Below are 70,683 nucleotides of genomic sequence, written 5' to 3' on the forward strand. Positions count from 1 at the left end.
GGGAAGCCACTTGACCTTGCTGGGACTGACTTTCCAATGTGTAAGACGGGTGACCCTTGGTTGGGACCAGGGACATTGCTGGATGCAAAGGGCCAGGTGGGTATGAAGGACCCTCAATTCTGCCACATGCGGCAACCTCCCTTAGACAATGAGTAACCAACGGACATAGTCGTGTGCCAATAAACTCTATTTATAAAAACAGCAGCTCGTCTGACCCATGGTCTGCTGCCCTGTGATTTCAGTCATGTTCCTTTGTTCCTTGTGCTTCATTATATTTATATTCTCAATATTTTTCCTCATATCAATTCATGGGCATTCCTTGGAGTTTGGGAGAACCACAAACTGGATGAGCTAGTTAGGGATCTGTACTTGCGGGAAATGTGAAAACAAGCTAAATTATTTTTGTTTTTAAAGGGTTTATGGTCACTTCGAGGGCTGGCAGGCCTGGGGCGCATCTCAGAGGCAGACTGTTTTGCTGGCATGCAGGAGACCCCGGCTCCACCCCCAGCTCTGTAAAAACACAAGATAAAGCCAAACCAAGCCCAAGCCCAAACCCAACCAAATTACGACCTAGAAGCTCCTGAGCTGTGTGCCGGCTCTGCCTACGCGGGTGAGATGCCCCTCTGCCTCTTAGTTCTTAAAGCAAAGGGGCAGCTCCCATTGTGCCCTCAGTCCAGGCTCCTGCACTGGGACTTCCCCCTGCCCAGGGCTCTCCACCTGATGGCCCCTGGTCATCTCCAGCCCAAAGGATTTAAAACCTGATCCCTGGTTCCCATGAGCCGGCCTCAGGTGCTGCCTGCTGCTTCTTCCAGTGCATCTCTGGATGGGGGTGCTGGGGCACTGGCCAGCTCCACTTTCCCAGCTGAGCGTTCAGCTGGTGTCATAGCTCCTCTTCCTCTGTCCAGGTCTGGCCTTCTGTCCAGTGGTCCTTGCCCACTGCCACCTCCCTGGCAGGCACTGTGTCTCTTGGGATCCTGCAGGTGGAGCCTGTCTGCCCCCCACGGGCCCTGGTCCCAGTCCCTTCCTCTGCACAGTGTTCTGGTGGGCAGGTCACCCACCCGTGTCTACATATTCCACCACCTGACCTCACCCCCCCGTGGCTGCTGGGAAGAGGAAGTGGCCCTTGTTCTTCAGCAAGTGCTGGTTAAGTGCCCCACCCACCAGGAAGGGAGACGTGACCTGCATGAACACGGCCACTGCCCTGTAATCAGAGGACAGGATGGGTGACATCACAGAGCTGGGAGGCAACAAGGGTGCTGGACGTCAGCAGAGCATCTATGGACCAGGCCTGCCCTGTACAGAGCTTGGGAGAATCACTGACCATGACGTGCTTGGGCACAGCCGAGGCAGCACGGGGACCAGCACCCTCTTCTGGGAAGCAAGGGCTGCCCTGGGCTTTCATCCTGAATGCTGCTGGGAACAAGGACAGGCTCTTGGCGGAGCCCAGCAAGGGGGATGGAAGCCCATGCCCACGGGAAGGGATGCGCTCCTTTCCCGCAAGGTGCACCAAAGGGTGAAAGCAAAGAGTTTCCATTAAAATTTAAATTCCAACGGGCACCCCTCCTTCCTGTCCTTTGAACTTCTGACTGGCAACCATTTCCTATTTCAATCTCAGTAGACCAAATCAAATCAGGTGTTGAGACCAAGCTCAGCAGGCCAGGCCCTGGGTAATCCCTCCTGTCCTTGTCACCTCAGAACCCAGCAGTGACCCACTGCCTGTGGGGCCACACAGAGCAAGAGGTGCTCCTGCCCGACCCATGGGGGGCCCAGGGCCAGGGGCAGCCATGTCCACCCAGCAAGGGAAGTCACATGAGGCGGGTGGGGAAACCTCAGGTCCCTGCACAGCACAGAGGTCCCCTGGCCCAGGGCCATGATGGAGAGCAGGATGAGCAAGACGAGGAGGTCAGCCCACCAGTCCCTGCCTCCCGCCTGCAGGGTGGTGGACTGCTCTCCACCTGCCCCACTCCTGAGAAGTGACGAGATGCTGGTCCAGGACCCTCTGGCTTCTGCCTGGGGCGCCAGCCAGCCCGAATGTCCTTGTGTCCCTGGGAAGAATGCAGAAGACTCCAGGCTGCTGGAACTCCACCTCCGGCCTGCCCTTCCTCCACACATGCATCTGCAGACTGGCCCCAGAGCTGACCCAGTGTCCCGAGTTAGGCAGAAAAGACGATTCTGCCTGGTCCCCTGCCACCCGGTGACACTCAGTCCTAAGGGCTGGGATGTATAGCAACAGGAGGGCACCTGCTCCTGGGGGCAGACTCATCTGGGGCTGGGCACATGGGTAACAAGAGCCTGGCCTGCCTGCACTTCCTGCAGGTGCAGGATCTGCCCGGGGTCTCTTGGCCCTGCCCTGTGCTCTGCACATGGGCGCAGACTGACTCAGTTCAGATGTGAGGTCCTGGGCATCTACTCTGCATTGAATGATAATTTAATAATAATAATAGTAATGACCCCCATTTTGCATTCAGGAGGCATGAGACCTTGCTGTCCACCCATGACCTGTTTGTTCTTTAACAGACATCACTAACCTGGGATTCTTACGCCTATTTGAAAACATGGAGAACCGACATAGAGGCAGCCATCTGGACACTGGGATGGGGGTCTTCTGAAGCAGGGCTGCCACCGCCTCAACCCTCCCTTCCCTCAGGCCCTGTCCAACTGTCTCCCTCCTGCAGGCAGGCTGTGGGCCCTGTGTGGAGAAGCCAGGACCCTGTCCACTGCACGGCCCCTCCCACCAGGCCTAGCAGGCTTCCCCAGGCCTCCTGTGTGGCTGCCCTTCCCAGCTTCACTCCTGTCCCCTGAGGTCCTTCCAGGCTCCTCCCTCTGGGCCTCCCCAGCAGGCTGGCCCTGTCACAGCAGGGAAACTGCAACAAGGGAGACCTGAGAGCCAGAGGCTCTGGGTGACAACAGGAGGGATTTGGGGAGGGTGGTGACACCAGGGGCAGGACTGGACCTCGGCAGGATGCCAGTTGGCTTTGCTCCTTCTCTGGTCCCCCATGCCTGCTGGTGTCCGCCACTGGCTACACTGGACAGCAGGGACCTGGGATATGCAGTCAGCTGGCAGGCCTGAGGTTCACATGGTGGGTGGGTGTGAGGGTCAGCAGGTGGGGTCCCTGCCTCTGGACTCAGCCTGTCCTGTCCCCCAAGTGCTGCTCCAGCTCTCCAGGCCCTGGGCCCCTGTGTTCTGTGTCCCTCTGGCCTGGGCGCTGCCTCTATCTTCCAGGCACCCTCTCTGGTCCAGCTGGTCAAGTTCTGTTCCTGGCTCCTTCCTGACCCTCTGGAGGCCACAGGTCCCCAAGGACACATGACCCTCTCTCCTGCCCTGCAGGGGGCACTATGAGGTCAGGAGGTGCAAGCCCCACAGTGGGTCCAGCCCCAGCCTTGCTCAGCTGCCACTGTCACTCAAACTGGACCAGAGTCCCTCCTGAAGGCCCCCAGGCTGTGCTCCAGGACTGAGAACCTCCTGCCAGGTGGCCGAGTCCACTTATGGCACCTGCTGGATAGAGCAGGGCTCCAGTCATGGCCCCACAGGAGGAATGACAAAGCCCCTCCTCTGGGCAGGTGGACACCCAGCCTGGCTTCCCTTGTCACCTAGCTCCACGTGACTTCATTCCAGGAAGACCACAGCACGATCATAAAAATCACAATAATCCTCATGTCCCTAACTTCTTAAAGACTGGTTTCCAAAGGCAAGGCCCCAGGGTCACGAAGGCCCTCGTTCCAACTCCAGGTGTCCCCTGCTAAGTGCTGTGACTCCTGGAACCGAGCACGGGGACAGGGGACAGGTGCTGAGGCCAGGAGAGGCGCTCATCAGTGGAATGCCATTCAGACCAAGTCTCAGGGGAAACAGGAAAGACAGGGGCGGGCACCATGCACAGGCCCTGGGAAAGGAAGGTGAGGCAGACCTCAGCTGGGGAGGGGACCCGACTTTCAGTGTGCAGGGGAGGCCCCGAAAGGGTCTAAGCTGGACCAGCCGGGTCCAGTTCATGGATCCAGCCAGGTCACAGGGCTGCCTACAGGAATGGGGTCTACCTGGGGGTGGCTTGACAGCTGGGTACTGGGTACCCCAAGGCCTCTGTGGAGAAGTGACCTCCTGTTTGTTCATGGGTCTGCCCCTGCTATACAGCATGCCCCACGGCAGGGCTGGGTCAGGCTGTGGAAGGGACACACTGGCCAGTTTTGGAGCAGGCCTTCCTTTCTGCTGCTCCTGGTCTTGGGTCAGACAGGTTTGACCTGCGTCCTGTGCAGCCCTCAGGCTGTGACCCGGGAGAGGGGCCTGGAGTTGTCTGGCCTCACCTTCCACAACAGCGTTGCTGCCCACCACTCTAGGTTCCCCCGACGGTCCCAGTTAGGAAGCAGACAGCACACAAGTGTCCTGAGGTTTACTCCCCCCACCCACTGACCAAGTCAGCAAGGTCAGCGCCCATTGACCTAAGGACAACCATGACTTGGGGCACCTGGGTCTGCAGTCAAGGGGCCAGAACAACTGCCAGGGCTCAGACGAGGCCAAGGCCTGGTTTCTCGGCTCTGCAACGTCTCGCCCGCTGCTGGTGCTGTTGTGGCCCTGCCGGGGAACTGCCCTCAGGCTGCTGGTCAGTAGCGAGGTCCATGGCCTGTCCACAGGACCCCCAGCTTGTGAGCAGAGCATGACTGGCACTGGTGACACTTACTGGTGACACTAGGACTTACTAGTGCTTTGAGGTGTCCCTGGAGGTGACCCGGGTTCCTGGTCCATGTGAGGAGGATGATTGGACAGAGTCCCCTGGGCAGATGCAGGTGGGATCCTCGCACAGCAGACCTGGGGGAGGCAAGGGCAGAGGCTCCCACCTGCTGGCACGTGACTGTCCCTTTTATGGGCTGCTGCAGGTGCCAGGCAGTGAGGTGGTGCAGCCTCAGGGAGGCCAGGGACCTGGGCAGGGACCTCCCAGCCTGAGCTGTTGGGCAGGGTCCTGCCCGACAGCCTGGCTCCTGAGCACAGGCCTCGCCCAGCACTGCCTGCTCCTGGCGGGGTCAGGATCCCGGCTTCAGGCGACTGTGCCCCTGGAGCAAGTCCCCGAGCCTCTGCACCCTGAAACCCTGACCCTCCTCTCAGCAGATGGGGCCCTCTGGGGGCAGACGGCCAGAGGGCTCTGTCCTCTCCACCCTGGACCTGTGGTGGCCCCACCCATCCAGGGCCCCAGTCACATGCCTCTGGTGCCAGCTCACAGCTGAAGGGTCTGCTCCTTGCCATCAGGGTCACTGCCCTGCACCTGCCCCAGGGTTCAGTCCAACACCACAGATCACTTCTTCTTCGGGGGCTCTAGAGCCCAGATAGTGAGAGAGGAGGACAACGAGGGTGAGGAGAGGGGAGAGGATGAGGGGAGGGCACGGGGAGGAGCAGAGAACTGGGAGGCATGATAGGAGGATGGAGGACGTCAGGGCAGGGGAGAGGGAAGGAGAGCAGGGCAGAGGAGAGGGCGGCGTGAGGGCACGGAACCACCCGAGCCCCTCCTGCCTCCATGTCTCCTCCCCATCGTCCCACACAGGAGGCCCCTACGTGAGCCTCCTCCTCCTCCCTGAAGGTCAAGAGCCAGCCAGGGCAGAGGGGACAAGCAGGACACATTCCTGGGACTGGAGGCCACAGACTCCCATTGTGTAGTGAGTGGCAGGCACCCAGTTGCAGCTCAGTGCAGGGCCCCGGGGAGGCGTGGAGGGGTCATGGGTAGATACTGGCAGGGGGGGATATCTGGGGTGGGCTCTGAGGAGCGTAGAGGAGTTCTCTGTGAGGAGAGGGGGAAGAGGGCAGGGAGGGATGGAGGCAAGCAGCCTGGGTCCCCATGTGTCCCTCTTGGTGCCACGGCCTGACTCCTCTCCACCCACAGCAGCTGTCACTGCCTGTGCAGGTGAGGGTGGGTCAGGCGGCAGGGTCTGAGGTCGGCCAGAAGGGAGCAGCATGGATTTGACCTCAGGCCATGCTGAAGCCCACGTTATTGCCTGCAGTGGCAGGAGCAGGGGTTCAGGAGACAGGGCAGCAAGGCCGAGAGCTGGGCTCCCACTCTGTCAGTCCTTCTGCTAGGCCAACCACTCACTGGTGGACAGTCCACTCAATTTAAGACTTCATTTGCACAGAGCAGGTCTCAAGAGCCTCACGTGGTTTCCACTCCTCCTCCTCTCCAGTCTTCCAGGTGCTGAGGCCCCCAGGGTGGCAGCACAGCATTTGACCCAGGTGGACCTGCCAGAGCCACCTCCCCCCCTTACTGCCCCCAACTGATGGACTTGGCCCTGGTCTGATTGAGCCCCATCACCTTCTCTCTGGGAACCCCACCCTCCTGGGAGACCCCTGGACATGTGCCCCAGGCACCTGTCACCTAAGAAGAGAACCCATGTCCCCAGGCCACCGCCTGAGCTGGTCCAGGCTGTGAAGGGTGCCACCTGGAGGCCTGGCCCAGCTCCTGCCTACCCCACCCCCCACTGGCTCCTGGCCCAGCACCACCACCCAGCACCATGTGACAGCCTTTGTCCCCTGCAGCTCTGTGACCCCAGGCTCAGCACATGGCCTGGCATGCAGTGGGGCTCCTGACACCCCTGGGGGATGAGCAGGTGGGCCCCAGGTCCGAAGGCATGACTGAGCTGCCCACAGGGTGGGAGTGGAGGGCTGGGGCATGGGGCTGGTGGCTCCCCACCCCCAGGTCGCTCAAGTCCGTGGCCCCTAGTGATTGCCAGCTCTGGAGGTGCACAATGGCCTCTGGAAATTGAATTCGTGGGCAGGTAATAGGTACCAGTAAACAGAAGGCCAGCCAGAGGGCTGCAGGCCGACCGCCCATACCTATGGCCTCAGGGGTGGAGAGTCTCCCGGGCCTCTCCTCCTGGGCCAGGCCTGGCCTGGGGTCCCAGGAGTGGCCACAGCCACCGCCTTTAGCTCCACAGGACTTTTTATTCTCTCTCAGCCTGAGCCTGGCAGGAGACCAGCCTCCCTTTGGGACGCTGGCCGGAGCTTCCCAACAGGTCCGACCTGAGCACTGCTCCCTTTCCCTGCAGGCCTGGTCCAGGCACCATGGACTCTGGCCTCCACTCCCTTCTCCAAACCTCTGTGGGTGCCACCTCCCCTGGGAAGTTGAATCTGCTGGTTGGTCACCAGGGCCCGGAGCAGGCCTGTCACCCTGTCAACACTGCCTCAGCTCCTGGGTCACCTGCCACTCCACTCAGGCCCTGCCTGGCTATTCCCTCCATCTGGGGAGCCACACAGAGGCCACGGTGGTGAGGCTCCCCTGACCTCCCTACTTAAAGTCCACTTCTCCCCATGTCCCCCACCTCTGGTCTCTTCCTGTCCCTTCCCCACAGCACTCAGCTGGCCTGTTCCACTCTTGGACTTCATCATCCATCCACCTCGCCTGCCCGTTCAGTCCCCTGCTCTGCTCCCAATGCTGGGCAGTGGCATGGGGGTGTGGCTGTGTGGTCAGAGGGAGGCACATGGCAGAGGAGACATAGTGCCACCAGTCTAGGGCCAGCACCCGTGAGCAGCTGAGGGGTCTCCTTCCTGCGAGACCCTCCACACACCCCCACACCAAGCTCTGCTTCGACCAGCTGTGTGGCCTCAGGGAACAGTCTCCACCTCTCTGTGCCCCTCTGGTGGGGTGGCGTGGCTCAAGGGAGTGCAGACAGAGCTGGTGCAGAAGCAGGCTGTCGGTGACTGGGCCACACGCCACCCCCCACTGAGCCAGGCCGAGGGGCCCAGGCCCTCTCCTCCAGGAGGCAGCCAGCGCCAACAGGCAGGACCCCCCCATGCCAAACAGGGCCACCTGCTGTTGCTGTCAGGATGCGAGGGCACATGGTGACCACCAACTTTGTGACCCATGGGGTGGGTCTGGGCGAGTCACCTGCATGCCCCCCACCACTGGGCCTGAGCTCAAGGTCTCGGCCAGGCCTCACACCCAAGGACTTGAGCCAGGTCCAGGGACCCAAGGACACTCAGCACCCCACCAGCCCTGCTTCCAGGGGCAACTGCAAACCCCACTTCTGACATCAAAGCCTCAGGGGGTCTCCACAGACACTGCAGAGCCAGGAAGGTGTCAGGTGAAGGAGGAGAGGACATCCAGAGACTGACCCTGGGAGGGAGCCTGGCAGAGGTGCAGCCTCTCCAGCAGTCCCGCCTGCCCAACCTCCAGCCACCAGTCTGCATGTCTGGAGGCCCCTAATGATTTCAGTTTTTAATTAATTTCCTGACAGAGCACCAGCCAGCATCTCTCTTCCCCAGCTGGCAAGGCCACCCTGTGTGCAAGGCACCGGCAGGGGCCAGGCCTGTCAGGGGACAGGAGAGCACTTCATGGGTTTTGTTCCGGAGGCAGAACATTGAGGAAAGGCAAGTTGTGGGGAGAGGTGGCTGGCGGGGAGAAAGGGCTCTGCATGGAGCCCTGAGGAAAGGTGGCTGAGCAGCCAGGGGAGGGGAGGCCAGCTGGGCTCTGAGCGGAGGAGAGTGGTTGGGGTTCGGGACTTGGGGTCCAGGCTAACTTGGAATTTAGCCTTGCTGAGTCTGACTGGGTGACCTTGGGCAAGTTACTTCACCTCTCTGGGCTGTTTCTGCAGTTATCAAGGACAATGAAATGTACAGTGCCCACCCCTCTGCCTGGGGTGCTGGAGAACTTGAGCCAGTGCAGCACTGTCACCAGAGGCCCGGCTTCTTGGGAGGCTGAGGCAGGAGGATGGCGAGACCATCTCAAAGGCCAGAGTGGCTGTATGTGAGGGAGGCACCCAGCCCACAGTGGGTACTCAGGCCAACGCCGCTCACTCTGCCATTCCTGGAGTCACGAGGGGAGGCCACTTCTCCCCCTTGGGGCCCCAGATGGATGCAGAGGCCATGGACATGGCCACCTCAAGGGTGGGAAGGGAGCTCAGTCAGCGAGGTAGGCAGATGGGGAACTGCGACACTGGACACAGCCCCGCATCCTCCCGCTTTCCTGGGATCACCTATCTGGCTATCACCAGCATCAGGACTTTGCCAAACGGATGAGCCTGGCCTCAGGTGGACCCTGGAGGGGCACCCACACCAGTGATTGGGGTCCATAGGGCACTGCTGCACACGGCTGCACCCCTGCCCCTCCACACCAGGTGCTGGCCAGGCAATAGGGGACAGGAGACCCTGAGAAGGGCGGGCACGCCTCGGCTAGCTGTAAGTTGTGGGCCCCAGGCAGGCTCCTCTGCTGCAGGCCCCAGAGCTGGCTAGCCTCCAGCAGGCCAGGGGGACGGGGCAGGGCAGGCAGAAGTGAGGTAGGGAGGTTGGCAGGGCACGGAAGGCCAGACTGCAGTCTAGGACTCAGTGGCCTGCCATCCTGGCCCTTGGGGACCACCCCTGGGGAAACGGGCACAGGCACACAGGTGTGGGTGCCCTGGGGCCAGAAGCCTGTGCTGGCCTGACCCCCACAATAGTGGTGCTAGGCCTGGTTTCTCCCTGGTTCCACCCTGCTGCCCCCAGGCAGGAGCCCAGGTGCCTCCCTGCGTCTGCCCTGAGCTGCTTGTGGCAGGACCGCGTGCTCATCTGTTCAAGGGGACAGCGCCTGCTCTGCTGGCCTCGTGGGGCTCTGGATGGTCCCAGCAGGTATTTAGTACTGAGCACTCACCAAGTCCCAGGCTCATGCTGGGGCCAGGACAGGGAGCTGAAGCACTGGCCTGGGGCCCAGGAGCTGGGCTGAGGTGCAGCTGGGCTCTGCATCTCCAGGGTCCTGTCTTCTCTGCCCTACCTGGACAGCTCCTACGTAGACAGGACCGGCAGCAGTGCTCCCCACAGAGGACTCAAGGACACCAGCCGAAGGTCCCAAGTCCACGGCAGCTCCAGGAGGGGCTGAGCAAATGCTAATTGTAACCAAGCAGGACCAAGACAACCTGCGAGGACTACTCAGTGCCCAGCAAAGGACCCAGCTGCCCCAATTAAACCCGAAGGTGCACAACAGGGCTAGGGCCCAGGTACCTGCGAGTTCTGGGGCAGCAGGCTGTGGACTTTCTTGAAGAGATCCCTAAGCTGGTGACACCAGCGTTCCACTTTTCAGACAAGGAGGCGGTGACCTAGGCTGTGGGTACATCACGTGACTGCGGGCGCTCCACGTGGGGCCTTGTCCAGGTCCACCAAGCCAAGGCCCATGTTCAGCCACCTGAACTGTGCTGTGGTGGGGGACACCACCTGGCTCCCTCAGAAAGCAGGGACTCCAAAGCAAAGGTGCAGGCCAGGTCTCCAGGCTGCACCCTGCACCGGGTAGACAGAGCCATACACCACTGCTGCCTATATCTTCTCCCAAGGGTGGGAAATGGGGGTCACCAGGGCCATGGGCACTGCTGTGACTGACCCAGCAGTGAGGGGCTCTGGCTTCCTGAGTTCAGCCTGGCCTGGTGACCTCGCTCTGGACATGTGGGAAGCATGTGGTCTAGGACACTGGTCTGGCCTCTGGGAGACCATGCTCAAGGGTGGGTGCAGGTTCTCCAACCTGGATTACCCAGAGTGCATTCTGAGCGTGGGCTGTGGGTGCAGGCTAAGCCTGGGGGCTTTGGGCTCGTCTCCTGTGCATCTGAAACAGCTGGAGAGGTGGGGAGCTTCCCAGGGTGGGAACTCTGCAGAGGGGAAAGGAGGTGATCAGGAGAGCCGGGGCAGCACCCCACACTCTGCTCAGGCCTCAGGATCTTTCAGGTCTCAGGAACTTGGCCAGCATGGATCAGTGTCAGCTGCCCCTCTTTCCTTTGGACATGAGCCCTGGGTGGAGGCAGAGACTGAGGGGGAAGACATGGTACTATCTCCTCTGGGACCAGGTAGGGCGATGATGGAGTCAGATAGTCCAGGGGCAACTATAGGGAGGACTGAGGACTGTGGCAAATAGGAGGCTCACACTTTCTATAAATGGGTACCCCTCCCCAGGCCAAGTGCCCCATGGGAAAGCAGGACCAGGGCAGCCAGATGCACTTTCCCAAGACAGGTCAGAATCTTGATTTTTCAGGCCAAATCTTCCAATAACAAAATACTGGTCATTAATTCCAAGTCATTTTGCTTTCCTATTTAGTGAGCAAGACAGATCTGTGGGTGCCCTCAGCAGGGACCAGCTGGTAGCCTCTGACCTGTCCTCTCTCCTCTCCTCCACAAAGTCCAGCTAGCTACCCGAGGTCATGCCAGTCCTAGAACCTCTGTTCTGTGGCTTTGTGACACAACTGCCCCCTGCCCTCTAGCAGCCAAACCTCCTTCCACCGGTTTCCAGCACTCCCATCCCCAGGCTCCCAAACCCTCCTCCACTCCTGCTGCCCCTGCCCCTCGTGCACAGCCCCGCAACCCTCCTGTCAGTTTAATTCCGCGATCGGTGAGGAGGAGCAGGAGAGATACCCGCACAGCTGGCTTCCCCGTTAGCCCTAGCAGGGATCCCTGGCCTCACTGGCGATGGCTGAGTGAAGTGTTTGCAGAACGCAGAGAACACGAGTCAATAACAGTTTAGCTGGACTGGGAGGAAGCACCTTTCCGCACGAACAGCCACTCCCGGGGGATGGGGCGCCTGCGCAGGATAATGCAGAAATGCCTGGAAATATTTCCAAAACACCCCCAGCGAGGTTCAGAACTCAGGGGCAGGAGGCTGTGCGACACCTGCTCCAGCTGGCCTCAGGGACCCCAAGTCCCCAAGCCCCCTTCTGTGCCCATGGCCAGCCACCGACTCCCTGCCTCTGCCCACACAGTTCCCCTTGTGACCTTCCCAATCCTGCCTCCAGCAGCTGCAGCAGCCCTGGGGCGTGGAGAAGGGACCCACCTCCTCAGGGCAGGCCCTCGGCCACACCTTCCTGTCGGTACCCTGTTTGGTCGCCTGGGACAGTTCCCTTTGTCCTCCTCTTGCAGGGACCTTCAGAAAGACCGCGGCACCAAGTCTAGGTCTGAAAGTGTGGAGCTCCAGGTGGCGGAGGAACTGCGAGAGAGGGAGGCTCTGAAGTGAATTCTGACTTTGTGTAATTGCTGGAAGTTTCCTGAGTCTTAAGGCCTGATGACCATGTCACCGTGGTCCAGACCAAGCAGGCTTGTCTACAAGGCTGGCAGACGCCAGGATGAAGGCTCCTGGGCTTTTGGAATGTGCTGTCCTGTGAGGACAGAGTTCTGGAAGAGGGTGTGTGAGCTGCGGCAGGCTGTGGATCTCATCCCTATGCTGGTGACTTCCCAGTGCACCCCTCAGCCCCAACTTCGCCTGTGAGCTCTCAACTCAGTCATCTGCTTGAGACCAGGGGTGTCCAGCTAGATGTCTGGAGCCCAGCTGGCCCAGAAACCCACCCAGATGCCTTTCTTCCCAGCCTCCTGGATGGCTCATTGCATGGCCCCACCATGCTGGGTGACTCCGAGCAAAGACCTGGGCACCAGGCTTGCTTTGTCTCTTGCCCTCCAGAAGCCAGCCTGGTGACACTACCTTTTCCAAAAAAGTGCAGTCTACCTCATCTCAAGCCCTGGCCTCTGCTCTGGTTACTGTCCTTGCTTACCAGAGAAAGACATGGACTGCCTACCCCATTCCTGCTCCTCTATGCTGCCACCCCAAGAGAGAGATTTCAGATTTCCTGAAAGAGGAAATCTGGTCCTGGGACTCACACCCATTCTTAAACCTTCCGGGGGCTTCCCACTGCATCTTGAATAAAAGCCAGGTTTCCTGCCAGGTCAGATGAGCCTACAGCTATGGTGGACCCCTGATGGTCCCTCCAGTGTGTTCCAGCCACTTCCTACCCTAGACCTGCTCCCTAGCTCCCATGGCCTGATCTGAACATGGCTGTCTCAGGGCCTTTGCACCTGATCTTCCTCCTGCTTGGAATGCCTACCTCTGGCTGCCTGGTCCCTTCAAATCAGAGGAATGGTGACTCCCTGGGAAGCTTCCATAAGCACCATGGGGAAAAAGAGGGAAGGATGTCATCCTTTCTCATTTCCTGCACAGGACTTTGTCAATCTGGTAATCATCTGTCTTTCCTGCTCCAGTGTCAGCTGTGTGGGACGGGCCTTCTCTTCAGGGCACACTGAAGCCGAGCCCTGAGCTGGGCAGAGGAGGGAGCTGCAGTTGGGAGACTAGAATTACAGGCGGAAGAGGCTGGTCATCTGGGGGGAATCAGCCATCTGGGGCTTTTGGGTACACAAGTCCAGCCAGCCCACAAGGTCAAGGGGCCACCAACTTCCAGTGAGGGTCAGGCAGTGAGGACTTCAGGCTTCATGGGCCACAGGGTCTCTGCCACAACTGCTCCGCTGCCCCTGCAGCATGAGATGCAGACCCATGGGTAGGGCTACGTTCCACTAAAACTTTATTTAGAACACCAGACTGGGGGCCATGCTCTGCAGTAGCTTTCCTGATGGACGGGAGCCCAGATTTGACAGAGCAGGCCATTTGGGATTTAGGGTATGAGGAAACAGGGTCATCTGTTCCACTGTGTCCAGAGTCAGGAGAACTCTCTGGGCCTCAGTTTGAACCTCTGTAAAATGGGAATAGCATCTCTCTAGGGAGTTGGGGGCTAAAATGAAATTGAATGTCTACACTTGAGAGAGAGAACCTAAGATTGCTGTGTGTCCCTCTGCATGCGGGAAGTCCCCAACACAGGCTCTCCCCATTTCCTTACTGTTTTCCTGGCTGGGTCTTCACTAAGTCACATGTGCACATGCTTGTGACCCCAGTGCTTTGAGAGGCTGAAGCAGGGCTGCACGTTTGAGACCAGCCCAGGCAACTAATGAGACCCTGTCTCAAGATAAAAGGGCTGGGGATGCAGCTTAGCGGTGGACAGAGCACCCTGGGTCCAGTCCTCAGTACAAAAACAGTCACATGACCGTCTCTTTTCAGATTAGTGGTGCTTCAAGGCACAGGAGGGAACATTTGGCTTCAGACCAAACAATTTCATTGCCAGCTGCATGGCTAAGGGGGCCCAGGCTGGGTGCCCCTGGCACATGGGGGGCATCACTGGTGGTGCCAGCACACATGGGTGCTGTTCTCAGTGACCCTGTGCTGGCTCAGTGCTTGCCTGTCCCTCCCACACAAGCACAGGAGCTGCGCCACATGCAGGGCCCACAGGGCAGAGACAGGGCCTTGTCCCCAGAGGGAAGACTGGGACATTCAATGGACAGAAGGCATGGGTGTGATGAGGGAATCAAGAGAAGGGAGCGTGGGAGGTCCCATCTCTGAGCAGACCTGCAGCCGAGTGGCATGGGTGACGCACAGTGCTCCAGCAGCCAGGCTGGCCCTGCCTCGGCTCTGTGCTGGAGGCTGGCAACCTGCCAGGATGCGGCCCGGTGCGTGGGGAAGCTCTGGCTGTCACAGACTGCTTGGCCCAGACTGCACAGGCAAAGTAGGTGCTGCCAGGCACTTGCCACGTGGGTCCTGTCTGCACCCCGGCTCTGGAGGTGACAGGTACAGAGTCTAACCACAGCCCACCCGACCCCAGCTGGAATATGGCAACATGGGAAGCAGAGCCTAGCTCTGGCCAAATACAGCCCCTCTGCCTCCATGCTTGGGAAGAAAAGGACACAGCCAGTGGCGACTTAGCTCTCTTCCTCAGCTCTGCTCACACTCCCACGCGCCAGGCCTGAGAATAGCACCTGATCCAGCAGTGCTGGAGCTGCAGATGATGAACCTGATAAGGGACCAGGAGCAGAGGAGGCTTGTTGGGGGACATCTGCCTGGCTGTCCTTTCCCTCAGCTCCTCTGTTCCATCAAGGTCTTCATTGACCCAGAGCAACTTTCAAAATGCCTTCTGAGACCTGCCCTGGTGGTTCCATTTTGTAGGCACGTCAATGTCCCATGCAAGTGGAGCCGAGACCCCCTGCCCACCTGCAGGGACATGGCAGGCAGATCTGTGGCCTCCACCTGAGATCCGGGTACCTTCCTTGCAGAGTTCAGGGCCGAGACCAGGGCCGGGGAGGGAACTGGGCGTGGATTCCATTGCCTTCGGGCCTGCCAGCTCCTAGGAGCGCTGGACAATGTGACCTCAACACAAAGGAACTGGGTACTTCTCACCACAGGGAAGGGCACAGAGAGAACGAGACCCACAGGGAGGGCAGAGGCCTGCAGCCTGACCTGACAGGCCCAGCAGCTGTTGCGGGGGCCTCTGGGAGGAGGAGAGCAGGGCGGAAGGGAACTCCCAGGGCAGGGCCATCTCCAGGCAGGCACTCCTGCCTGGTGGCCTGCACTAGGATCCCAGGGCTGAGGTCAGCGTCAGGGAGGGAACCAGGCACATGTCCTGCCTGTGGACCATCACCTCAATGCCCAGGGCCTCAGTTCTCCCATCTGCAGAATGGGCTGGTCACACCCACCTCATAGAATCCTGGAGGGAAATGGAGGGCGTGCAAGCATGGGGTGTTCATGAGGCAGTGCCCACCTGCCTGCTGCAGCCGCCAGGAGGGCTTATTCCACAGGAGCACTTCCAGGGGAAGGGGTGCAGCCTGTGCAGCTCAACACGTTGAAAGGGCTTCTCTGCAACCCCAGGTGGAAGTGCTGAGATGCCCGCCTCGGCCTCCTTGGCCGAGGGGGTGCAGGGGAGGGGACACCCGCCTCCTCTGGGGGAGTCCCTACGCAAACAGTTGCGGACAGTGCATTTGGGCCTGTCAAGCCCTTTTGACAGGCGCATGCACTTTCTGCACATTAGGATTTGGGGACTTATTGAGCCGTGAGCTTGAGACTGGCTGCAGCCCCTGCTTCTCTGGCTTCACATTTGCCCTGGCTCAGATGTTCCACCCTAAGTTAATGGCCTGGCAGGTGCCAGGGACCCAGAGATGAACCTAACACTGACAAAGAAGAGCACAAACCTGCACGAGTGTGGGTGCCGCGAGGACGATGAACCAAGAAAGTGACTGCAACAAGCGAGGAAGAGCACAGATGAGGGGGCGGTGGGCTTCCTGGAAGTGGCGTCCAGGAGGAAGGGGGCGAGGTACCTCATCAGAGGGAACAGAGTGAGCCAAACTGCAGGGCCCCACCTGGAGTCAAGGAAGCAAAATGGAGACCTGGTGGCAGCCAATGGGGCAGCAGGGGTCTGAGTCCTACAGATGCGGCAGGTGGCCATGCCTGGAGGCCCCGGGCTTCCTCTGGGTTCTGAGGACACTCGGGGGCAGTCACTCCACTGCTGCTGCTTGGAGGCCCTGCTTTTCCGGCGAGGGGCAAGCCATGCCTGGAAGTCACAGCCTCAGTCACAGCTGCTGCCTGGCTGGAGGCCTGGCTTCCCCCGCCAGGTGAGGAAACGCGCCCGGCTCCAGGTTCTTTCTGCAGAAGAACGGGGAGGGCCTTGCAGCAAACACCTCTGGGCAACCCCGGGCCCTTGGCTGCCCCCCAGGAGGGGCCTGTATGATGGGGCAATGGCACCTGGAGTCCACACAGGAGGGCTGAGAGCCTTGGGCCCCAGGACAAGGCAGGAGGACTATGCAAAGACCTCAGCATCACGGTCAATCACAGGAGGGACTGTCCTGGCCCCACGCTAGAGCCTGCTCTCCCAGGCGGGAGGGGATGTGTTCCCCAACCAGATGACCCATCTCTAAGCCAGCAGGTAGAGTGGGAAGGAGGCTGGTACGTTCCTTTTGTCACCTGGCTCAGGAGTGCAGGCACCTGTGATGGTAGGGAGGTCTGCAGGCAGCCAGCGTCCCAGTACAGGGACAGGAGGGTGACTGCCCAGCTCAGGTCAGCTCTCCTGGGGACCCAGCTCCTCCTGCTTCCCAAGAAGCCCTGGAATCCAGAGGCCGAGCCCCCAGGCCGCTCCTACTGTGGAAGTGCTCGGCCATCTTCTGCTGCAGGGCCTGCAGGGTCACCTTGGAGTTCGCCCACTCCAGGAGCAGACTTCGGCCATACAAGTGGGTGCTGTGGCACAGGGTGTTGAAGGATCTCTGCACGGGGATGAGAGACAGAGCTGTGCATAAGCTGAAGGCACCCTGGCGCCTGCTGTCCTCCCTGCCTATGGCACTGGGCGCTGGGCTCCAGTAGGGCTGCAGCTTCAGGCCACCTACTATGAGTGAATCCGTTTCCACAGAGGCTGTGTGTGCCCTGCAGTCAACACAGCCACTGCCGGGGCCGCGCCTGGCACCTGGCCAGGGTTCCATTCCCACTTTCCATCCTCTCTGCGCAGGGCGACCTCATTAGCAGGCTCCCCGCCACCGCCTGTCAGCATCAGCAGCTCCTGAGGAAGCCCAGCTCCTTCTGGCCAATGTGTGACACTGTGCAGTCCATGTCACTTGGTACCAGTCTTCTTCGCTGGCCCTGGTGGCTCTGTCCCTCACACTGGTCTTGAATTTGTCCCCTTTGGTTTCTTCTGACTTCTGTGGGTCCCCTCCCTTCCGCTGCCATGTCCCTCCCTGGCTCTTCAGAACGCACCTACAACAGGTCCAGACGACTGAACTGTGTTTCCCAAAGGAGAAACCCTGGGGCCACCCCAGTGCTCAGGGGACCATCTAGGAAGAGGCAACTGCAGAGAAATCAGCCCAGGTAAGGGACACTGGAGGAGGAGGAGGAGGAGGAGGAGGAGGAGGAGGAGGATAAGAGGAAGAGGAGGAAGAGGAAGAGGAAGAGGAAGAGGAAGAGGAAACGACGATGACAGTCATGGCCTGAGCCTGGGCCTCCAGGGACACCCTGAGGTACAGAAGGTTCCAGGCCAGGCAGGGAGTGTGCAGGCCCTCTGCTCCCATGGGCTGAGGTCTTCCAGCTGCTTTCCTCTCACACTGACTCCACTGAGATCATGGCCACCTCCCCATTTTCCTAGACCAGCTTGAGGGTGCCCGGTGCCTCTGCCCAACAGCCTCGGGCATCTCTGGAGAGCTGTGTCCCTGGACCACGGGCCTCTCCAAACCCCGCTTTTGCTGCCTCCCCTCCCTGGATGGGAGCCCTTCATGCTGAGGACCCCGGATCTCCTGGTGGCCATGGACTGCAGGGACCTGGGCCCACTCAGAGGAGGAACTGCCTTCTCCCCTTGCTACCAAGGGAAGCCGAGTGGGAGAGGCCTGTGGCAGGCCAGTTCCCCACTCCTTTCCTTTTTGGAGGCTCCATGCTACCTCTCCGGCATGGGCCCTTGATGCCAGCCTCGTGCACATACTTGCTGGTGGCCAGGAGGCCTGCCCTTCTCGCACAGGCCATGGCCAGGTGCTCTCCCAGTGCCCAGCACACCTGGCCTCCCTCCCTGCAGCTGTGCCTGCCCTGCAGCACCTGCCAGTCTCCCCGGCCTGACCTCGACCCCTGCAGGGAAGGCACTGTGCTCAGTCCACACCCACAGCAGACCATGGCGTCTCCTTCACTGAGTGTCTCCAGACTGGGTGAGTGGTTAGGGTGGCCCTGGCTGGAGAGGGCAACCTGGCTGAGTGTCCTGAGGGGTCCCTTCCAGCCCTGCTCCTCATATACAGAGACAGCAAGGGCAGGCGGGAGCAGGTCTGGACTGGAGAATGAAGCCTGTGGACACCGACTGGACACATGCAGTCTTGGTCCAGCACTGCACCCAATGTGCAGGACTCTGGGACTTCGCAGGGTGGGGACAGTGACCCATGCTGCCAGGACCCAGAGGACGAACCCCAGCTAGCTCTCTGGGGAAGACTAAGTTCCAGAGAGGAATGCTGAGGGTGCAGTCGTAGTCAGAGAAGAGGCCCCAGAGGAGCCACCCTGCTCTTGGGAGCCACTTCCTGCTGTTTTCTGATGGCCAACGCTGGTCATTCCTGGCCAGCCCCATGTAGGAGGCGACTCCTGAGCCTGTGGCCAGGGCTCACTTACACTCTAGTTTCCACAGAGGCCAATTGGATGGGAGACCCAGTGCGGGAGGTGGCCACTCCTTCCCTGCTCCACCTGTAGGACAAGAGCTCTGGCCCTTGCCTTTTCCTCCAAGTGTCCCTTTAACCTAAGCAATGTGACAGGTCCCCACTGTCACTGGACCCTGTTGAGTCCCTCAGCCCTGCTTAGTCCTGCACACATCTCTGAAGTGCAGGTGTGTTCTGACCTTGACCCTGGGACCCCGACTCCATGGCACCTAAGCTCCTTTTGGGCAGCGCTCCTCGAGTCTGAGCTCTGCTCAGAAGCCGTGCAGCTACCAGGGGCACTGAGCAGCTCCCACCTGGGCCCAGGGCCTCCCCACTGTCCAGATTTCTGGCAGCTGCCCAGGAATCCTGGCTTTCACTCTCCTCTGATGCAGCCACAGACCACAGGTCTGGGGAGCCAGGGTCTCCCTGCCACCTTGTCCAAATTCCTGGGAGCTCTGCTCAGGTGGCATGGGGATGACGGTGCAGGTAGACTGGCCAGGCCTAGCGGCCATCTTGAGTAACAGAAGGCACCAAAAGGCGGCCAGCACCACGCTGGGCCTGCCCTTTCCACAGCCTCCCTGGAGACAAACCTCCTCCCAGCAACAAAAGCTCATTGCACGGCCTTGGCAGGACTTATGTCTCCATAGGGCAGCAAAGGACTGCCTGGCTCCTGGTCAGAGGCAGGACAGACTCCTGTCTGCTGCCGCCCAGGGTGTCCTCTGGTCCCTCCTACTCCCTGGGGAATGGTCCCAGCAGTCAGAGGGCTGCATCTCCTACAGAACACAGGCCACACCGCCCTGCCCTGACCAGCTGCCCCCACACCTCGAGTGAGCTGTCACTGAGCTGGCTAAGGATGACCAGCAGGCCCGGGGACAGGGCACTGAGCACAGCAAATGGGTGAACCAGGCCGGCAGGGCTGCTGGGGCATGCAGAGGCCAGTGCTGTCACCTCTGAAGTGGGCTTGATTGTCTCCCACTCCGAGTCCCATGAGGCTTCTCTTGGCAGCCCTGTCAACAGCTTCTGGCCTGCACTGTGCCAGCACAGTGGGGTCTGTGCATGACAGATTGTGACTCTGGGGCCTTCTGAGAAAGGGACCCAAGTGGCAGAGTGCACTTCCGAGGCAAGTACCCGCATTTGCTCCCAGCCTGTGGTGTGTGGAGCATGGAGACTGATGCTTCTCCCTCCCTCCACTGCACAGCAGCAGGGGCCAGTGGCACTTTGGTTGGCAGTAGGCACAGAGTTGGCTCGGCTGCTCTCTGGCTCCCTGACCTGACAGGGAACTTCTGTCTTCACTTCCTCAACTTCAAAATGGGGACACCCTGGCCTCACTGGTCACCAGAAGACCAAGTAAGACAAGGGCTGCTCCTCCAGCCCCACACCCAGCATGTGGCGAGGTCCAGAGTCCCAGCTCAGCTGGGATCTGCCCCTTCCCTCGGTGGCTCTCACCCATGGCCTGGTGAATCTGGAGGGAGGATACTGCCCCCGAGGGCTCGCTCTGGGGGTGCACACATCTGGGGGTGGCTTGTCCTGGTTCTCGGCTCTTGGTTCACACACGTTGGCTGAACCTGAGTCCCTGCCTCGAAGGGTCAGCTTAGGGTCCAGACGCATCTTCCCTTGGGCTGTGCTGATGGACACTTGGTAGACCTGCACAAGGAAGCAGAAGGACCGAGTGCACATGCGTGCCTCACATGCTGTGGCAGAGTGGGCCAGGACCTGGTTCCTGATCTGCTTCCAGCTAACTTGCTGGAAGGCATGGAGCAAGGGATGCCCGGGCCCCAGGCTGCACCCTCTCTGCAGTGCCATGGGCAGTGCTTCCCGGCATCATTCCTCCTCATTCTCATGCTGGCCCCAGGGTAGAAGTGTCCCCTCGTGGGGTGTCGGCTGGGTCCAGGTGTCACGGTCCCTCCTCCACATTCACCCAACAGGGAAGAGGTGGCTCTGGGTTGCAGCCACACCAACCCCACGTGGCTCTGCTGGAGGAGCGGGGTGCAGATAGTGCACCCACCGCCGTGCCCCTCCTGGGGTGGTGCTCCTCGCACAAGATGTGCCCAGCACAAGCCCAGGAGCCTGGGGAGGCCCTGCATTCAGTTCTGTGTGGGTCCTTGGCACGTGATACCCTGTCACCTTCGCTCCTCAGCCTCTGTCTCCCTTGATCCTCAGCCTTGGTCCTCTTCTATCCTCAGCCTCCATCCTCTTCTCTCTTCAGGCCCCCACAGGCCCAGCCCGGCCCTCTGCCCTTGCATGTGATGAAGCAGGCACGTGCTGAGCACCAAGACGGCCAGACGGGACAGCTCCCTGTGCACCACGTGGCTCTGTGCCTGGCACCCCGCAAGCAGGGAGCCTGTGCATCTGAGCGGCTCTGCCTGACCCAACCCTGCCCACTGCAGGCCTGTCAGTGGACCCTGCGGTGACCGGAGGCCTGGAGAAGTCCCGCGGTGTCCCCTGGACAGGGGCGGCTCAGGGTTCGCATCCCCGTGGCTCCCTGTGCCCACCCCAGCTTGGTGGGACAGCAAGGAACATGCAGGGAGTCACGAGCTGCAGCGACTGGAGCCATGTGGTCCTCCGCAGCAGAGGCGCTCTGCTGCTGCCAGCCACCATCCCAGCTCCCCAGAGTGTTTACTTAAGCCAATACATTGCTCTGCTAATTGGAGAACTTTCCATGTGAAAATAGAACTTTTAAAACAACAGCAGCAGTGGCAAATAAAAACAAGCTGCAGTCACAGAAGTACAAAGGCACGGCCGAGGAAGGAGAATTAAAGGCGCCTTTCATGGGAAAATCCCATATTCTGGTTCCTGGGCAAAACCTGCCCGTGCCTCATGGCCCTGCCCTCCCTGCACCCTCCTTTCCTCCTCCAGGACCCGCCTGGTCTGGGCAAGAGGAGGTAGGGCAGCTTCCCAGGGGCAGTCACTCAGCCAGTGGAGACAGGTGTACCTGGCTGGGCTCCTGGGCCGGCCTCAGGCTTGGCAAGGGGAGGCAGGGAGGCCAGACCTCTGCAGGAGGAGGAAGATTACTGTTCCTCAGGGGCTGGGGAGGTTGTTTCCAGAGACACTCCAAGGGACAGCCTCAGCCTTCCTCCCAGAAGCCCCTGAGGCATCAGGGCCAGATGGGAACCGAGGGTGTGCTGGGAGGAGGGGCAGCAAGAGAGGGTACTGGGTTAGGGAACGCAGTGGACAGGACAGAGGAACCAGCATGTCCCCAGCTGAGAAGCACTGGCTGTGCGACCCTGACCAGGACGAGGCCTCTGAGCCTCCTTCCTCCAGCTGTCAAGGGCCTCCTGCCTGCTGCCCCAGAGTCCTGCAAGGGTCAGAGCGTGACACCTGCAGTGCGTGGGGCTGTCCTGCCGAGTGGGATTCTGGAAGCCTGACAGGTCCACTGATCAGAGGTACTGTCCTCAGAGAACACAGGGGACATTAGTGGCTGACAGACGGCTGTGGACAGATGTGCCCAGCACAAGCCCAGGAGCCTGGGGAGGCCCTGCATTCAGCTCTGTGTGGGTCCTTGGCACGTGATACCCTGTCCCCTTCAGTCCTCAGCCTCTGTCTCCTTTGATCCTCAGCCTAGGTCCTCTTCTATCCTCAGCCTCCATCCTCTTCTCTCTTCAGCCTCTGTCCTGTTTTCAGCCTCCATCCTCTTCACTCCTCAGCCTCTGTCCCCTTCACTCCTCAGCCTCCATCTCCTGCTTCCCCGCAAGACATGGGGAAGGTTCTTTGAAAACGCTGCTGTCACACCTGGAGGGCTAGGTAACACCAGCGCTGTCAGAGGGACTGACGTTTACTGTAGGGACATCAGGAGCTCATAAAGCATCCTGGGTTGGGAGAAGAGGCCAGCTCGTCCACCCGGCTTCCTGTGAGCAGGGCTCTGGTCACCACGCCTGTGATGAGAGCCGAAGGCTGGACCCGTCCTCAGTGTGAAGGGCATCTCAGCGGCAAGCTGGGCTGGGCTGCCCATGGGTTCACAGGCTCCACCGTAGCCGGCTGAGTCGGGGCAGAAATCAGGGAGAGGGAGCGCCTCTGCAGATGCCCCAGGGGTCCTGGTGCGGCAGGCTGGTGGGGATGATGTGTGTGTGTGGGGACCGTGTCCTGTGTTGAGGTGGCGCTCACGTTGCCTCTGCTGTCCTCAGCTGACTGGTTACTCTAAACTCAGCCCCTGCAGCCTCCACAGAACCCCAGATGCCAGGTGAGACCTGGGTCTCTGGGGAGGGGACAGAGGACTCAGGGTCCCTTGTTCAGGGGCAACGGAGGCGGCATATGCTCGGGGCCACCTTGGTGACTGGTGTGGTGGGGACACCTCAGGCTTCACTTGGGGCAGCTGCTTGGGGAGCACTGACTGCCGGAGCCTGGCCATCCCAAGTGCTCAATGGCCACAGCTCCTGCCACCTGCCCCTTTTCTCTGCTCTTGGTCCCCTCCCCTGCCTGAGGATCGCTTGGAACAGGCCTCTTGGCACAACAAGCAGCAGGTGCTGCTCTTCATGGCAGCACTAAGCAGAGGGCACCAAGGCCTTGCAAGACCCGGGAGGGCCCTGGGTCAGCGTTCACCAGGCCTGTGGGATTGCTGACCCTGGGTGTTCTCACTGCAACGTGGCGTGGGGCTCACAGTGTCCAGGCTGGACACACATACCTCGTCTGACCCTCCAGACCCAAGTGCTGTGTCCCGGGGTGGCCCCACTCTGGGGTGGCAGGAGGGCACCTTGCTGCTGGCCCCTCCCTGCCATGTTCCCCTCATGGCCAACAGGAGGCCGCCCAGGGCTGGCCATTCCTGGGACACCACTGCACCCCAGCCTCAGGTGACCCTGCCAGGATACTGACCACTGCCCACAGGGGAGCTGAGCTCCCACGGCAGGGGACACAGCGCGGGGATGCCACCTCCCGCAGACTGGTTTTGTGGTCTGTGTGCTAACAGCTAGTGCTGGCCGTGCCCTTCGCAAGAGGTGCTTCCCAGGACAGGGGCCTGCACTGCCCCTAGTGCCCCTGCAGGGAGCCGCCCCTCCCTGCCCAGCACCTAGGACTGGGGGAGGGCACCGACCCCTTGGCCTTCTCTGCCCAGAACTCTGGAGATGTGCACACCTGTGGACCAAGGACGGCGGCCTGGGGACTGGGCACTGTGGCAGTGAGCAGGGCATGACTGAGTCACATGCAGCAATCACCATGTGCCAGGGCGGACCAGCAGTGCCACCTACTGTGCCCAGGCAGGGTGGGTGCTGCCACCCAGGAGCCCACCTTTGCTGCCTCCCTTGCTGCCATGGGCATGCTGCCCACAGGGGGCTGTCCCTCGGGCCCTGACAGGAGGCACGGAAAGGCTGCCAACCCAGGAGAGAGAAGCAGGCGTCCAAACATGGCCACACATCCACAGCACAGGCACCTGGCACAAGGGCAGGTGCTCAGGGGTGTCCCGGGCCCATGGGGTTGTGCTGTGACCTAGGGCTGTACCCTGGGATCCAAGCAGCTGACCCTCACTGGACCAGGGGCAGTTTCAAGAAGCACCTGCCCTCTGAAGGACTCCTCCAGGGTGCAGGGCGGGGCCACCTGCTGCCAGGAAGGGGAAATGCAGCTCGCAGTCAGAGCTGTGGGGCGGGGGGAGCCCTGTAGTCCCCTGCCTGCTGGAGCTTTGGGCCTGAGAGTGCAGTGACCGAGGACACAGCAGGATGCCTGCTGGTGGCAGGTGAGGACCAGGTACCCACAGCAAGGCAAACTTGCTGTACCCCAGCTCCAAGCAGAGGCCTCACCTCAAATAGCTTCAGGGCTGGATCTGGCTCAGCAGTGTGAGGCCCTGGGCTCCGTCCCCAGTACCCCAAAATCCAAGCAACCAGCAAGCACGTTCCAGCTGGAGGAGTCCGGCAGAAGGGCGGCACACACGCACACACGGAGGGTCACCTGGGCTGCCTCACGCGTATAACCAGCACAAGCCACACCTGCCAGGGCACAAAGGTGATGGGGAAGCCCTGCCCCCACAGGCTGCTCCCAGACCTTCCCTCTCCTCTCTGAGAGCTTTACTGCACAGCGTTTCCCACAGCTGCCTGCCCAGGTCCACCTGGACTGCAGAGTTCTCTCTCTGGTGTGCAGAGGTCTGGGAAACCCAGCACCATCCCGTCCTGCAGACCCAACACCCAGAGGCATTCCTCCAAGGCTGCTGAGGAGGCTGCAAGCCTGTCCTGCAGAGTCTGGAAGGAGAGGCTGGGCGGGGAGGGGTCACAGCTTATCTTGGCATCCTGCTTCATGAGGAAGTCCATGAAGCCAAAGCCCCTGTGTGTGCCTGTCCCGGCCATCTTCTTTGGCAAGCACACCGTCTTCAGCTCCCGGAAGGTGCTGGAAACAAAAGGTAAATGGGGGTCTGAGCACCGAGGTTCACAGAGGAGGCAGGGGTGGCAGGAGGTCTCCCGCCAGGGCCTACAGGTTTGGAGACAGGTGCTCCAGGCCCACATGACACAGTGGGTCAGGCCCACAGGCAGCATGGTCTGGGGATGTGCCATCTTCTCCCTGGCCCTGGGCAGCAAGCAGGCCAGGCAGGGAATGGTCAGCTGGGGGATGCTGATGGGAATTTTTCGTTCCACTCCAAGATGCTGCAGGCTCTGGGGCACCTCTCCTCCCCTTCCCAACAGGGAAACCGTTTGTGGGGGGAGCCCAGACTTGTGCATGTGTGGCCAGGCCAGGGAGTCCCCAGGTTCTGGGCCTGGGGTCCAGTCTGCCTCCATGTCCAGCTGGGAACCCGGTCCTGAGCAGGCAGGATGTGGGAGGTACCCGCAGGTCTTGGGCTGGATTGACACAAGCTCCATCCCCTGTACCCCACGTCCCTCCCCAGCCTTCCTCTGCTGTCTGAGCCAATGCCAGCAGAGCTCTGGAGGACACCACGCTCCTCCACAGGGATCACACAGGTAAACACGGCCGGACACCGTCGCCCACTTCCCCATGAACCAAAGCTCCGAGAACAGCCAGGCTGAAAGGACTAGGCTTCCTCGGGCCTCCCTGGCCTTGTCATCTTGCTGCCCACCCCAGCCCCTTCCTAAGGTCCATTTATCAAATAAATACACACAAATCGCTGCTGATAAATATTTAATGGACCCAGCATCTGAAGAGAGATGTTACTTGATTTGAAAATCTACACACACGCACGGCCGCCTGAGAGCCCACCTGCCACCGATGGACTTGGATGCTTCAGGACCAAAGACTGACTGGGAAAAAACACGGTGAAGGCCGTAAGCTCTGGAGAAATGACATAAGCTAAATCTGAGGGGTTAATCCGTGGTCCTGCCAGCATGACCAGGCACCTGCCAGACCAATTTCTGGAGGCAGGACAGTGTGCAAAAGCAGCATTATGAATCCTCAAAATAAATATGCATGTCTCCCTGGAGCTCTGGGTGGCTCTGCCCCTCCTGGGACCTCCTCTGCACAGGTGACTAGGAACGGCACTGGCGGCTGGGCCAGCCTCCTGGACGGGAGGAACCAGAGGGAGCCCATCAGTCTTCCTGCTGTGAGGAGGCTCCTGGTCCATCTGGAGGGGGGCCAGGGTTGGGACAGAGGCCAGGCAGGTGGGACAAGGAGGTGAGGTTGGAGAGCAGAGGAGGCCAGCTCACAAAACCTGCTTTATTCTGCCACCTAAAGGCCAGCACATCCCATGACAGAAATGCCGCCTCTTGCCACTTATCCAAGTCCCTGCACCTCTGCTGGGGACTTGGTGAACAAGTTCCCTGGTAGACACATTCAGACACATGATTCTGTGGCTCTGGCTTCTTCAGAAGGGGGCTGGGGCCCCAGGGGTGATGTGTGTGGTGGCTACAAGGACCAGTGTCTGCTGGTGAGGACAGAGGGCCCTGGTCCCTGGACAGCCGTGGTCTCCACTAGCCCAGGACAGCCTTTCCAGACCTCTCCAAGGCTTGGCTGGCTGTGGCCCTGGGCACTGTGGGGTGGGTGGACATCCATTTCCCTGTACTCCACAGGGCTGAAGTTAACTGTGCATCATGGAAACCACAGCAATCTTGTCACCCTGCATCTGCAGTAAGCAGCATGGTACTTCAGCTCTGAGGGCACACCTGGAGAGTCCAACAAACAGGCGATGGTAGCCCCAGGGGACACTGCCACTGGGGACTGACGCCTGCCCTCCCAGGCAGGGGACATGGGGTCCACGCAGACATGTCTGTCAACAGCCCTTCCCCAGGGTACAGATGGGGACCAGCTCAGGGCGGCAGAGCTGGAGCAAGTGAAGACCCAGCCTGGACACTCTGCCTGCCCTTCAGCACAGCCACTTGCAGGAGCATGGTCTCTTTTTATTGGAGGCTTGGCCAGGTTGACATGAGGCAGGAGGCCCTGTAAGCAGGGTCAGGAAAGCCTTGTGCAGCCCTCATGGATGCAGAGCTGACTTCAGCCCCAGGGAAGGCAGAGAAATAGCCCCACAGTTCCAGGGACCACAGGGCAGGAGGGAGATGCCTGAGCCTTCTGTCCAGTCCTGTGGAAATCTGACGGTGCCCACAGGGCACACAGCCTTGACCCTGTGTGGTCTTGACCTCTGCCCGGTTTCCTAGCCCTGATTTCTGATGAGCCAGCCTGTGGGTGTGTACCAGTGATAGAAGGAGGTGGGGAAGAGGAAGAGATGGGAGGGGAGAGGGAAGAGGGGAGAGGGGAGAGGGGAGAGGGGAGAGGGAGAGGGGGAGAGAGGGGCCTGTTGAGTTACTTCCTCCTCTGCAGCACCTTGAGAGTTGGTTGCTTCGTGCATGGTAAGGAGCCCAGGGTTTGGAGAAAGGCAAGGAGATAATGAAGAGGTGAGGAGGAGCCAGAAGGAGGGGCTGGCAGAGCTGGACATCTGTGGCCAGTGGAGGGGACACTGCAGAGCTCAGCAGGGGCTCTGGGTCCACCAGAGAACTCAGCAGGGATGGGAAGCAGGGGTCTCAGGGAGGGCAGAGCCAGCAAAAAGCTGTGTCTGGAGGCCCTGGCAGCTGCAGGGGAGCGGATATGGGGAGCTGGGTATGGTGGAGCTGGAGGGTGGAGCTGGATGATGGGGCTGGATCCACAAGGAACTTTCTGGCATCTGCAGACACTTTCAGAAGCACCTGGCTTCAGCACCCAGTGTCCTGAGGCTTCAGCACACCATCACTGCTGCCACCAAGGAGGGCCTGCCAGGGCTGGGTCTCTGAGACACACCACCTTCAGGGTGACAGAAACTGGGCATGAGAGCAACGGTGGAGAAAACCAAGGGCCTGAGAAATGGCTGATGACCACGTTCACAGCCCTGGTACCCAAGGCCAGGAGCACTCCTGTCCTGTCCTGGGTGACCCCAAATGCTGGTGAGAGCATGTGGGATCACGTCAGGCCAACGTTAATGATGGCAGAGAGATATGGGGAGAGAATTAAGAGGAGGGAAAGAAAGGCTGTCAGAGAAACCAACGAAGCTCTGTGAGCTCCGGGAGATAAGCGAGATCAAAACACAGCCAGGTCATTGTGAGGTCGCTCCAATGCCAGGTCAGAAGCCCTCCCAGGGAAGTTCTGCAGGAACCCACCTCCCAGGGCGAAGGCCAGGGGACAGACTGGGCAGCAGCCCAGGAGCAGGGCTGACAGGACAGGGGCCTCCTCCCCAACTGCTCCCCACTATGTGGATAATGGAAACCACAAAATAGCAATTACTGTATCCGCAGCTGTGAATTAGGAGGCTGCCAGGCCCTTGAACAGGCCTCCCTGCCCTGCCCGCGCTCACACCTCACTCTACCAATTATGCCATTCACCTGGGTGTACCAATTACCCAACCCCACCCCTTCCGCAGATAGGGCATGTGATCGGGGTTGCATGATTGGTGTCGGTTCATGGGTATGTGACAGCTGGAGTTTGTTGTCATGTTTCTAATTTCTTGTGGGGCAGGAGGGGCCGGGCCATATTAAGCCTGGTGCATGAAGCCAGGTTGCACCAGGCACCCAGCTGACACCCTCCGCAAACTGCGCCCCTGATGCCCTGCAGCCCTGGTCCTGGGCACCACTGAAAGACTTGAATCACCCTGTGTCTCTCCCTCCTGGGGCAGAGGTGGGCTGGGTAAGGAAGCAGAGGAGGGAGAGAGCCCTGCAGACATGCTGAGATATCTTCCCGCTGCTCCCGGCGGTTCTAAGGCTCAGTGGGCAGGCGCCAGGCAGGCACCAGGCTGGGCCCCCTGCTCCCAGGACAGGAGTCCTGATCCCTCTCTGGACCTGCTGGGAGAACCAGAGGCCAGCTGAGTGCTGAGGCCCCTGGGGAGGGTCTCTGGGCGCTCACAACACTTCTGAGAAAGTCTACTTCCACCAGGGATGCAGAGCAGGAAGGGCTATGTCAGGGCCAGCCGCAGGCTTCCTCTGATCCCTCTAGAGGTGAGAAAAAATGGTCACACCTCTTGGCATTAAAAGCCCTTCATATAGGCCACCATCAACAACCTCCGGATGAATCTTCAGAAAGAGAAGTTAGGAAAACTACCCCAATCACAATAGCATTGAAAAAAATAAAATAATTGGGAATCAATCTCACAAAAGAGGTGAAAGACCTCTACAATGAGGACTATAGGACACTAAAGAAAGAAATTAAAGAAAACCTTAGAAGATGGAAAGATCTTCCATGTTCTTGGATAGGAAGAATTAATATTGTCAAAATGGCCATACTACCAAAAGTGCTATACAGATTCAATGCAATTCCAATTAAAATCCCAATGATGTACCTTACAGAAATAGAGCAAGCAATTATGAAATTCATCTGGAAGAATAAGAAACCCAGAATAGCTAAAGCAATCCTCAGTAGAAAGAGCGAAGCAGGGGGTATCGCAATACCAGATCTTCAACTCTACTACAAAGCAATAGTAACGAAAACGGCATGGTATTGGCACCAAAATAGACATGTAAATCAATGGTACAGAATAGAGGACATGGACACAAACCCAAATAAATACAATTTTCTCATACTAGACAAAGGGGCCAAAAATATGCAATGGAGAAAAGATAGCCTCTTCAACAAATGGTGCTGGGAAAACTGGAAAACCATATGCAACAGAATGAAACTAAACTCCTATCTCTCACCCTGCACAAAACTCAACTCAAAATGGATCAAGGATCTCAGAATCAGACCAGAGACCCTGCATCTTATAGAAGAAAAAGTAGGTCCAAATCTTAACTTGTTGGCTTAGGATCAGACTTCCTTAACAGGACTCCCATAGCACAAGAAATAAAAGCAAGAATCAACAACTGGGATAGATTCAAACTAAAAAGCTTTCTCTCAGCAAAAGAAACTATCAGTAATGTGAAGAGAGAGCCTACAGAGTGGGAGAATATCTTTGCCACTCATACTTCAGATAAAGTGCTAATTCCCAGAATATATAAAGAACTCAAAAAACTCTACACCAAGAATACAAATAATCCAATCAACAATGTGCTAAGGAAATGAACAGACACTTCACAGAAGATGTACAAGCAATCAACAGATATATGAAAAAATGTTCAATATCTCTAGTAATAAGAGAAATGCAAATCAAAACTACCCTAAGATTCCATCTCACCCCAATTAGAATGGCGGTTATCAAGAACACAAGCAACAATAGGTGTTGGCGAGGATGTGGGGAAAAAGGTACACTCATATACATTGCTGGTGGGGTTGCAAATTAGTGCAGCCACTCTGGAAAGCAGTATGGAGATTCCTCAGAAAGCTTGGATTGGAACCACCATTTGACCCAGCTATCCCACTCCTTGGCCTATACCCAAAGGACTTAAAATCAGCATACTACAGAGATACTGCCACATTAATGTTCATAGCTGCTCAATTCACCATAGCCAGATTGTGGAACCAACCTACATGTCCTTCAATTGATGAATGGATAAAGAGACTGTGGCATATATATATACAATGAAATATTACTCCGTCATAAAGAATGATAAATTATGGCATTTGCAGGCAAATGGATGAAATTGGAGAATATCATGCTAAGTGAGATAAGCCAATCTCAAAAAACTAAAGGACGAATGATCTCGCTGATAAGCGGATGATGACATATAATGGGACGTGGGTGGGGTTAGCGTTAGGGTTAGGGTTAGGTTTAGGGTTAGGGTTAAGGAGGGGGGCAAGAATGGAGGAATGAAGGACTGTATAGAGGGAAAAGAGGGGTGGGAGGGGTGGGGGAAGAAAAAAATAACAGAATGAATCAAACGACATTACCCTATGTAAATTTATGATTACACAAATGGTATGCCTTGACTCCATGTACAAACAGAGAAACAACATGTATCCCATTTCTTTACAATAAAAAAAAGGTCAAAAAAAAACCAAAACCTCCTGAACACATCAGAGGCACTATGTGACCATGCAGAAGGCCCCAGCATGTGTCCTGAGCCCAGTGCGTGTCCAGCATCTGGTGGTCACACATTCCGAGGACCCTCAAGAGGTATGGCATCATTCCCATTTTCTAGGTGGAGAAAACTAAGGCAGAAAGAAGCCACGGTCACTCGGGGCGCTGCTATGGCCTCAGGGGTGTAGACTCGTTGAGGGCACGGGCCGCAAGGAGCAGAGCCAGTCCAGAAGTGAGCATCAGGCCCCAGGCCCGTGCTCCTGCTCCAAGTCCACAAAGACTGCCCGCCTGTCCTTATCGGCCAAAGTCCCAAGTGTGCCAGGCGCCAGGAGCATGTCAAGGGAAGGGTCAGTCACTAGGCTGGTCCCCAGGGACCTGGGCCTGGTGGAAAGTTGCCAGGTAGGCCGGAGCCCTGCTCCGTCGCAGACACACAAGAGACCTGGGTCCCACAGACCAGGTCTAGGGTGGAGGGCTCTTGACCTTTGCTGGCCACCCACGTCCTTGTCCTCAGTCTGCAACACTGACTCTGGGTGGATGGAAAGCTCCCTGGTAACGGGCATGGCAGGCAAGCCACAGTGGCCTTGTGTCCTGTCCCTGTCCCCCTTTCCTTAGATCCCCATGTGGCTGAGGTCCTGTCTGGGGCAGGCTGGGGAGATGGGCCATGGGGACACCTAGTCAAACCCACCCCTCCATCCCAGTAGGGGCTTCTGTCATCCCCGCTCCCATCATGGCTCCAGGGCTGCTTCTGCAGGGGCCTTCAACACCTGGTGTCACACCCGGCTCTCAGCTCTGGTGGCCTTGGCACCCTTGGATAACCTCCGAACTTCTCACTCGGGATGAGGTGGTGCCCGAGCAGACCCCTGCCCTTTTACTTCGCTGTCTCACATTCTCTCCTCACTGGCGAGGACCCTGGGGTTCCTCCTCGAGGCTCTGTAGGGGAGGGGGTGTGTGCCTACCTCGGGGCTCTGCACCTGCTCTGCCTACCATGGCGCCTTGCCACTCAGTCCTCAGCTGGTGCTGCCTCCCTGGAAGACCTCCCTGGCCATCCCACTGCCCTGCCTCTGCCCCTGCCAGCCACTTGGTCGTGTACAATCGCTGCCTGAGTGGTGCCTTTCACCATCCTGTTTTCTCTTCCGTTAGGAGAGGCCCCTCGAAGATGGTGGGGGCTCCTATGCTGCTGCAGCCACAGACCCTGGGGCTGCCTGGCTCTCAGAAGACCTTGCACCTTCACTTCATCATGGGGTGAGGCCTGGAGTTCTCCCAAAGCATCAGGTCCCTGTCCACTGCACATCATCTCATCTAGCCACGTGCTGTGGTGTGGCAGGGTCACATTTGGGGGCAGTTGATCCAGATGTTGTGCTGAGGAGGACACTCTACTATGTATGTGACCCAAAAGTTGCTAGGAGCATCACCAGGACCTTGCAGGTCCTTCCAGAGACCCGTATGTATTTATTTCCTCCATTGCAGTGAAGAAATCACAGCAGGAACAAAGGGGCCTCTCGGGCTTCACCAAGGGCCCAGCATCTGGACTGCGATTCCGAAGAACTGTGCCTGTCTGGTGGCAGAGAGGATGTGGCCCATGTGGCAGCCCTGGCCGGGTGTGCACAGACTGTGGCAGGGCTGCGGGGCCACTGACAGCCCCTTTGAGGTGGCCCCTCCCCTGGTCCTGCCACCTCTCCCTGGGAATAGTGCCTGAGGCTTGACTCCCCCATCACCCACTGTCCCTGCCAGCCAGGGCCATGGGCAAGGTCAACTGATTGCAGAGGACAGCACTCAGCTTCCCTCAGCAACCCTTTCTGGGTTCCCTGCCAGGCAAGTGTGACCCTCTCATTCTCTATATGAGGAACCCCAGGGGTAAGCAGTTGAATAGCATTTCTGAATCAGAGCTGGATCATGTTCCAGACAGACTGAGAGGCTCTGGCAGAGGGGATGTGGCATTGGAAGGCAGAGCCTCCTGGCCTCGTCTGTCCAGAGTCAGCTGGTGACCCTGGGGCAAGGCAGTTCCCAATCAAGAGAAAGATGGCTGGGTGCAGTGGTGCACGTCCATAATCCCAGCAAATCACAGGATGTGAGGCAGGCAAGTCAAAAGTTCTAGACTAGCCTCAGCAACTGAGCAAGGCCCTAAGCAACTTGGAGAGAGAGATCTGACCTTAAAATAAAATGGGCTGGTGATGTAACTTAGCTCCCTGGTAGAGAGACACTGGTTCACTCCCCAGTCCCAAGGACGAGAGAACATGCAGCGTGTGGAAGGACGTGGGCTGTGCAGGAGCAGTGGGAGGCTAGCCCTGTCCAAGGTAGAGGCCCCAAGGCTGCAGGGAAGATGGAAGTGAGCCAAGAGAAACAGGGCAGGGGTGTGTGGGGTACAAGCCAGCGGCATGAGCAGGCTCAGGAGCCAGTCCAAGATGCCCCCCACCCCAGCCCAGCACTTCTGCATCGGCAGCTCTGGGGTTGCAGCAAGGCCCCAGCTAAGTGCCAGCTTCCAGGACAAGGTCACTGCTTCACCAGGATGGGCTGGGGACACACGGGCCCAGCCGACCAGCCCTTTTCCTTGAGAAGCAGCCTGCAGCCCAGCTTCCTTGACAAGAGATTGCAGAATGCCACCAAGAGTCACACATTTTAAACAGTGTCACCAAACACAAGGGTGCTGCGTGCCACCTTCATGCCTGAGCTCCGTTCTGATTTGGTATTAAGAGACCCAAAGGGCTGGTCCATTTCCAGCAGGAGGACTTCCCTCACCTCCCTGTGCCTGCTACTCCCTTGGGGCGGGTAGTGGGCCTTTCTGACCTTGGCTCTGGGTGTCTGCATGTGCCAGTGACCGCAGGGGTTTGTCCTCACATACTGTGGCTTCTCAGGGGCTCTAAGCCCATGAGGACACAAGGGCCCTGCCACCGAGACTTTCTACATGATGTTCACCCAGGTGCAAACACCTTCCTGGCTGGGCCTGCACTGAATGACCCCTCCCAGCAGGGACTGTGATGCAGCATGGTCTGGGGACTGTGGATCCTGCATGCGCCTGGCAAATATCCCAGAGCAAGCTCCGTACTGGCAAAGAACAGTGGAAGGGTCCTGCAGGGACCTGCAGTGGGCGCTGAGAGCCAGTGGCCTCCATGTCCCCCCCTCCGGGTTCTGAGCATTTCCACTGTGCAGACGCTTTTGTAAAGGTCACGTGTACACGCTGCTGTTTCACTGGCCATGTAATCTTTACCATTTAAAAATTAGAAGATTAAAGGATGAGAGGAAAACACAACAGAAATGGCATCCTAATACTCCTCCTGCCCCACGACTCCACCCAGGCCCTTTTTGGAGCTGCCTTCTGGCTATCTAGTTCTCCTGTTGACCAGGCGTCATGCTGGGTGTATCCCAGCATGTTCTGCTGTCCCTAGTCATCAGGTGGCGGGGTTGTGGGCCCGTTTTGTGCACAGAAAAGCTGAGGTGTAGGCTGCCTAATGGAGCCGCCGAAAGGTGCAGGTAGTGAGCCCCAACTCACAGCCAGACATGGCACTCTCCAAGGCCTGTGCTGGGGGTAGAGCCCAGCGCCAGTGGAGGATCCAAGAGGTCAAAGGCCGAGCACTTTCCACCGAAGTGGAGTGCAGCCCTTGGGTGAAGAACATCACAGAAGGTGGGTTTTAAAAAGATAACGTGTTTAAATCAGTGCCCTTCAACCCTCCCTGCAGGATGCTAATGGACTGCCCTGGGACCCAGCGGCCTGGGTGCTGTCCACTCAGCGTGCATCCCTGCTGCAGACCCGTCAGGGCCTAGGCCATGAGCAGCATGGAGGTTCACCTGGGGATTAAGCAGATGTGGCGTTCCTCAAACTCCTCTGGCTGCAGGCCCCTCGCCCAAACAAGAAAACCCATCAGCACCTCTCAGGGCACTGCTGGGGGGACAGGGGAGGGAGAAGGAAGTAAGGTGGCCACTGTGGCAGGCAGGCAGGGCACGCAGAGGTGACAGGCCTCAATCTCTAACCTGCCAGGCGCTGCACAGTGGGTACCTTTGGCAGGGAACCTGGTTCTGACAGGGAGGCGAGTCGCTGAAGTCCTGAAGCCCCAAAGTCTGCAGGCGGCTGCACTTTCTGCCACGTCCCTGAGGCCCATTTTCAATCACCTGCGAAGTGGGAATCGTCACCTCACTGTGCATGGCCTCTGGTCCCTGGCACCTGTCAGAAGTCACGTTAGTGGGCACTTGTTACAAATGCCCTTGACCCCAGGAAGATGCCCTGGTACTGAGCAAGCGACACCTCCCAGGTCCTTCTGGTGAGAGCTGAGAAGGAGCAGCCTGGGCACAGGAGACCCCTCCTGGTGGGTCCTGGGATCCCCAGCAAGGAGCAAGATAGACGGGGGACTCAGGCTCAAGGGATCAGCCTGACAAGGCAATTTCCAGTCTGCGGCAGAGGAACAGTTCTCTGTTTCACATGCTTGTCCGACTAGTTTGCGAGTCAATTAGAAGAAACTGTCCCCAGAAGGAACACCCTGGCCTGACCCGGGGCTGAGCCAGGCCTCGGAACAGGTCCCACTCCCTTCCTTTCCACGAGGCAGATGGAGACCCCCTCTGGCGGGGGGTGCACAAGCCAGTGGGTTCCACCTCTGTGGAGCGAATTGATGAGACCCACGGAGATGTCCTGCCCGCTGCTGCATGTAGGGCTGATCCCATTACAAGAAAATAAAGTGGATAATTCAGGCTGATGAAATCGTCACGAGAGTGTGGCCAGGCAGAGGTGGACACTGAGACCCTCCTGAGCCAGCCTCCTGAGCCAGGCCTGAGGTGGAGGGGTGTCCACTGCTGGGGCCAACCAGAGACTGGGTGTAGCCACCTGCTGTTGTGGGGGAGCTCACCCCATTTCCTCTGTCACTCCTTTGGGGTCGTTGTCCACTGCCAATGTTTGGGAGGAGGAAGGACAAAAATCAAAAGAAAGGTGGAGAAAAATCCAGCTCAGGAATTCATCTGCAGCACACCTTGCCATTTGCTCTCCTCTCCACCGTGCCCGGCCTCACCAGGACAATTCCGTGAACCACGAACATCCTGAGGTCACCAGCTGTGGCAGTGATAACTTGCTCTCCCATGCCCCACCTTGCTCTGCCCATCTCCTGTCTCTGCTGTTCCTAGAAGAACCACAGAGGCTGAGCCTCTGGCCCCCAGGACTGTTCCACATCACCCCAAATCCAGAAACCTCTAACACCAATTAGACTACACCTGGGGTTGCCAATATGTAGCGAGGTTCCCAGGAATGTGGAGCCACGTGTGGGGTGACAGAGGAAATGGGGTGAGCTCCCCCACAACAGTAGGTGGCTGCACCCAGTCTCTGGTTGGCCCCAGCATTGGACACCCCTCCACCTCAGGCCTGGCTCAGGAGGCTGGCTCAGGAGGCTGGCTCAGGAGGGTCGCTCCGTCTTGAGGGGCTGGCGAGCTCTGTTGGGTTCCCATTCCTGCCCCTCACAATATGCATACAGAAAGGGCTCTGTCCATCTCACATCTTTGGGACCCATTTCAATGCTCAGAACCTGAATGAGGACCTCACCTCACTGTGGACGCCAAGCCACTCCACATTGCCTTGCATTGTTCTCCTGAACGAGGTGTGGCCGTCCTAACGTCAACTAAGGGTGTGAATCTTCCAATGACCTCCATCTTCCCGACGGCAGGTGGAGGAGTCCAGAGGATGGACATGGGAAGGGATAGAAGTGCCATCTCAAAGGCCAAGAGTGCTCGGGGAGCACATGGAGTGTGCTTTTCTTTTCCTGGCACTGGGGTTTGTACCCAGGGGAGCTCCCCCACTGATCTGCACCCATATCACTTTTGAGTTTTATTTAGAGACATGGTCTCACTCAGTTGCTTAGGACCTCACTAAATTGTTGAGGCTGGCTTTGAACTTGCAATCCTCCTGCCTCAGCCTCCCTTGTCACTGGGGTCACAGGTGTGTACTGCAGGGACCTCAAGGGACACACAGGGGCAGGCAGAGTCCTGGCAACTGGAGAGCAGAAAATTTCTCATGGGAGCACCCAGGAGCAGTTCTGTCAGTGACACCATGTTCGCTTCCTGATCAGGAGGAAGTCATCCTGGGGAGCCTGGGGAGCCCTGACAGGAGCAGGTGCCTGTGGAGACAGGGCCCTCTCTGTAGTAGCACCAAGTGATGCACCACAGCACCGACTGAGACAAGTCTGCAGGCGTCTTGAGAGCACCCAGGTCGGGGACCCTCCAGGGGCTGCTGTGTGGCTCTGGGAACAACTAGTGGGTTCAGGAACCCACTAGAACTTGAGCCAGTACCACAGTGGGGGCTGGAACAGAAACCTGGAGAGCAGGCGTGGGGCAAGGCCAGTTGCACTGCCACCTCCCGTGCTCTAGTCAGCACAGGTGTGGTCACCGCCTCCCCTGGGCCAGAGGAGCCCGTAAGGAAGGGAAGGGCACCCACATGGGGCCTGCAGGGAAGCCCGGAGCTGCCCGCCCAGGTGAAGGCCTGTTTACTCCTTCTTCACAAGCCTGGGCAGCAGGACATGAATTTTCAGGTTGAAGAAGTCAAGTGCCCAGGAAAGGGATGATTGTAGATCCACATCAGTACACTGCACTGTGGAGTCCAGAACATGATAGAAAAGAAGCAAGCTCATATACAGAGGACCAGAGGACCAGAGTTTTCTCCACAGCAACCCAGGAAACTGGAGGACTTCACATCCTGGATGCAAGTGTTTCCTGTTGGACTTCTGTATGCATCTGAAATAACAAACAAAAATGAGGTAAAATCAGGATTATTTTCAGACATACCAGATTCTTCAAAAAATTTACCTCAAATGTATACCATATCAGAAAACTACTGCAGGGAGCCCTCCAAAAAAGGAAGGGGTGCATCAGGAAATAGGGAAAATGTGGCCCAGGAAATGAGAGAAAGGCAAAGAAATCCTCAGACCACAATGATGGGTGAGGCCAGGAGGCTCTCCAACCCCCAAAAGGTTCTGGAGAGATGCCTGGAGTTGACCTGTATTAGAGAGCATCAGAAAAGTAGAGAAGGGTTGGGCTGTAATTAATTGTAAGTACATAGAAAATGAAGGGATATGAGGACAGCTGTGAACTCTGGAGCCCTGGGCAGCAAAGGGAAAGCAGTCGTGGCATGGTGCACAAAGCCCGTGCACAACACCCACATAGGTCCAGCTGGTAGAAGGAGCTTCAGAGAGTCAGCACTGCCATGTCAGGAGGACATGGAGACCAAGAGCAAGCTGGTTCATGTCTTCATGAAGGCGTTCAGCAAGTCGGGGCTAAGGTAAGTATCCAAGAAGGAGCAATCTAGATACTTTTATTTAGACACATGGAGATAAATAGCTAAAGAATAAGAAGTTGAAAATGATCATGTCTGAGGAGGGTAAATGGAAGCAAGGGAGGCAGGGAGCCCTGTACTTGGCATAAGTGCTGAAGGAGAGTGAATTCACACTTGAACTATATGCACACTAAATATTTTATAAGAATTGGAAGTATAGAATTAATTGGAGTTTACCAAGAAAGTGAGAGAGGGATGCCACTCAAGACAGCAAGAAGGAGCAATGTGGTGTGGACAGGGGTTTTTATGGGAGTGTGAGTGTGTGTGTGTGGAGGTGAGAAGAGGCAGTGAGGGACAGGACTGTGGGGCTGGACAGAGGCCCTCCAGAGGATCTTGGATTCTATTCTCAGGAATCTGGACCCTATCCACTAAGACTGGGAAAGTGACTGCACATGGAACCACAGTGCCATCTTAGTTACCAGGGCCGTCCTGCTGGTAGTATGGTGCAGGCAATAAAGACAAGAGGCAAGGTAGGTGGGAGGCTGAGGGGTTTAGTTCTGGGCAGAGAAGACAGTTGGAATAGATATGGGGAGGAGTATACACTGAACTTGATGCCCATCTTGATTGAGAATCTGGCTGGGTATGAAAATCACAACTGGAAATTGGGTAGAGAAAAAGAAAGAGAAAAGTCAGATGATCAGCTATATGAGGGCAGGGCTGCACCCCTCCTGTTCCAACTGCATCTCCTGCAGCTGCACAGGGGCCTTTCACAGAGGAGGAGCCAGGGAAAAAAGAAGGGCTTTGTTTCCTCCCTGTTCTCCACTCTCCAGGTGCCAGAGGGAGACATCCTGGTGCCCTTGGGGGCGAGCTTGTGAGGACAGCAGAGCATGAGATGGAAAGGACTTGGGTGTTGCCCATCAGGCCCTGCCACAGTGCACCAGCTGCCCCTGGAAGAGCACCCACAACCCAACCCAAGGAGGCTTCCCAGGAGAAGCCATCCTTCCAATCAGAGCACTTTGTTCATGGGGCTTATGGACAAGGCTAGAGCCTCAGTCCCTTTCCTTCTCTGTCTACATGTCCCCAGAGGCAGCCAGCATGGTGGATCACTCACAGCACATCAGCTCCCACCCAGCTCCAAGCACCTGAGTCCCTCTTCTTCAAGCAGGACATTCCTGTGCTGATGAGACAGCCCACACATCTGTCTCTGGCCACACCCGCCCCCTGCACGCTCACAAGTCAGGGCCAGGTCCTGATCTCCTCTGCCCTTAAGGCCCAGGCTCCTTCCAGGGCCTGTCTGTCCTCAGCTCACCCACTGAGCTCCTCTCAATCTTTAGGGTGGGTCAGGCACAGCCTTGGCACAAAATGCAAATACATTTCTGGAAAAGGCCATCCTAAGAGAGGCCTTTCTATGCCAATGTGTGTGTTCAGACGCATCTTCAAACACACACAGATTTATTTACATTTTAATATCACAGAGCTGACTGAGCAGAACAAATCAATTGCTCTGTTAGGGCCTGAACTCCCAAGGCCTCCACTCCCTTGGCCTCCCAGGCCTGGTGTGGGAAGGCTTTCCCAGCTTCTGCTGAGCACCAGTGAGCCTCCACGCCCTTCGCCAGCTGATAGTCTAACCAATGATTCATGCGCTTGAGAGGCCTGAATGCTTCTGAGTGCAGAGGTGACTCCAAGGGCGATTGCACCAGACACTCTCCACACCAGGGCTGTGCATCCCTTGCCCTCAGCTGTGCATGGTGAAGGCAGCCTGTTGTGCTGTTTGCCCTGAGCTCCATAATCTCTGTCTTCTGCAAGAGGACTCTAGGATGGGATGTTGGTGGCCCCTTCTCAGTCACCTGGTGCCTGAGACATGTGCTACTGAGCTCCACATGCTTTCACAGGGCTGTGGAGGAGCTGGTGGGAGAGAAACCACTGGAAGTTCCAGTCGTCACTATACCATGGAGCACCAGTAGCTCAGGCCTCCATGGCATCGCCCCCGCTCAGAGTCTCCACACCTCTGCCAGTCAGGTGTCACTACAGAACAACCCACCCACAAACCAGCCACTTAGGGATTTAATATTTCACCAGGCTGGCTGGTGGGCACCTCCTGCCCTGCCTGGACCCCCATGCAGCCCCTCTTCCAGTGTCTAGAAGCTGCTGCCTGATGCCGGATGTCAGCTGAGCTGCTTTGTCATTCTCCACGTGGTGCTCAGCCCCCAGCAGCCAGTTCAGTTTTGGAGCAGTGCCCTAGGGCCACACACCCAGGGCACAGAGGCGGTGATGTGGAGCCTCTCAGGGCACAGCCAGGAGCTGCAATGTCACAGCCTGAGATTCAATTGGTCAAAGGAGGCCAAGGTCAGCCAACATGTGGAGGCAGGATAGACCCTGCCTCTCAAAAGCAAGACCTGGCTTTATGAAGGGGCACACACCACAATGGAAGGCAGTCAGCCCTGGGGACAAATGTTGCTCTGTCACCTCTCTGATCTCTGATCGAATTCACACCTCCCTGAGGCCCAACCACACTCCAAGGGGAGAGTGGGTCTGTGACACAGAAGTGGAGGACCTTCAAGAGTGACTGGGAGCAACACAGAGGCCTCTTTCAGGAGCAGGGCCTCAGGAAGCCAGTGCGCTATGGGCATAAAGGACATTTGTCTTGGGCCAAGGATGTAGTGGTGCTGGGCTAGGGTCACACTGTGTGCATTTGCACAGGGAAGAGGAAACCTGTGGAGGGGACTGCAGACATGGGAGCGAGAAGGCAGCAAGGCGAGTGTGCTTCAGGAGCAGGGAGAGCCTGCCTGGGCCTCCATGTTCAGTGACTGACAGGCCCCATGGGGCCTGCTATTCCCACCACCAAGACACTGTGCTTTTGGAGGGTGGAGATCCAGCACAGGACATGGGGCACTCTCAGAGCTGCCAGGGACACAGGTTGGAGGGACTGCTGGCCATTCAGTGGTCAGACACCCTGTGGGCAGTGGAGAGGTCCCTGCCGAGCCCAGGGAGCTTCCCCTGCCCTCCAGCCCTTCTCTTCATGGAGGCCCATGGGCAGAGCTCTTCTTTCTCCACTGGCTGGAGTACCTTCTCTGATCCAGTCCTCTGGTTGCTCCGTCAGACACCACCGGAATGGCGCCTGAGCCCAGGTTTCCCTCTGGATCCCTCTAGCCATGCAAGGTGGATCCCCAGAGGGCACTGCAGTGTGGCATGTCAGGAAGGTCAGGCTCCGCCTGAGGGCCAGGTCCAGGGCTCAGGAGGGAGCGACTTCCTGCCGAGCAGGGCCCTGCCAAGCCTCATCCAGGACAGTTCATGCCTTCCTGCTCCCACTTCTGCTGGGCTGGCCTCAAGCCGCCATCTTTCACTCTCCCCAGGAAGTTGCCTCCTGTCTCTTCTCTCGGGCTGCAGCCTCTTCCTGTTCCCTCATCTGCTGCACAGCAGCCCCAGCTGCCTCCTCCAAGAGGAGGACCTGACCATGGCCACTTGCCTTCCAGCCGTAATGGTTTCCCCCTCAAAAGACATGCAGCATGCATGAATGAGTGGACCCCAGGAAGCAACTGCCATGTGGCTTTGGGAGGTGTAAGTGACAGCACACCTGTGACGGTGGGGCCGTCCAGGTGTGGAGATGCCCCAGCACACCCTGTGGCAATGACTGCCATGTACTGTGCCTTTCCCTCCTCTGCTGGCCTCCACCTCAGGGAGCTCATCTCGGCTTGGCTTGTTGTAACCTGAGGCAAAGCTCGAGTGCTCAGGCTGAGTCTTGAGCAGCTGGGAGCAAGGGCCAGGGGAGAGGCGGGCTGAGTAGAGGCTGCAGGGCCTGTCCAGGGAGGGCTGGTGGTGGGTGTGCAGGTGCAGCCAGGGAATGAGCCACGCCCTGGGGCCAGGGCAGAGCTGTGGACCACAGCTGCCCATGGCCAGGAGGCAGCTGGCCTGGGGCAGGTGGGCCAGCAGAGCACAGGAGCTCACAGTGGACTGGGAACAAACTCCCTTTGAAAAACAGGATGCCTCTGAGGGTCAAGATGACCAGGCCCAGGACGGGACCTTGGATGAACAAGAGGACTGCAGGAAACAGCAACATGGCCATAGAGACACCAAGGAGACCCAGTGTGAGGTCAGAGCTGCCACTCCGCCCTGAGTCAGCAAGGCCACAATCGCTGTTGCTGTTTCCTCTGCTAAAACCAAGGGGCATTCCGGAGGAACATGTCCACCTTATTTCAGAGAGTTTATTTTCTCGTACAAGCTGAAAACTTCTGCCTGTAGAATAATTAGTAAAGGAGAAAATAACAGAAAAGCAGTTAGGCTGTGGCCCACAGGAGACGCCCCATCCATGGGCGATGGGATCACTGTGAGAGCTGAGGGAGTAACGGGCTGGGAAGCACCTGGCTCCTCCCGTCCTTGGGGTCACTGCTGACCAAGCCGAGGAGGAAGCACTCAGGATGGACTGGCCCATGATGAATAATGATGGGGTCTGGCATGCAGCAGAGCACTGAGGTCAGGAAGGCCGGCAGTGCCCCAGGAAGACCCTCAAGAGCCTCTCCTGCCACCTGCCACCTGCTATCCTGGGACTCTCTCAGAAGCAGGTTCTCCTGGTCTCTTTCTGTACCCCTCCTGGGCTCCCTGACCCAATGGTGGATTGGCCAGCAGTAGAAGGTGGTGGTCAGAGCCCAGGCTCCAGTGGCTGAGTGGTTCCCACATCATTTTAGGCATGGGAAGAGGGACAGATGGCTTTCCAATGTATCCAGGACTGTACTTAGAGAGCAGCAGGCCAGCCTCACACCTGCCACAGATCCAGCCAACTGGACACCTGCCAGGGACAGCGTGTAACACCCGGCCACAGACCCCAAGGCAGGTGGCAAGGGCACTGCTGGCTACTCTTCCCGACCAGGATCTGCAGTGAGAGGAGAACCCAGCAGAGGTGGTGGAGCTACACAGTCACACAGCCAAAGGGCCAGGTCTCATTAGGTGTGAAGAACAGGGTTCAGAGGAACAGCAGCCTCTGTGGAAGGCTGAGGAAACCTGAAAGCATTTTGTTCACATCTTCAGTGAGAATGCACAGAACACAGGCTGCAGGGAACCAAGAGAAGGGACGGGGTAAAGAGGAAGACTGCCCAGAAGGCACCTGGGTAAGGACTGGCAGGGAACAGGAAGTTGGGACACAGGGGGATTCAGAGAAACCACAAAGCAAGCTGGGGACTGAGGTCTTCATGGAAGCAAGCAGGGCCCACTGGTGGTAGGAAAGCTCACTGCAGACATGTGATCCCTTCCTGGGGCCTGCTGAAGGCCAGGACAATTCAGAGAGAAGCTCTGTTAGACGCATGAAGAGCAGAAAGTGCAGAGAGCACCCACAGTGACCAGAAGTCCTGCACGACTCACGCAGCATGGGGAGGCTCCCCAGCAGGTGCTGGAGCATTCAGGGTAAACTGCATGTCAGCTGAAACGGAGGGTCCCCAGACTGTCACTGAGGCACATGAATCAAAGCCTGAGATGCGTGGACCCAGCTCTGAGGAGGTGAGTGTGGGTGCAGCCTTTGGTGCAGGACCCTGTGCCAGACAGGAAGCACTGAGAAAGACAGCAAGGCCTTTCTAAACAGTCACAGGAGTGCCACCAAGAACCCACAGGACCTGAATGAGGGACACAGCAGGGGTGCTCCTGGCACAGATGTGCAACCGTACATGCAGTTTCACCACTGATGGAAAAGCTTCCCCTGATGCCGAGGAACCCCCACTGGTTCTTTACTGCTGTGAAGCCCCAGACCTCACTTGACATGCTCTAGAGCATTTCCAGTGAGGGAGTACGGTCCTCCCTGGTCTTGCACAGTGAGAGCTAGTCCTGATGTTGGCAGAGAACTCCAGCAGAGCTCAGATCTTAGAAACACCAAGTATGGCCACCAGAGAAACTAGACTTCAAATGTACACATTTCAAGTCCTAGAGTGAAAATACATATGCATTTAGCAATAAAGAAATGCCAGAAGAATGTCGAGGAGTACTGGTGAGCCATGGCTGGAAAGTCCAGTGGAGGTGGACAGAAACCAAATATGTATTTAAAATTTTACCAGGACTGGGTGCGATGGCACATGCCTGCAATCCCAGCAACTTGGGAGGCTGAGGCAAGAGGATTACAAGTTCAGGGAGACCCTGCCTCAAAATCAAAGGGCTGGGAATGTGGCTCAGTGGTAGAGCACCCCCGGGTTCAATACTGGTACCCAAAACCACCAAACTTCACAAGGGACCTGTGTCCCGGATGGAGAATCAGTGGCTAGTGCTTCCCTAGCTTTGTGGGCACCTTGCAAAGAGCAAAGTCAGCATGTGACCCTCATCCCTGTCACGCACTCTCATTTGGAACCCGAGGAGTTGGAAAGAAGAGCCACAACTGTTGTTATTTTCAACAGTAAGGTTTTCTCCTCTGCCCCTCTCTCAAACAGCAAACCACAAAGAGCCAAGAAATGTGCACTGGTGTCAAGGTAGACAGTCAGCAGCAAAATAATAATATTATGAATATAATGAATTGCTATACGTCAGCAATAATTAAAAAGCTGTTGAGAATAACCACATGACATAAAAATAAAAGTCAATAAACATGATGAAAAATACCCTTTATCCAGCAATATGTTTACTGAGGAAACAAATGAAATAAAAGCACTTTCTATTCCTAGATGAACAATCCAACATATAGTGTAAGGATGTCAGTTCACCCCAAATTGACTAGCAAACCAAGTGAAATTCCCACACACACACAAAAATCTTCCTGCATAGTTTTGTGAACTTCACTAATGTATATGAAGTGGGATGTGGAAGTTTTACACGGGTAAGGAAACAGGAAGGCTGATTCAATGCCAGAGACAAGGCAGAGTTCAACGGAGCAGGCAAAGATAAAGCCAGACTTTGATGTCCTTTAGTGTAAGGCCACTTGCACCTTAAATCAGTGGAGACAGCCTGAACCAGAATAACTGCTCAACTGTAAACAGATAAATACATTGGACACGTAGAACACCACATATCTATACAGAATCCAGATGAATTATTACAACAGCAAAGTCATAAGAAACTAAGGAAAGAATATTTTATACATACATATCTGGTGTGGAGATGGATTTCTGTAAACATGATATCAACATAGGAACACTAAGGAAAAATTTGATGGATTTCGCAACCTAAAATTCTCATACCATTTTCATGTTAATAAAATAGGAGAAAATGATAAATTGGGGAAAATACTTAAAACATGCAGTATTCAAAGGCTGTTAATTCTCTCAATATGTAAAGAGTACTTGCAAATCAATAGAAAAAAGGTATCTCCATGGAAGAAAGGACTATGGATACAAATAGGCAATTCAGAAAAGATTAATAAGCAGTCCGTCACCATATAAGAACTGTTCAACCTCACCAGCTGCCAAGAGAACACAACCTAAACCAGGTACAATTCTTTAAATGGTCAAAAAAGCAGATTTTCCAAAACAAAACACTTAGGTTGTCAGCTGTTGCTAGGAATTAAGCATCATTTCCATACCTCTCTGATGAGTGTGTCCTTTTGTGTGAAATCTCAGAAGAGCTGATCTTCCATGTCTCAGACGTGTCCTAGACCTTTACCTCCTTTGGATCAGTAATTCTAACTCCTGACTTTTGTCCTGAGGAAACAATCAAACAGACACACACTAAGATTTGGACCACAAAGAATGTTAATTGTAAGTTTTAAAATCAAACCTGGGGAAAACAATGGAATCCTCATCAAGACAGTGGTTTTAAGTGAGTCGATTTAAAAGTAGTGACTACATTTACATAAAGGATCTCTGTATAAATCCAAAGTCCTTGTAGTAAAGCATCCAATGACGTGGGGACATGCTCATGGCATAATGCTAATTGAAAAAGGCAGGACTTGAATTCACAGACGTTGTGATCTCCATGTCATCTTGTAAAAATGAACTTTGTCTTAGAGCCACCCTGCACTTCCTCTTCCAAGTTAATAAGTCATTTCTAACCTGGTCTGAACAAAGAATATAACGGAAGCTGCACAGAAGCATCCAGACCAGGGACAGTCTGAGAGGTGGCTCAGCTTGAGAGCCAAGTGCAGAGGAAGCTTTCCCCTCCCAGCTGACCTTGCCGGCGTGGTGCTGGGCACCTGGGCCTCCTACTGTCTGTTCACCTATATCTGCTAAATAAAACTCACTCTTCAGAATGAGGCCTGAGATCATGCCTAGCAAAGCAGCCCACAGAGGGTGGTCAGCAAGCCTCAGGCGGGATGTGCTTTGATGATGGCTGAAGAGTTTTAAGATGCGTAGGCACAGAGGAGGAGCCCACGCAGAGGGGGGGCGTCTGGGCAGTGGGGCCACAGGAGTCCTAGTGTCCGTGGGCAGGCAGGAGCTTCAGGGAGGGGTGGATCACCTGCCAGAGATTGCTGGGACACTCTACTGAGCCAGCCGGAGCCCAAGGCGGTGCCCAGATGGCTTCTGCTGAGCTGAGGCTGAGGTCCTGAATTGAGCCCCCTGGCATATCCCAGTGTGGGTGAACACAGTCTCTCCACCTTCCCTGGTAGAGAGCTCATATGCTCACAGGTGGGAGTGACCGTGTGGCTATTGCTGTCCAGCAGTGAGGTAAGTGCTGATTTCCCCATCACCACAGGGATCTGGCAGGACATCTCCCCGGGCCATCACTGTGCGTCCGTCATTTCTGATCTCAGCACAAACTCAGCATTTCCCAGAGGCCCAGCTGCTTCTTCCACCCACACAGAGGGCATAGCTCACAACTCTGGAGGACAGAGATGCCAGCCATGGCTGGTTCCAGGGCAGGTGCTCCCCAAGGTCCCTGGCGACACCAGCTCCCTGCGCCGGTGTTGGGCACACTCTGTGCCTCCCTGACCATCAGTTCTGGGGCTCTGTGTTCTTGGCAAGGCTCATCTTCTCTGGGCAGGAGGGTTGGCCAACAGTCCTCCTCTCTTCTTCACCTGCCCTTCTGTGCTCCCATTTCCCACCTGGCCCCATCTGAGTGCCGTCCTCCCACAGATCAGGCCTGCCACAGTTCTAGGTCCTGGCAGGGGCTGGGTTCCAACAGAGAGGGGAGCACCCCTGCCAAGGACAGCCAGCAGTCACTACGGATTGTCTAGTGACAGCACCAGGGATTGGCCTTGGACTGCTTCAGGCCTCTGTCCACTGAGGCACTCCAGACATGGCCCCAGGGCCACAGAACCCCTAGTGTACTTCTGTGGGCTTGGGTCTCTTGCTCTGTGCTCCATGGGAGCACCTGGACAGTGAGGGACAGTGAGGGACAGAGCAGGGTGGGACTGGGGCACACTGGACATTTTTTAGCTGGCCACCCATGTCCCCTGGTCACTCTCCCTCCCACTCCCACCTGACACCCACACTCTGCTTTCTTTGGTTTGCTTCCTGCCTTCTCTAAACCTCTATAAAGACCTTGCATCACCACATGGGAAAAAGCTTCCTGCGAGTGGATTAAACATGAGTGACTCTGGGAGCCAGGTGCCTGTGCCCCTGCACAGGTGTGGCCTCTCCCTCTTCCCACTGTCTGCCTCCTATGGTCCATCAGTGGGTACCATGTCCAGAAAGTGACTTGCAACCTCAAATCTTGTCCCTGGAAGGATACAGCTGTTTCTCACAAACTGACTGGGGTGTAGCAGCTGAGGGCTCAAAGCCGAGTCCTGGTTGGGGACACACATGGGCCAAGAGCAGCCATAGGCAGCCAGAGTCCTGCAGGGCTCCCTGTGACAGGCGAGAAAGAAGCCCAGGAATTCTGCTAATGGTTAACACAGAGCAGAGGCTCCTCAGGGTGGCACATCCAGGGCCTTGGAGCTGAAACCGCAGGCTTCTCTTGCAAAGCTCTTTCATGAACTATTTTATGTGAATACTTTATTCTTTTACCTTGCAGGGGAATATACATTGCATAAGTACGAGGCCTCCACAAACACCTCACTCCACTCTGGCTATACAATTCTATCAACAGTTACACAAACACAGATCCAGGCCTGGGAAACACTCTGAGACCTGCATGGTATAGACTCCCTTTCCTCACTGACTCTACGCAGTCTGTGTTCTCCAAGTAGCAGGAGTGGCAGGGTGCGGCTCAATACCCAGTGCCTTGAACTGCACTTTGGTTTCTATGACATTCGGTCAGCAAGGCACCTTCCTCCTAGGGTACAGAGAGGTGCTGGCTGGGCCCTGCAGACAGGCGCTCAATGTGATGCTTCTCTACCCTCCTTTTCCTCAGAAGGAAGGAGGGTGCTGGCCAGGCTCCCTCCCCTTCTGGTGGCTAAAGAGTTTCCCTCCCCATCCTGCAGCATGAGATGAAAGTGAGTGAGCAGGGGCAGTGTGAAGGCCACTCAGCTCAGGAGTTCACAGGTCTGCCTCCACAGCCAGCAGGGAAACCTGGTCAACCTGTGACTGGTTTCCCAACCCATGAAACATATTTGCTGTGTACTCTATGCTTCTCTTCAGTCTGAAGGAAAAAAAAGAGCCCATGGAGGCCTTGCTCACAGAGGGCAAGCTCACAGAGGCCGAGATCACAGAGAGGCCTTGCTCACAGACACCAAGCTCACAGACATCTTGTTCACCGAAGTTGTGCTCACAGAGGCCTTGCTCACATAGGCCGTGGTCACAGGGTCCAGGCTCACAGAGGCCAAGCTCACAGGGGTCAGGTTTATAGAGGCCTTGATCACAGAGGTTGTGCTCCCAAAGACTTGATCACATAGGCGGTGCTCACACAGGCCAAGATCAAAGAGGCAGTACTCAGAAAGTACGAGCTCACAGAGGCTGGGCTCACAGAGGCCAATCTCACAGGGGCTGTGCTCACAGAGGTAGTGCTCACAGAGACAGTGCTCACAGAGGCCATTCTCACAGAGGCCTTGCTCCCAGAGTTTGTGCTCACAGAGGCCGTGATCACAGAGGATGAGCTCACAGAGGCCGAGCTCACATAGGCCATGATCAGAGGCCTTGCTCACAGAGGTTGGGCTCACAGAGGGCTTGCTCACATAGGTGGTGCTCACAGAGGCCATTCTCACAGAGGCCGTGGTCACAGAGGTCATGCTCACAGAGGCCGAGCTCACAGTACTTGCTCACAGAGGTTGAACTAACAGGGGCTGTACTCACAGAGTCTTGCTCACAGAGTCCGAGCTCATAGTGGCTGAGCTCATAGAGGCCGATTTCACAGAGGCCATGCTCACAGAGGCGTAGCTCACAGAGTGCTTGCTCACATAGGTGGTACTCACAGAGGCCGAGCTCATAGAAGCTGTGCACACAGAGGCCATTTTCACAGAGGGCTTGTGCACAGAGGGCTTGCTCACATAGACAGTGCTCAGAGGCCGAGCTCACATAGGCTGTGCTCACAGAGGCCGTACTCACAGTGGCCATTGTCAAAGAGGACTTGTTCACAGAGGCCAACCTCAAAGTGGCTGAGCTCATGGATGCCTAGCTCACAGAGGCCTTGCTCACAAAAGCTGTTATCACAGATTTCACGCTCACAGAGTTCAAGCTCACAGAAGCCGAGCTCTCAGAAGCCATGCTCACAGAAGCCTTGTTCACAGAGGCCATTCTCAGAGAGGCCAAGCTAACCAAGGCTGTGCTCAGAGGATGAGCTCACAGAGGCCTTGCTCACGGAGGCCATTCACACAGAGGCCAAGTTCACCGAGGCTGTGCTCAGAGGACGAGCTCACAGAGGCTGAGCTCACAGGGGCGGTGCTCACAGAGGACAAACTCACACAGGCTGTTCTCATGGAGGCTGTTCTCACAGATTTCAAGCTCACAAAGGCCATGCTGAAGGGTTGGGAGGGCAGGCATGGAAGGGCATTCTCCAAGATGGCAGCGTGAGAGCCAGGCAGCGACCAGTTGTCACAGAGACCCAGACTCCAAATTCTGCCTGAACCCTGCGACAGCCTTGACCTTTACAGCATTCAAGGGCACAGACTTGGCCACTGTTTAAAAGCATCTGAAGGTTCAGTGGTTCTTCTGCTGTGGCTTGCAGAGAGCTTGTTATCTAGTCTCTAGCTCCCAAAAATCCCTGGCCCATTGCCCTGCACCTAAAGCAGTGGTCCCTGGGGGTGTAGCTGGCATCTGAGTGAAATACCGCAGAAGTCCCTCCAACCTCCCAGAAAATACAGCCAGGTGGCTCTGCATAAGCAATCCTCAGTGGCCACAGGCATGCACATGTGCACAGCTGGGGCTGAGCAGTGCATTGTCTGTGCAAAGGAGTTGAACTGAACCTTGACCTAAGTGCAAGAGGAAGATGACCACAGGGTCTGAGGAGCCACGTCTGAGCTGACAGCGCACAGTGCTGGTGACAAAGTGGGAGTTCCGGTGTCTAACCAAAGACCAGGAAGTGTTCTTCCCTCTTCCCTGCACTGGCAGTGCCTGGCACATGAGCCTCAGTTAGGGAGCTGTGGTCAGTGCCAGTGAGGTTGGCTCCCTGGGGTGGTACAGTCCCCTGGCCATGTGCTCCTTGCGGTGATGGCTCCCCGCTTTTGCTAAGGGTCCCATTTATCCCTGGACTTAGGGTTCAGCAGGAAGGCTATCTCCTCCATCTGCACAGGACGTTCAATCTATATTCAAATACTCTCCAGCACCTCCCACCACATTTGCTGCCCATCCCTGACTCAAGCTACTGTTCTCTGGCCACTGAGGGTTTCTTGCGCACCTTTCTCCCATCTCATGTCCACACAGGGGATGGAAACTTTCCTGAAGCACAAATATGACCCTTCCCCATGGGCTCCTAGCTCTCCGACAGTCTCGCCCTGCCTTCAGGCTGACATCCAGTCTCTTAAGTGACCTGCAAATCTGGTCCTAAACACCTCCATCTCCCCTTATGCCCACCACACACTGCTCTGCCAGCTGCACTCAGGGCCTTATTCCTCCAACTCCCTTGAGTCCCTGACACAGGCCCTTTGCATATGCCCTCCCCTGTTCCTGGACGGCTTTCCCTCCAGGTCTCTGTGCAGGTGACTTCATGTGGGCAGGTGTAGGCTCAACCGTCAGCTCCTCAGGGGCTCCCCTTTGCCCACCCGGCCTAAGGCAGCCCCACTTCTGAAGTCATGTGACTGAGCATTCTGCATTATCTTGTCTTGTGTTAATTCATGGCTTCACTGCCCATCGACCCACCAGAAAGAGGAAGGGTCTCCCCTGGCCTACCACAGTGCCATCACAAACTAGGCCCATGACACAAGCATGTGGGTAGAATAAGTGAATGAAAGTATCCATGGAGGACTGAGAGGGGTCTTCATTGCTTGGGCATTGTCCTCTGGAAAACTGGTGAGAGGACGGGCCCAGCAGGACAGGAGATCAGGGGTTGCCCCCAGTTTCAGAGGTGATGGGCCCCCAGCATGGACCCTGGCTCAAAGCCCACTTACCGGCAGCTGCTTGAGGGCTTTCTGGGCTTTCTCTGGCTTCTGGTACTCCACGAATCCAAACCGCATGGAAATCAGCGCTCCTGGAACAGGGGGCCTACTGTGAGATGTATCACAGAGTGAACCAGGGCTTAGCATTGGTTCCTTTCCAGTTCTCTTTCCAGCCCCCACAAGGCCTCAGTTCCAGGCTTGCCATTTACGATTAGTTTCCCCAGCAAATCCACCGCTGAGGATCACTCACTAATAATTAACAGATCACTGATGTGATAATTAACCTCCTAATAGGATCCTGCCTTCATAAGGGAGGGGGAACTGACTCGGGGCTGACCACTGTTCTCCAGCAGGAGCCTTTACCTGGATAGCCCTGCCTCCATGTGGCGTCTTGAACACCCAGGGCCGCCTCCTGGGGGCATTTTTGACCCTGGAATCTGGCTCCTGGATTTTTGGTCTAAAGTTCTCACAGGGAGATGAAGGTGCCCTGGCTCTGCCTGGTTCCCCCTCTGAGGTAGAAGGAGGTCAGAGGGCAAGAGCAAGAGCAGTCTCTCCAGGGGCACTGCTTCCGGACAGTGTGTGTATGTCAGGTGTACGAGGGGTAATGCTGGGAAGTCCCACGGGGCACCCCAAAGCACAAGGTCTCTAACTGGACCTCTGCCTCCTCTGCAGAGCCCTGCACCTGTATTTCTATCCAGAGGCTGACGGACCCAGGGCCAGGCATGCTAGGGAACCTTGTGAACAGCCCAAATGTGGCTCAGAACTGCAGGGGGAAGGCAGTCCTGTCAATTTCCTCTCTGAGCAGAGAGCTTTTGTTTGGGGGCATAAGGCTGTGGGCAGTGAGCTGGTGGCATCTGCACCTGAGGGTCAAACATACTCCTGAGAAAGAGGAGCTCATCCAGCCTCCGACACGGCAGGGCCATACTGCCTGGGAGGCTGGTCTCTGCCAAGAGCAGCACCTGCTCCCAGCCTCTGCGCCCGTGGGATCAGTCCACAGGAAATGCTGACCTGGGACTGAGGGAGAGGGGCACATGCTGGTGCCAAGGACCCAGCCCTGGTGGTCCCCCATGTGCCAGTTCTGCATGAGCTCTGCCCACCATCTCTCCTTGTGCCCCTCAAGGGTTAGCAGTATGACCTGCTGCTGCACAGCCCCCTGCGCACAGCCATCCTTCATGCCAGCCCCAGGCCGAGCACAGCCTCTTCCTGCTGCTCCTAGCTGACCAGATACCACCTAGCTCTCCCCAGTGACTGACTGGATGGCAGGCTCCCGAAAGGACAGTGGACACCCCAAGAGCTGCTTCCAACACCGAAGATGGGGTGGCAAGGTGGTGCTGAGTGCTCTCAGGGGCGAGGGCAGGCTCCCAGAGGGGTAGTGACCCTGCGGCATGGTTTATCTGCTGCAATGTCAGCCTGAGCAGACAGAGGCAAGGGACCTCTAACTTCATGCACAGAAGCATCTGCTTAAAACCCTTGGTGGTTCCCCACCAGGCTGCAGTACAAACCCCTGCAGGGCATAAAAGCCACTTCCTAAGCTGGAAACTGCCTCCCTTTCCAGGGCACCTCCTGCCTTGGCCTCTGCCACCAGGCTGCTCAGCCTCCCTGCCTCTAGGCCCACTCTGACTTGAAGAACCTGCCACAGCCCTCCTGGTCCTGTGCTGAAGCCACCAGCTAACATGTCCTCCCGCTACCACAGGTGCCTGGGAACAGGGACCACACCTCTGGTGCTCACTGCCTGGTGGTCCAGGCCAGTTAGGGAGTGAATGAGCAGCGGTCACTCTTGACTTGTGCTGCACCCTACCATGTCCGTGAATCAAAGGGCTGCTGCACGGGGTACAAGGCTGTGATAAAGGACAAAGGACATGTCCTTGCTCATGCTCTGCAGGGAACCAGGGCATGAATGAGGGGAGGCCAGGAGCGTCAGAACAAGACCCAGGGCTGAAGGGAGAGGCCAGGTGGTCTCTGCCTACCTACTACCTAATGGCCAGGGAGGTGCAGATTAATGACATGATGGAATGATCTAGAAGTTCTATGTATGGGTCATTTCCCTTGGAACTGAAGCAGGAAAGCCCACAATCAGACTTTATTGCTGTGTCTGGAAGGAGTGGGGAGGTGGGAGCCGCCGGGTGATGATGGTAATCTGCCTGCCCACTAGGTGCACAGCTCCAGGACTGTGTGACAGCCTGCAAGGCTCTGGACAGCCCAGGACGCATGGGCCTCTTTGACTGCACAGCAGGAGTCTCCAGGAGAGAGGAGGGGCTGTTTCAGACAAGCCTGGCTGCCCTCCCCACCTGCACGTACGATTTCTTCTGGAACCACTTCCTTCCAGCCAAGATTTCCATGGGTTACCTGCTTTGCTCTTCTTGGAAATGGAGCAGCTCCTCACAGCACCCACATTGGAAAACACCTGGAGAAGTGAGGATCATGCTGCCCCCGACTTCTGGGAACATCTGCCACCTGTGCGGGAGCCTCTCCAGTCACTGTGGGTCCACCCACGGGCACAGGAATCAGGAGCCATGCAGAGCTGACCCCAGGAGACTGGTCACTGTGCACAGGCCTGTGCCAGGCCCCACACCGTCCACCCACCTAGTGACCTAGAGATGCCCTCAGATGGGCAGCCGAGGTCCAGGGAGCTGGCAGTTGGGGTCACAAACCTGGACATGCTGGGCCTGGGCTGCTGAGCCAGGCTCTTAGCCACTGTGTAGCCTGCGAAGCTGTCCTCCCACATCTGCCAACGGAGATCCTGGGTCATTCGGAGGTGGTAAGCGAAGGCCTCTTCCAAGTAACCTGGCCAGTCCCCCAGGCCTCTCGAAACGGCAGCTGGGCTGCTTTCTACCTCCACTTACAGAGGGAAGAACTAGGCCTTGGAACTTCTGAGAGATCAGTCGCAGACCCCAGAAGGTGGTGTCAGTTCAGGGCCATAGAATCTACTGAGCCCAGGCCTGACCACCTCACTGCCCTCTGTGCTTAAAGCCAAAATAATTTTTAAAATTTGTATGTCACACTCTTCATTTCCCCTCCCTTCTCTCTTTAGAGTCCAGCTAAGGCACACTCCATGTGGCTCTGGCTCTGGCCCTGTCTTCAGTACCAAAGACAGGCAGGTACTCAGTACTGTCCACCAAGTGAGCAACGGGCAGCAGGAGGATCGGAGATCCTCACACACACCGATGGCAGACTCGTGCTTCAGCCGTGTGACCCTCTGCCTAGAGGATCTCAGTCTTCCTAGTCAAACCTTCAAAACAACCCAATGGGAAAGTTCCACTCATGCCTCTATGACAGCCAGAGAAACCGAGGAACAGAAAGGCAGCAGGGCTTGCCCATTAGCAAGGAGTGAGGCCAGGATCCAGGCCAAGGAGGACTGACCCCTGATCATGGCTCCACACTCAGGTGCTGGGACAGGGGTCCTGTGATCTGGGGGTGCTTCCCCACAGTGCTCTAATGGGATGTGTGGGACAAGGACAACACAGGACCAGAGCTGGCCTGACAGGTTCAGAACCACCTGCCTTTGAGACACTGCAAGGGTGTGCCTCTAAAATCAAGTCACGTGGTATTAGTGCTTCCACCAGGTGCTCCGGGGCCCCTAGCCATGCTGCCTGCTTGGATCTGGGCCTCTCCACTGCTGTGGCTGTCCTTCTACCTAGGGACAGTCACGGCACGGAGGCAGGTTCAGTGGACACTGCCTCTTCTCTTAAACCCTCCATAGAATTTTAGAGCTCAGTGGACCTTTTGAGAGGAAGAGGAATCAGAGATTTCCATTCTCTGACCATCTCCCTTCTGGGACAAGTTCAGGGCTGTGAGCTGTGTCACTCATCCATTAAGGAGGAAATCTGGTGAGCATCTGTTCTGTGCCATGCTCGATTCACCAAAAGCAGCACCTCTGCTAGGGAGTCCCATTTGGGGAGGCGGGAAGCTCACAGACCCCATCCTCTGAAGAGGAGGGGCCCCTCACCCATCCTGGCCCTGCACCCCATGGGCTGCCATGCTCACTGGGAATCTGCCAATCCCCTGCCTGGTGCCCCCTACCCTGACCCTCCTACTCTCCTCCCACAGGTGCAGACTCACCCCATCCAGACATGCCAGGTGGGGACACCCTCACTCATGAGTCTCCTGCAGGCTCCATCAGGCCACGCACAATTGTGGCATTGACTTCTGGGCCACTCACCACAGAAGCAGTTGGGGAACTGTTTTCAAGTGTGCTTGGAACACGGACCAACCCCCCCACCCCCCGACAGCAGGGGTGGTGTGCAGCAGGTTGGGCTGTCCACCACCTGAGCCAGGCCAGACCCAGAGCAGACGCACTGCCTGCATCACAGCCTGGAGCATCCCCCATTCCTGGTGGATACTCACTTCCCTCAGCATCTCCTCTGTGGTGCTGAAGTTGAGATTTTTAATAAACAGAGTGCATCCTGAAAGGCTCTCGTCTTCCTCCTCCTCCTCCTCCTCCTCCTCCTCCTCTTCTGCCCTTGGCTGTAGATGCCTCTGCTCCTTACCCTGCTGACTTCCCACCTTCTGGGGTCTCACCATCAGCCATTAACCCCATCAAACAACACCATTAAGTAACATCTACCCACCAAAGCCAGGGTCTAAAGCACAGAACGCTGTACCAAGGGGCTCTGCCTCTGTGTCACAGTCAGGAGGGACCGCAGGTGTCAGCAGCAAGAGAGCCAGGGAGAGAGACAAAGTCTCACCATCTGCCCCTGCTGTATTTTTTTTTTGTACTGAGGATTGAACCCAGGGACACTTACCCACTAAGACACATCCACAGCCCTATTTTGTATTTTATTTAGAGACCAGGTCTCGCTGAGTTGCTTAGCATTTCCCTTTTGCTGAGGCTGGCACTCAAGATCATCCTGCCTCAGCCTCCTGAGCTGCTGGGATTCCAGACATGCGCCATCATACGCACATCCTGCTCTGTTTTAAAGAGAATATGACAGAGATCCAAACCTACAAGCCCCAGAATGGACTAGGCCACACTCATTTTAACTTCAAAATAAATTATGGAAACTGTGTTCTTGAACCATGAACCTAAGCAAAATGTTATTTTTCCTTAAAAATCATCACTTTCAAACTGAAATGCATCTTAAGAGTTTTGGAAAAATTATAGAATGGGAAGACTTAGAGCATTCTAAAACCTCTTGAATATGGATTTCAAATACCCCTTGAACATGCAAGTGTGTCAAAGTGGTTTTGTCTATACACGAGGAAGTCATAGTGTTTTGTAATAGTGGAAACTGAGAAAAACCACCACACAGAGTCACAGACAGACCAGCAAGGCCACCGGAGGCTGGGATGGTGTAGGTCACCACTGAAATGATGTGCTGAGGAATGCTGAAGGGCACTGATGGACCTGGGGAGCTGAAGGTGAAGACGAGAAGGGTGGTGTGCAGTTCTGTTGTCTGTTTGTGCTGGGAAAGCGCACATGCACACACAGCCACGAGAACAGTGGGCAGGGGCCTTGGCTGCTTCCGCAGCAGCAGACCCAGATGGTTGCACCAGTACCTGTCACCACCGTCCCTGCACCTTGTCCCCTCTGAAGGAACAGGTTTCAGGGAGAGGGAGGGTGAACGTGGCCTTGCCAATTAGTGGCGGTGCCCACGAGTGTACTGGGCAGAAGGGGCAGGTCCACCAGCTGTCGGCTAGGCCCTAGTACGGGTGTCTGCCCCGGTGAGGGTGGCGGACACCTCAGTCTCAGGACCATTGGAGAAACCCTACTTTAGTTTGGCTCAATATCCCCCGTTTTACCAAGTCCCCAGAGCTGGGCGTGGGGACGTGCCCCTTCCCCAGGAAAGGCTCAACAGCTATCCCACAGCCCCAGGGGGACAGCCCCAGGGTGGGGATTCCTCACCCCAACCCACCTTGGTGCTCAGCAGGTGGCCGCCCTGCCCCAGACTGCAGCCCTGCCCCCTAGGCTGGCAGAAGCTCCTGAGGTCCCGCAGCTGAAGAGGAGCCCATGGGCTTCTCCCCAGCATGCTTCTCTCCAACAGCTCCCACCTGTGTGGGGCCTAAGGGAGTTTCTGGACACTCAGACCTGTCCTTCACTGTCATGCCAAGCTCGGGGGGCCCTGTTCCCTACCTCTCGCTTGTAGCCTGAAGCTTTCTAGTCCTGATTAGGTGTCAACCGCTTAGCCACTGAACAAGACTTTCAAGTCTCACAGAAACAGCTAGTGACCAAGCTGGATCCGTCCCAGGGCCCAAAGGAAACCTCCAGTCCTCCAGCTTCCTGGGCCCCAGGCCATAAGGTGGAAACCTCCTTACAGGCTCCTCCCCACCCAAGGAACAACCAACAGACCCAGCAAGGGACTCCAGGTGTGGTCATTGGTACTCAGAAGCCCACTTTCAAAGGAGAGAGGAGGAAACAGCCTACTAAGGACACAGCAGCTCAGACTCCAGGTCCTGGAAGATAACTTCAATCAGAGGGGACGTCAAGACCATCAGTGGGAAGACCCTCTGGTTCTCCTGGTCATCCTGCATCTCAGAAGTTGAAGGCCAAGGAAAGAATGGGCAGTAGATCTCCTGCCACATGCCAGGACTTCAGCTGGGTGCCTTGGCTACCTGGCCTCATGCACAACCACAGAGACCACATCACAAACACAAACGTATGGCCTCGGGAATATTCCGGCATCCCAATACTAGATGCCAAATGGTTTCAGGAAGGCAAGAAAGGTTCCCAGAAGACTGACAGAAACTTATAGAGGGGAGAGGTGTGGGGATGATGGTACCCCAGAAGGTTCATACCCAGTGCAAGGGGTAGCCTCTCCTCAGCAATAGCCAGCTTCTGCCCCCTGGGGAGGCCAACTCGGTATGGCCAGAAGTTCAGAGTTTTGAAAAGAAGTGGAAAACCCAACTTTACATGTGAAAACCCAGTTTTTCAATCTTGGCAACTTAACTCAATGGCATGAGGCTTTTGTGCCAGACAGGAGCTGGTTAACTGGCCAGCAAGTGCACACTGCCTTCTTGCTCAGAGACCTCTGGCAAAGATTGATCACCTTCCCCGCTCTGTCCCAGGGGCCTACCGGGGGTTCCAGGAGTGGGAGCCTCCCAGGGACACCTTGGGGAGCCCAGGGCCCTTGGCAAGGCGGAGTTGACTCCACCAGACCTTGGCCCAGGAGCCTGGTCAGGTGGTCGCAGGCACTGCCTGGGGTATGGCGTTTGGGTTTAGTGAGAGTTGAGCTGAACTGAGAAGGCTGGGTCAGTGGGCACCTCAGGAACTGTGCTGAGGAACGGTCCTTCCCCAGGCAGGTCAGCCATTCAGCCCCGCCCAGGAAAGGGCACAGGGAAGGAAAGGAAAGGGAAAACAGCTGGCTGGAGAAGAAAGCCGTGTTCCCATGTGCCCGGCATTTTCCCAACAGCTCAGGCCGTCTAGTTCTAGAGACGTCCACACCCTAAACCTTCACGCCCACAACGACATCCCTGTACCTGGAGTGCCCGGATCCTGAAATGCTATGAGAAGAGGGCATGGCAGTCTTTAGAGATGTGCTGACTACAGGGGACTGGAGACAGTGGTCAGGAGGGGCAGAGCCGTGGGACACACACGCAGGAACACAAGGCTGTGGGCCTGTACCACCGGGCTCTGCTGTGTACCACCCACGCAGCCTGGGCCAGTGACGGAGCTGCCCTGCCTCCACATCCCTCCTGCAACCTGGAGCAAAACCACATGGACACACATAGTCACAGACACACTCTCCTGCACTGTGTTGAGCTGTTAAGAAAAACAAGCATCCACTACTCTTCCACAGGCCTGGTTACTATCACCTGCCATTGGACAACAGAGTGGCTATCCTGCCAGGGGCACCTCAGTGTCTGCTTCCAGTTTGCGGGCTATAAACCCAAGAGGAGATTTGGGACCAAGAAGGCCCAAAGATGGGGCACAGACAGGAGTGGGATGGTAGTGGTTCAAGGAGCATAGGGACACCAGGAGCCCAATGGTGGCAGAGACAAGGACAGGTCCTCCCCAGAGCCCTCAGAAGTGCTGGCCACATCCTGGACTTGGACACCTGCCTGCCATCTCTGCCACAGGTGACTTTCTGTTGGTCTATGCCAACATGTCATGTCTATAGATATTCTTAAACAGCCCCGTGTAGAGAACTTTTAGTTTATCACGGGTACAGGACAGCAGAGAAGCAGACAACGAAGGCTCAAGTTAAGGCAGGAAAGAAAGCCAGGGAAAGCAGGGGCAGAGCGGGGCACTTTCTGAAGCTGCGCTGTGGAAGGGCAGAGCTCAGGCTCAAGGGCCCTCCCACATGCCAGCTCCCTCTCCCCTGGGGCAGCCCTACCTTGGAGTAGACCAGGTGTTAGAAGGCCCTGTGCATCCAGGGGCTCCAGGAACTCCAAGATGGCAGTGACGCCAACCTTGGGCAGCAGCACTTGGCTCAGGCTCCTGAAGCGGCCGAAGGTCTCCCGCAACTCAGCTGCCAGGGTGCCTGCGGGGAGGTTCTTGGCCAGAGTCACAGTCTTGCTTCCCTCTGCTGCAGCCTATGGAACAGATGGGACTCGTGAGAGACGGCAGCAGGGGTCCAGCCTGATACCAGCACTGTCTGGGGCCCAGGGGCCAGGCACCTGGGAAGCAGACCCAGGCGGCACCACTCTCTCCAGCAGGTCACCTGTTGGCTCCACAACTGGGCAGCTCTGCTGAGCAGTCAGCCCCGAACTGAGTCGTGCAGACGCTGACAGTGAATGACCAGCCTTCTGGTGCCCCAGCTGCTGTTCCACTGATCAGACTGGCATCTCAGTTTGGAACTGTAGGTCACCTGCCACCACAGGCGTGGAGGAAGAAGTGCCAGGTGCAGCCTGTCCCTGCAAGGCGCAGTAGAGGAGAGAGCTGTCAGGTTTTGGTTCCAGTCACCACAGGGCCTGTCAACACACCCCCAGCCTCCCTGAAGCCCCGTCCCCAGCTCTGCAGCAGCCATCAGTTGGGGCCATCAGAGCCCGCGGGGAGGGCAGTGGGGACCCACCTGGCTGAAGGAGTCCAGGCTGACCCCATTGTGGAGGAGGAAGCGCTGCACCTCTTGGACCAGCTGGGTCTCCCCAAGGGCCATACCGACAGCCACGCTGTCCTTGGTCTCCTGAGGGAGGGGGAAAGGAAACCAGTAGCCATCAGGTGCACCCGATCTGTTCTCTCCAGCCAGCAGCTGAGCAGACCCAATGGAAGTGTGTTCAGCGGTGTCCCTCACCCAGCCACACCCGCCTGACCCCCTCGGGCGCCCTCTCCAGCCAGGAGTCCCCACACCCACTCGGGCTCTTCCCTTCTACACAGTGGGCAGGTCTCTGACTCCTCTTGCAGCCCCTGGGGGCTTCTGCAGGGCTGACCCTGACCCCGACCCCTCACTCCAAGCAGTCCTTGCTCTGTCACCTCCCCACCAATCCAGGCTCTTCTCTCTCCACCTGTCTCCACTAGGAGGCTCCAGAAGGCACCAGAAGGCTCTAGAAGGCAGGACCCTGTCCCAGCACTGAAAAGCCATGGTGCTCGGGGCACTCACGGCACCAGAGCCACTGCTACTGTCCCTTGTCCCTCCCTCCAACTCAGGCCAAGCTGCACTGCCCAGCATGGCAGCCATGAGCCACTGGGCACCTGAGGTGTGGTTCGTTCAAACCCACATCCTGCTATGCATGGAACTCTGTGACCTGGGTGGAAACGAGGGAGGAGAAACACCCTGTGACTACCCTGGACACAGCGAAGAGACAATCCCTCAGATGCATTAGCTGAGAAGGGCGTCTGTTAGTATTAATTTTCCTGTTTCTTTTAAAAACTTGGCCACCAGGTCATTCAGTTACACACAGGCTTGCCATCCACCTCTACAGGCAGGCTGGCCTCAAGTGTCTTGAGGAAGGGCAGAGGACCATGGAGAAAGCAGCCAATGGGCAGAATCAAGGGACATCCCTCACCATGTGGCTGAAATGCGCTCCTGGTTTTGCCCAGAAAGAACTAGCCCTGGACAGATTCGCCAAAAGTCTGTGGACATGAAGCTCGCAATTCACAGGCCACTCACGTGGTCCAAAACTTGGCTCTTAGTGGCAATGTACTTCTGTGTTATGGCTTCGGCCACGTGATGGCACTATACTTCTGTGTGATGGCATTGGGCCCTAAGAACAGCGTGCTTCAGTCGTGGGAGCTGAGGGCAGGGGCAGAGCAGGACAGGCCACGCTGGGATGCACAGGCGCTCTTTCACAGACAAATAGCCTGTCATAAGCCTCCCCACCTTCCTAGCCCTCCCGCCAGGTCACCTGTCCTGGGTGGGCTCCCCACCAGCAGGCAGCAGGACTGACAGATCCAACCTCTGGCAGTGCCAGCAGCCAGCCTGTGCCAGGGCCCAGCAGGTGGCAACTGTCCACTCGTAGTGGACGCGATACCTTAGAACGTAAGTGAGCTCAGCACCGCTCTTCCCTCTGCAGTGGGGAAGTGGGTTCAGAGGTGAGGATGAACCTCAAGGTATAGAGCAAAAGGGACCATGCAGCCTGGAAAGGTGGAGAGGGCAGCAGAGCCCGGGTGTGGCTGGCGAGGACCTGGAGCTGCTGGCTTTCTCCTTGGACACCTTCTTCTTCTTGTAGGATGACACACGTGTGTCAGTATCCTCACTGGCTTCCTTCCTGATGGTGGACAGTAGCACATGAAGCATCCTGCCCTGCAGGGACAGGGGAGTAAGTGAGTAAGCTGCCCTCTTGCCCTCCGACCCTGCCCTCCAGTGGGGACTCCTGTCTAGTGGGGCCTCCTGTCCTAAACAAGGTGGACCCAGGGTCAGACCTGCAGGAGGACAGGGATGGCAGACAGAGCAGATACATGGTTACTCTCTGTCCAGCGGGCACTGGGATCCCTGACACAGTCATGCCAAGGGAAAGGTGCCCCTCTGTGACACCCCACAGCCCCTCACACTGCATCCCCAGGTCCTGCTCAGGGAGAACGTGAGTGGCCATGGGTGGGCCAGGTCTGGCCTGGAGCCCACAAGGTCCATACACTGTGAATGAAGGTGCACTGGAGGGGAGGTGGCCTGGGCACATTGCAAGGTGACCCTGAAGAGCAGAGCTCCCTGCATTCCACAGGGCCATCCCTTCTCCATCCCCAGGCTTAGCAACCCCAGCGGTCCCATGAGCAACCTCACCTGGAACACCTGCCCATCCACTGCTGTGCAGGCCTTCACCGAGTGCTCAGGGAACATGAAGGTGATGAAGGCAAAGCCCTTGGGGTTTCTTGGTCAGGTTGACGATGGGGTAGTGGAGCTCTGACAGGGGACCTGAGGACAGGAGAATGTCAGTCGCCTGGGTTGGAGCTGGGCCCAAGCACGAGGGAAAGTGCCAGGCACTAAGGGTCAGCCACATGAACACAGAACAGCTGCTGTGCACTGGCCATGTCCACTCAGCCCGAGGGAAGGATGGCGACTGCCAGCCATGAGGTCCACCTCCAGGTAAAAGGTGTCATTTCCCAGTCCCCTCACACCCACCCTAAGAAGCAAGGAGGAAGGTGCCAGACTGCACCTGGCTCCAAGTCCTGCTGTGCACTGCCTGTCCTGGGCAGTGGCCTCACCCACACAGGCCTCCTCCTCTCACCTGTCAATGGCACAACAGTTGCCACACACATAGTGGCCTCAAGGGTCCACCAGTTAGTGTGTAGTCACTACCCAGGGCCTGTTGCATTTAGTGCCATGTAAGTGTTCATAATGCCGTCCCGCTCAGAGGATACTGTCTGCAGTGGTTCCACTCTGAACACCAGGTGCAGCCATATCCCAATGGATACCTGCAGTCTATGGTCAAGCCCCCTCCCATCCACCCAGCACTGCCGTGTGGCCAGGGCACCAGCCCATGTGAGGACCTGGGGAGCAGGACAGCATGGACAGACCTTCAGGTCCCATCACCTGGCCTGCCAGCAGGTTCCACTTTGGACCTCTGAGCTGTCCTTGGCCCGAGCCACACTCACACGACCTCACTGATCCTCCACACCCAGGCCAGCCTCCTGGGAGACAAGGGCACTGGCAGCATCTCCAGAGCACAGATTCACCTGCACTGTGAGCCCACCTTTCTCCCCTTGACAAACAACCCCTGTGACCAAGCTCAACTACAGGCCTGCAAGTTCCCAGTCTAAGAAGTAACAGCAGCAAAACCAAAGACAGCCCTGGCTGTTGCCTCTTCTCAGAAGCTCAGTTTGCTTTGATCTGTGATTCCTTCCAGCTCTCAATCTTAGTGGCCTCCTCCTCGCCCTGTCCTCAGAGCACATACCTCTGTGACACTGAACGGGGCTCCCCACAGTTTCACGGTGTGGGAGGTGGTTGGCTCCTTCTCATTTGCTAGTTTCTCTGTCTGAGAACAAAGAGAAAAGGCCACAGTGGGTTCCCTGAGGTGGTGGGAGCAGGGGACAGACTGGGACGTCACAGCTCCAGAAGCAGCTGCAGCCAGGGTGGCGGGAAGTGTTGGCGCCTGTGCCTGCCAGACTCAGGGTCTGGTCAGTGTGGACGAAGCAGATGCAGGGTCCCCATTTGCCTCTGAAGTGAGAGCTGCAGCCAGGTCAGCACATCATGGGCAGGCGAGCAGGCCCCTGACCAGCAGAGGGCCAGAGCAGAGGGAGGAGTCGAGGCACACACCCTGCAGCTGCTGATTTCAGCTGGCTCCATGCTACACGCAGAGGTCAGCCTCCTACTGAGCCTCTAATTCCACATGGATTCTGAATTCGGCACCTTTTCCTGTAATTCTGGACTCCAGATAGCTCTCACAACCTAAGATTTTGGTAGATCCTGTGGTGCTAAAACCTGCCCAGCTAGCACTCACTCCCCAGCAGAGCCTGCCGTGAGCCAACAGGTGCAGAACAAGGTCATTTCTAGTCCCACCAGAGAAACGCTGATGTGCTGGGAGGGTTGCTGCCCCAAGCCTGATGGACACGGTGACCCCCAGGGCCAGCCTGAGTACAGGGGTTCAGGAGATGGCTGGAAGGATGGGCACTGCCAGGATGTCCTCCGCAGACGAGGATCAGAGAGGCCTGTGGCTGAAGCATCCCCCCAGGCTCAGCAGCCCCCAAGGGTCAAAGCAGAGACTGGGCCTCGAACTCCCAGACTCCCTGCAGGGCACGGTAACTAGGAAGGAGGGAGGAGGAAGAGAAAAGAGAAGAGGAGGCAGAGGGAACCCCTCCCTCTCGTTGGGAAGCGAAAGACTGGTTGCTTCCTATTCAAGAATAGGCTCACACACATGTCCAAATGCCCTGTGTCTGGAGCAGAGGACTCCCTGTTTGGGGACAATGTGGCCGTCCTCAAGGGTCGTGTCCACCTGTATACTGTCAAGTTCAAAGCCTGGAATACCCGGGCTACAGCCTGAACCCATCACGGGAGCCTGCCACTTCCCTTCTCTGGGCCTCAGTTTCCTCACCTATGAAATGGAAGAACAACAGCCCTAGAGATGGTGATGACATTCCGTGATGGCAGGTGCATCACCAGGCATGTAGGCAGGACTTGTCTAAACTCACCTATCAACGACGGCCTGTTCAAGTCCGTCTGCCTTGTTACTCGACACCATGTGCGAAGCGGCCACCACCCTCACTCCTCCCAGAGCCCTGACAGGTGGCAGGCGGCCCCTCAAGGTGTGGCAGGCAGTCTGCAGTGAGAGGAGAACCCAGCAGAGGTGGTGGAGCTACACAGTCACACAGCCAAAGGGCCAGGTCTTATCAGGTGTGAAGAACAGGGTTCAGAGAAACAGCAACCTCTGTGGAAGACTGAAGAAAACTGAAAGCATTTTGCTCACATCTTCAGTGAGAATGCACAGAAAACAGGCTGCAGGGAACCAAGAGAAGGGATGGGGTAAAGAGGAAGACTGCCCAGAAGGCACCTGGGTAAGGACTGGCAGGGAACAGGAAGTTGGGACACAGGGGGATTCAGAGAAACCACAAAGCAAGCTGGGGACTGAGGTCTTCATGGAAGCAAGCAGAGACCACTGGTAGTAGGAAAGCTCACTATAGACCTGGGATCCCATCGTGGGGCCTGCTGAAGGCCAGGGAAATTCAGAGAGAAGCTCTGTTAGACGCATGAAGAGCAGAAAGTGCAGAGAGGTCCCACAGTAACCAGAAGTCCTGCACGACTCACACAGCATGGGGAGGCTCCCCAGCAGGTGCTGGAGCATTCAGGGTAAACTGCATGTCAGCTGAAATGGAGGGTCACCAGACTGTCACTGAGGCACATGGACCAAAGCCTGAGATGCATGGACCCAGCTCTGAGGAGGTGAGTGTGGGTGCAGCCTGTGGTACAGGACCCTGTTCCAGACAGGAAGCACTGAGAAAGACAGCAAGGCCTTTCTAAACAGTCACAGAGTGCCACCATGAACCCACAGGACCTGAATGAGGGACACAGCAGGGGTGCTTCTAGCACAGGTGTGCAACCGTACATGCAGTTTCACCACTGATGGGAAAGTTCCCCAGACGCCGAGGAACCCCCACTGGTTCTTTACTGCTGTGAAGCCTCAGACCTCACTTGACATGTTCTAGAGCACTTCCAGTGAGGGAGTATGGTCCTCCCTGGTCTTGCACAGTGAGAGCTATTCCTGCTGTTGGCAGAGAACTCCAGCAGAGCTCAGATCTTAGAAACACCAAGTACGGCCACCAGAGAAACCAGATTTCAAATTTACACATTTCAAGTCCTAGAGTGAAAATACATATGCATTTAGCGATAGAGAAATGCCAGAAGAATGTCGAGGAGTACTGGTGAGCCATGGCTGGAAAGTCCAGTGGAGGTGGACAGAAACCAAATATGTATTTAAAATTTTACCAGGACTGGGTGCGATGGCACATGCCTGCAATCCCAGCAACTTGGGAGGCTGAGGCAAGAGGATTGCAAGTTCAGGGAGACCCTGCCTCAAAATCAAAGGGCTGGGAATGTGGCTCAGTGGTAGAGCACCCCCGGGTTCAATACTGGTACCCAAAACCACCAAACTTCACAAGGGACCTGTGTCCCAGATGGAGAATCAGTGGCCAGTGCTTCCCTAGCTTTGTGGGCACCTTGCATAGAGCAAAGTCAGCATGTGACCCTCATTCCTGTCACGCACCCTCATTTGGCACCGGAGGAGTTGGAAAGAAGAGCCACAACTGTTGTTATTTTCAACAGTAAGGTTTTCTCCTCTGCCCCTCTCTCAAACAGCAAATCACAAAGAGCCAAGAAATGTGAACTCTGGTGTCAAGGTAGACAGCAGCAAAATAACAATATTATGAATATAATGAATTGCTATACATCAGCAATAATTAAAAAGCTGTTGAGAATAACCACATGACATAAAAATAAAAGTCAATAAACATGATGAAAAATACCCTTTATCCAGCAATATGTTTACTGAGGAAACAAATGAAATAAAAGCACTTTCTAATCCTAGATGAACAATTCTGACATATACTGTAAGGATGTCAGTTCATCCCAAATTGACTAGCAAACCAAATGAAATTCCCATACACACACAAAGATCTTCCTGCATAGTTTTGTGAACTTCACTAATGTATATGAAGTGGGATGTGGAAGTTTCACATGGTTAAGGAAATAGGAAGGCTGATTCAATGCCAGAGACAAGGCAGAGTTCAACGGAGCAGGCAAAGATAAAGCCAAACTTTGCTGCCCTTTAGGCCACTTGCACCTTTAATCAGTGGAGACAGCCTGAACCAGAATAACTGCTCAACTGTAAACAGATAAATACATTGGACACGTAGAACACCACATATCTATACAGACTCCAGATGAATTATTACAACAGCAAAGTCATAAGAAACTAAGGAAAGAATATTTTATACATACATATCTGGTGTGGAGATGGATTTCTATAAACATGATATCAACATAGGAACACTAAGGAAAAATTTGATGGATTTCGCAACCTAAAATTCTCATACCATTTTCATGTTAATAAAATAGGAGAAAATGATAAATTGGGGAAAATACTTAAAACATGCAGTATTCAAAGGCTGTTAATTCTCTCAATATGTAAAGAGTACTTGCAAATCAATAGAAAAAGGTATCTCCATGGAAGAAAGGACTATGGATACAAATAGGCAATTCAGAAAAGATTAATAAGCAGTCCGTCACCATATGAGAACTGTTCAACCTCACCAGCTGCCAAGAGAACACAACCTAAACCAGGTGACATTCTTTAAATGGTCAAAAAAGCAGATTTTCCAAAACAAAACACTCAGGTTGTCAGCTGTGCTAGGAATTAAGCATCATTTCCATACCTCTCTGATGAGTGTGTCCTTTTGTGTGAAATCTCAGAAGAGCTGATCTTCCATGTCTCAGACGTGTCCTAGACCTTTACCTCCTTTGGATCAGTAATTCTAACTCCTGACTTTTGTCCTGAGGAAACAATCAAACAGACACACACTAAGATTTGGACCACAAAGAATGTTAATTGTAAGTTTTAAAATCAAACCTGGGGAAAACAATGGAATCCTCATCAAGACAGTGGTTTTAAGTGAGTCGATTTAAAAGTAGTGACTACATTTACGTAAAGGGCCTCTGTATAAATCCAAAGTCCTTGTAGTAAAGCATCTAATGACATGGGGACATGCTCATGGCATAATGCTAAGTGAAATAGGCAGGACTCGAATTCACAGACGTTGTGATCTCCATGTCATCTTGTAAAAATGAACTTTGTCTTAGAGCCACCCTGCACTTCCTCTTCCAAGTTAATAAGTCATTTCTAACCTGGTCTGAACAAAGAATATAACGGAGGCTGCACAGAAGCATCCAGACCAGGGACAGTCTGAGAGGTGGCTCAGCTTGAGAGCCAAGTGCAGAGGAAGCTTTCCCCTCCCAGCTGACCTTGCCGGCGTGGTGCTGGGCACCTGGGCCTTCTACTGTCTGTTCACCTATATCTGCTAAATAAAACTCACTCTTCAGAATGAGGCCTGAGATCATGCCTAGCAAAGCAGCCCACAGAGGGTGGTCAGCAAGCATCAGGAGGGATGTACTTTGATGATAGCTGAAGAGTTTTAAGATGCGTAGGCACAGAGGAGGAGCCCATGCAAAGGGGGGACATCTGGGCAGTGGGGCCACAGGAGTCCTAGTGTCCATGGGCAGGCAGGAGCTTCAGGGAGGGGTGGATCACCTGCCAGAGATTGCTGGGACCCTCTACTGAGCCAGCCGGAGCCCAAGGCGGTGCCCAGATGGCTTCTGCTGAGCTGAGGCTGAGGTCCTGCATTGAGCCCCCTGGCATATCCCAGTGTGGGTGAACATAGGTCTCTCCACCTTCCCTGGTAGAGAGCTCATATGCTCACAGGTGGGAGTGACCATGTGGCTATTGCTGTCCAGCAGTGAGGTCAGTGCTGATTTCCCCATCACCACAGGGATCTGGCTGGACACCTCCCCGGGCCATCACTGTGCGTCCGTCATTTCTGATCTCAGCACAAACTCAGCATTTCCCAGAGGCCCAGCTGCTTCTTCCACCCACACAGAGGGCATAGCTCACAACTCTGGAGGACAGAGATGCCAGCCATGGCTGGTTCCAGGGCAGGTGCTCCCCAAGGTCCCTGGCGACACCAGCTCCCTGCGCCGGTGTTGGGCACACTCTGTGCCTCCCTGACCATCAGTTCTGGGGCTCTGTGGTCTTGGCAAGGCTTCGTCTTCTCTGGGCAGGAGGGTTGGCCAACACTCCTCCTCTCTTCTTCACCTGCCCGTCTGAGCTCCCATTTCCCACCTGGCCCCATCTGGGGCCAGATCAGGCCTGCCATAGGTCCAGGTCCTGGCAGGGGCTGGGGTCCAGCAGAGAGGGGAAGACCCCTGCCAAAGGCAGCCAGCAGTCAGTAGGGATTGTCCAGGAACAGGAGTGGCTTTGGCTGCTTTATGCCTCCATCAACAGAGGCCCTCCAGACGGGGCCCCAGGGCCCCAGCACCCCTAGTGTACTTCTGTGGGCTTGGGTCCATGGCTTTGTGCTCCAGGGAGCTCCTGGACAGCATGCCCAGTGAGGGACAGAGCAGGGTGGGACTGGGGTTGTTGGACATTTTCAGCTGGCCACCCACGTCCCGTGGGCACTCTCCCTCCCACTCCCACCTGACACCCACCATCCGCTTTCTTCGGTTTGCTTCCCATCTTCTTTAAAGCTCTATAAGCTTAAAGAATCACCACATGGGGAAAGGTTTCCTGCGAGTGGATTAAACAGGAGTAACTCTGGAAACCAGGTGCCTGTGCCCCTGCACAGGTGTGGCCTGCTTCTCTCTCTTCCCTCCGCCTGCCTCCCATGGTCCATCAGTGGGCACCTTGTCCAGAAAGTGGCTTGCAGTCTCACACCTTCTCCCTGGAAGCAGTCTTCCACTCTTCTCGCAGACTGAGTGGGGTATGGTGGCTGAGGACTGAAAGCTGAGTCCTGGCTGGGGACACGCATGGGCCATGAGCAGCCACAGGCAACCTGCAGAGTCCTGCAGCGCTCCCTGAGCTGGGTGAGAAGGAAGCCCAGGAGGTCTGCTGCTGTTCAACAGAGCGTGGAGGCTCCACGGGGCAGCACATCCAAGGCCTTGGAGATGGAACCGCAGGCCTCTCTTGCGAAGCTATCTCAAGGATTATTTTATGTGAATACTTTCTTTTTTCTTGCAAGGGAATCTACATTGTGTAAGCTTGAGGCCTTCCCAAACACTTCTCTCCACTCACTATACAATTCTAGCAACAATTACACAAACACAGATCCAGGCCCAGGCAACATTCTGAGGCCTGCCTGGTACAAACACCCTTTCCTCACTGGCTCTAGGCACTCTGTGCTCTTCAAGACACAGGAGTGGCAGGGTGCAGCTCAGTGCCCAGTGCCTTGACTAGCAGTTTGGTTTCTATGACATGCAGTCGGCAAGCCACATTCCTCCTAGGGCACAGGGAAGTGCTGGCTGGGTCCTGGTGCTGACAGGCGCACACTGTGATGCTTCTCTACCCTCATCTTCCTCAGGAGGAAGGTGGGTGGTGGCCGGGCTCCCTACCCTTCTGGTGGCTAAAGAGTTTCCCTCCCCATCCTGTAGCACGAGATGAAAGCAAGTAAGCAGGGGCCTGTATGATGGCCACTCAGCTCAGGAGTTCCAAGGAAAAAGGTCCTTGAAACAGGTCAGCCTCCACAGCCAGCAGGGAACCCTGGTCAAACTGTGACTGGCTTACCAACCCATGACACACATTTGCTGTGTCCTTTGTGCTTCTCTTCAGTCTGAAGGAAACAAGAGCTCACAGAGGAATTGCTAACAGAGGCTGAGCACACA

At 56.4% G+C, this 70,683-nt stretch overlaps 1 long non-coding RNA gene across 1 annotated transcript; it reads right to left on the reverse strand.

The window, feature by feature from the left end:
* Positions 1-36,771: 36,771 nt before the first annotated feature.
* On the reverse strand, positions 36,772-51,580 carry LOC124973599 (uncharacterized). Its single transcript, XR_007106686.1, has 3 exons — positions 51,530-51,580; positions 45,695-45,812; positions 36,772-37,670 (listed from the first exon to the last, which is right to left on the reverse strand). It is a non-coding gene; the product is annotated as an uncharacterized LOC124973599 (long non-coding RNA).
* Positions 51,581-70,683: the final 19,103 nt, after the last annotated feature.

The sequence above is a fragment of the Sciurus carolinensis genome, unplaced genomic scaffold (assembly GCF_902686445.1).
Source record: "Sciurus carolinensis unplaced genomic scaffold, mSciCar1.2, whole genome shotgun sequence".
NCBI classification, from domain to species: domain Eukaryota; kingdom Metazoa; phylum Chordata; class Mammalia; order Rodentia; family Sciuridae; genus Sciurus; species Sciurus carolinensis.